Source organism: Hakea prostrata, chromosome 6, assembly GCF_041222555.1.
Source record: "Hakea prostrata isolate BN-2017 chromosome 6, UWA_Hpros_2, whole genome shotgun sequence".
Classification (NCBI taxonomy): Eukaryota; Viridiplantae; Streptophyta; class Magnoliopsida; order Proteales; family Proteaceae; genus Hakea; species Hakea prostrata.
In genome coordinates this window covers 5,874,078-5,946,166 of record NC_142605.1, presented here as the reverse complement: position 1 = coordinate 5,946,166, position 72,089 = coordinate 5,874,078, and the positions used below count along the sequence as shown (strand labels likewise).

General features: G+C 39.9%; 2 protein-coding genes across 4 annotated transcripts; one reads left to right on the top strand and one right to left on the bottom strand.

Moving 5' to 3' along the window:
* Positions 1-15,467: 15,467 nt before the first annotated feature.
* Positions 15,468-58,812, bottom strand: LOC149012163 (uncharacterized). 3 transcript variants are annotated; one of them, XM_089159285.1, is made up of 6 exons: positions 58,261-58,812; positions 57,927-58,090; positions 17,113-17,220; positions 16,399-17,029; positions 16,247-16,308; positions 15,468-16,096 (listed from the first exon to the last, which is right to left on the bottom strand). In XM_089159285.1, the coding sequence occupies exons 1-6, from the start codon at positions 58,612-58,614 to the stop codon at positions 15,988-15,990; spliced, it is 1,428 nt and encodes a 475-aa protein (XP_089015411.1). In that variant the 5' UTR covers positions 58,615-58,812; the 3' UTR covers positions 15,468-15,987. The 3 variants fall into 3 exon arrangements, with proteins under 3 accessions (XP_089015411.1, XP_089015409.1, XP_089015410.1); XM_089159283.1 differs by having other exon boundaries at positions 16,217-16,308; positions 58,261-58,811; XM_089159284.1 differs by having other exon boundaries at positions 15,470-16,096; positions 16,217-16,308; positions 16,399-17,020; positions 58,261-58,810.
* Positions 58,813-68,731: 9,919 nt separating this feature from the next.
* On the top strand, positions 68,732-69,939 carry LOC149012162 (protein FAR1-RELATED SEQUENCE 5-like). Its single transcript, XM_089159177.1, has 2 exons — positions 68,732-69,250; positions 69,340-69,939. Exons 1-2 carry the CDS (start codon positions 68,732-68,734, stop codon positions 69,937-69,939), a joined length of 1,119 nt encoding a protein of 372 aa, XP_089015303.1.
* The last annotated feature ends 2,150 nt before the right edge of the window (positions 69,940-72,089 follow it).

The window sequence follows — 72,089 nt, the reverse complement described above, 5'->3', positions numbered from 1 at the left end:
CTATGAGGGCCCACAAGTCTCTTCTCCCACCACTCCAGGTCTTCGGACCTACAAACAACAAGGATCCGGGTCAGGGTTAGGATAGGGCTGGGTTTCACATTCTCCCCTTCATAAAAGAAATTTTGTCCTTGAAATTGAAAGCGTACCTGTGCTTCCAAAAAGATGCGGAAACTTCTCCTTCATGTCTTCTTCCTTATCCCATGAAGCTTCTTGAGGGGTATGGTTCTTCCACCGAATCTTCACCAAAGGGATGGTGCGATTCCGCAACTGTTTGTCCTTTTTTTCTAGAATCTCGACTGGCTCTTCATTGTACGAAAGATTAGCACTGAGTCCTTCGGGTGCTTGTTGTAGTATGTGTTACGGGTTCTCTATATACTTTCAAAGCATCAAAACATGAAACACATTATGAACTCCAGCAAGGGATGGGGGCAAGGCCAAACGGTATGCGACGGGTCCACCCTTCTCCAAAATCTCGGAAGGTCCAATGAAACGAGGGCTAAGCTTTCCTTTCACATTGAATCTCATCACCCCCTTCATAGGTGATACTTTAAGAAAGACTTTCTCTCCAATCTGAAATTCTAAATCGGTTCTTCTCTTGTCGGCATAGGATTTCTATCTAGACTGAGCAGACTTGATCCTTTCTCTAATCATATCAACCATCGCACTTGTTGCTTCAATCATTTCTGGACCCAAAACTCTTCTTTCATCAGTTTCGGTCCAATACAAAGGCGTCCTACAAGTGTTACCATACAAAGCTTTAAACAGAGCCATGCCTATTGTTGCTTGATAACTGTTGTTATAGGCAAACTCAACCAAAGCTAAGTGTTCATCCCAATTTCCACCCATATCCACTACACAAGATCTAAGCATATCTTCCAAGGTTTGAATTGTCTGCTCAGATTGTCCATCAGACTGTGGATGATGAACTGTACTCAGATTCAATTGGGTTTCCAAGGCTTTCTGCAAACTGTTCCAAAACCTTGAGGTGAACCTAGGATCACGATCAGAAACAATACTCACAGGCACTCCGTGCAGACGAACCACATTGTCCATATAAAGCCTAGCTAGCTTATCCAAAGTATGAGTGATCTTCATAGAGATATCTTCCCACTTCCAGCTAGGGATAGGAAGGGGCTGAAGTAATCCAGACAGGGGTTGACGAATGGCTTTCACACGCTGGCAAGTCTCACACTTGGCAACTAAATCATCAACGTCAACTTTCAAACTGCTCCACCAAAAATGTTCCCTTAAGTCCTTGTACATCTTGGTACTTCCAGGGTGAACTATAAAGATTGACTGGTGTGCTTCCTTCAATATTTCCTTCTTGATTTCATCAACAACCGGCACACAAAGTCTATCTCTAAACAACAAAGCACCATCGGTAGACATACTAAAATTTGGGTCCAATTCGGGATTCAAAGCAATCTTCTCAATCTTCTCTTTCAACTCTAGGTCTGAACCTTGCAAAGCAACAATTCTGTCTCTAAGGGTGGATCTCGCTATCATGGCAGAAAGAACAAAATCCGAACCTTCAGAAATAACTTCCAAACCAAAATCTACAATCGAAGACAACAAGGGTTGACTCAAGGCATTTAAGTCCAACACTTTCTTCTGGCGTTTCTTGCTAAGCACATCAGCGACAACATTAGCCTTACCAGGGTGATATTGGATGTCGCAGTCATAATCAGAGACCAACTCTAACCATCTTCTTTGTCTCCTGTTCAATTCCTTTTGGGTAAAGAAGTATTTCAAACTCTTATGATCTGTGAAGATAGCGATCTTCTCACCATACAGGTAATGTCTCCAAATCTTCAAAGCAAAGACAACAGCGGCAAGCTTAAATCATCAGTGGGGTAGTTCCCCTCATAATTCTTCAATTGCCGAGAGGCATAGGCCACTACCTTACCATGTTGCATTAACACGCAACCCAAACCAATCTTAGAAGCATCAATGTAGACTATCAAACCACCAGAACTATCGGGTATAGTCAAAACCGGAGCACTTGTCAATCTAACTTTTAGCTCTTCGAAATTCTTCTCACAAGCTTCGGTCCACACAAACTTCTCTTCCTTTCTAGTTAGCTTAGTCATAGGAGCAGCCAACCTAGAAAAGTTCTCAATAAACCTTCTGTAGTATACCGCCAGTCCAAGGAAACTTCTAATCTCAGTCACAGTCTTCTGTATTTCCCATTCGGCAATGGCTTGCACCTTTTTAGGATCAACACGAATACATTCAGCTGAAACTACATGGCCAAGAAATACTAACCTAGAAAGCCAAAAGTCACACTTGCTAAACTTAGCATAGAGCTTCTTTTCTCTCAACCTTTGTAGTGTGAAATTTAGGTGTTTCACATGCTCTTCTTCATTCTTCGAATAGATCAAGATGTCATCAATGAAGACGATTACATACTTATCAAGTACATCATGAAATACTTGGTTCTTGAGATCCATGAATACAGCAGGAGCATTAGTTAAACCGAAAGGCATAACTCTAAACTCATAATGTCCATATCTTGTTCTAAAAGTTGTCTTGAAGATATCACTTGACTACACTTTCAACTGATGATATCCAGACCTCAAATCAATCTTCGAGAACACAGCTGCACCTTTTAACTTATCGAAAGATCATCAATCCGGGGTAGTGGATATCTATTCTTGACGGTCAACTTATTCAACTCCCGGTAATCAATGCATAGACGCATGCTACCGTCCTTCTTCTTCACAAACAAGACTGGAGCTATACACTAGGTTGTACAAAACCTCTTTCTAAGAGCTCATTCAGTTGTGTTTGCAACTCTTCTAACTCGGTAGGTGCCATTATGTACGGAGCTTTGGATACGAGAGCGGCTCCAAGGGTTAAGTCAATAGAAAACTCAACTTCTCTATCAGGGGGCAGTCCTGACAGATCATCTGAAAACACATCGGCAAAATCACACACTACCGGGACATCTTCAAGCTTCTTCTCTTCTTTGACCTTGCTTCCAGGTGAAGCACTTTCCACAAATGCACAGACTTGCATCAATCCGGTCAAAGTCTTCTTACTAATCCTTCCTCTTTCTCCTTGGAACTCAAAAACTGAATTCTCATTCAACCGAAACTGAATTCTCCTTGAAGAGCACAAGATCACGGCATTGAGGGATGTCAGCCAGTCAATTCCCAAGATTACATCAAAATCCTTCATATAAAACAACTCTAAGTTCGCCTTCAAATTCTTTCCACAAATCAACACAAGGACATCCTTCTAACACTTTATCTAGCTTAACAACAGGCCCAACAGGGGTACAAATCGACAAACAACTAGATAAACATCGGGGTGTTAGGTTAGTCTTCAAAGCAAACGTAGATGAGATGAACGAATGAGATGCACCTGTTTAAACAAAACAAATGCTGGAAATGAAGCAACTAACAATGTACCTGTAACAACATCATGACAAGGATCCTATTCAACACCAAATATGCTGAATACTCTGCCAGAGGGAGGGGCAGGGGTAGGAATAGGAGCACTTCTCACGACAGGGGCAAGAGGTTGCGCAGGCTTCTTCAGACAAAAATGAGCATAATGACCGGGCTGCTTGCACACGAAACAAGAAGAGTCCTTTTGTCCAACAGGAGTTGCTACAGTGGGAGGTCTCTGAAATGCAAGTCTAGGATTAACAATCCCAGGATGAGAAGGAATAACAGCTCCCCGCAGTTTAACTTCAGTAGGATGACTATGCTGGCTCGGATGACTAACACCTGAGCTCTGTCCAACACTCCTTGGCTGAAAGGTAGGAGTGGGATACGGAATAGGTCTCACAAATCGATGATCAGAGCAGTCAACATAACCAGGGTTCCTTGGCTGCCAAGGGCTCTGGACCCGAACATTTTCTCTTTCTGCCTCTTCTAACTTCTTAGCATTCTGAACTACCTGGGCATAACTCTTGAGACGGAGGATGGTGAGATATGCCTTTATCGATGGCCGCAGTCCTTCGAAGAATTTATTTGCTTTCGCATTGTCAGGTTTAATCGAATCGGGTGTGAAAAAGAATAACTCCTCAAATTTCTGCTGGTAGTCTAGCACAGATAAGGAACCTTGCACTAATGCCATAAATTCCACCTCCTTGGCATCCTTCACTGCTTCGGGAAAGTAATTCTTACAGAACGCCTCTTTAAATACTTCCCAAGATACAACACCCGCATGGAGATCTTCAAGGATAGGTCTAGTCGAAATCCACCATGCGTCAGCCTCATGCTGAAGCTTCTATTCTGCAAAAAGAACTTTCTATGCATCTGAGCACTGCAAATTCTGAAATGCTTTCTCCAATTCCCTCAACCATTTGTTAGGGAAAAGGGTATCCTTTGTCACAAGAGTAAAAGATGGCACTTGCAGTTTCAAGAAACTCTTCATTAGCCTAGTATGTGGGGTTCCAGCGAACCTCTCCACATATGGAGCTGCAACATTAAGGTTTCCTTGCTCATTAGCACGATTCCCGCCATGAACCCCCATGAAGCTTGTCATCATTTGAGTGAATTGGGCTTCCTGTTGCTGCATCATGTTATTCATAACATTAGCAATATCCCGAAAGCTTCCGATCTCAGGAGCACCTGGGAGGTCAATAGTGGTGTGACTGTTTTCTTGCGTCTGTTGGTTTGAAGTACCAGCAGGCATCTCACCATTACCGGTGCTACCGGATCCTACAAGTCGGTTTCTTAGGACAACCATTCTGCAAACAAAGATGACAACACCAACATTGAAAATTCGTCAACAACTTCAAAACCAAGGGATTAGAATGCTTAAACATACTTAGAATTATCAACATAATAAGCAAACAATCAAACATTGGTTAAAAATCTAAAAATCGAGCCAAAAATCCAAACAAAACCCAAAACAAGGCTTTCTGTCCTCCATTGGTCGACTTGTTCAGTCGACCAAGCAACATCAGCCACGAACTTTTCGGCTTTAAACTTCATTTCCCACTTCATTTCTCATTTCAAACTCAAAATCTTCAAGGGAGGGCTCTGGAGAACCATCTTGCTAAGGTTTCCAAAGAGATTTTAAGTGTCTAGAAGCTTCAACAACATCAACACAACACCCTTAGAAGATTCAACCAAGGTAAACACTATTCATCATCTTCTCAAGTTGATTTCTTTGTTTAGATTCCATGAAAATCCATGTTTAACTTGTTGTTCTAGGTTAGAAACATGTTCATGCATGCTTAGTAACATAATCCCATAGTTTTCATGCAAAAACAAACCTTAAACATCAAGCAAACACAAAAGCACCAACTTGTTAACGCTAACGCAGCCGAAATTACAAACTTTAGGAAAAACTCGATTACTCTCAAACCGCTTGGAATTTTAACACGAAATCAGTTGTCACATGCTAGAAATGATATGCTAGAGGTACTCATGCAATTTTTTTCAACCAATTTCGATGTTTTAAAAAATCTCCAATTTTGACCTAAGAAGCCAAAATCCCATCTTCTTCTTGCTGAATTTTTCGCTTTAGGCCGCGATTTCGAGGGGTTTTCATCCATTAAACTTCATAAGCATGAAATTCAAGGTAATATGCACATGCTAGTATGTTCAATTTGAATTTTCCCCAAAATCAAAAATTTCCAAAAATTACAAAAATGCCCTTCTTGTCTAAACTTCTTTGGTAATTCTCTAACATTGACTTGTTGAATCTTTTCTATAGGTACAGTCATCATGGATAGATGAGGACGAGGAGGAGGCCGTGGTAGAGGTAGATTAGTAGGGGCCAGGAGAGGTCAAGGACAAGGCTCGCCTCAGCTGCGAGAGGAGGTCATAGACAGACAGAGATTTACCACACCATAGGCAGAGTTTTTATATGAGACTTATTTCGGACATTGTCGCATTGAGCACGGTCGAGTACTTCAGTTGCGAGAGTTGAGGTCTTTTAGGATCAGACGACGGTTTGATATGCTGAGATGGACACACCTTTTCACAAATGATCTACCGGTGTATCCAGAGTTATTTCGGTTGTTCTACAGCAATTTGACATCGTTTGAGGAGGGATTGGGAGTAGATATGCTTCAGCTGGTAGTAGCTAGTCAGGTCTAGGGGACACGGATTCGCTTCACTACCCGCACACTTGCAGAGATTTTTGGGGTACCTTTCTACCCGCACGCTTGTACATGGATACCAGTCGGTGGTAGAGTGGACAGATAGGTCCTTCCATATGAGTTGCACGAGATATGTACCACACTATGGGATGACGATCGATGTCATAGTCCGCGGATCAATGGAGAGATGACTCCGGCAGGGAGAGTGATTGGTTGAATTGTGGGCAGGAACATTATGCCCAAGGTAGGACATCACCATCGGGTCACAGTGATGGAAGCCTTAGTGATATATTCCATTTACATGGGTTTTGAGATAGATCTGGCATATATTATACAAAATGTCATATCGATATAGTAGAGCGCCCAAGTATGAGGAATCTATGTTTTGGATGACTACTGACACTCGTCTTCAAGCATTTCATGGTGGACTCGAGGGTGAGGAGATGACCAGAGGTTCAGGATATCTGATCGGCACTAGGACCATTGGACTCATGCAGCTAGATAATGCTGTGAGATCACCAGGTACGGAGGATGAGTCAGAGTCCGAGTATGAGGATGAGGTGGCACCAGTGGTTGAGGGACAGGATGGGTCAGATTCAGATGATCAGGATGGAGAGGATGCAGAGATGCCTAATGCTGGTCAGGATGATCAGGGGGTTCCTGCATCACACTTCGAGACAAGGGGCCCATCGCATGCCACTCCAAAGACACCTGACTTACATGCACAGATGCTTTCTATGACTTCCATGCTAGAGAGGATGGAGGTCAGGACAGAGCAGATGTATGAGAGGATAGAGTTGAGACAGACACAGATGTATGAGATGATGGAGGCAAGGCATACACAAATGTATGAGATGATAGAGATGAGGCATGCACAGATTGAGTCCAGACAGGATCAGCAACAGTCTCAGCTCACATAGATCTCGGATGATGTTAGGACATTTAGGGATCGTAGGCAGTCTCCTGGATAGACATGTTGTACTAGGATTTCAGTTTATGCTTTCATATGTAGTTTGATGTAAAACTTTCTTAAGTTAATGAAATTTGCTTTTATTTCACTTTATTATTGTGCCTTGTTCACCTTTCTTTTATTTCATTAAGTGATGCTTGTTAAATTGGAATTATTGTATATTATTCAACAGATCACTTATGCTTCATTATTAAGTTTCTAATCCAAGTTATCCATTATACACTCTAAGAATACAGGAGTCACTTCTGGATCTATGACTCAGGAATGTTCAATTATCATTTTTGTGGTTGGGGTTTTACTTGAACTTTGGGCTCTGATACCACTCTATCACATCCCCCCAGCCAGTACCCTGCCAGGCATACTCGGGTATGTGATCCACATTCCTGAAGATCAAGTATCGAGCAACCATGCCTCCCACATACACGATAATACAATCATGAACCATAACAATCAAGGTAAAAGCATAAAATAAAAGAATCATGAATAGGTAAGAACAGATAATCGAGTGCCAGAATAAAGATGATACCATATATATAAATACAATCTCAAATGGAGAGAGAGTGATCAGAAGTCAGTCCCTCAGTGGTAGCGGAAAAGTAGTAAATCAAGTTAAGTTACAGATCCAAAATCCAAGAGTATATCAGAAGAAGGTTAATTACATATCCAAGTTCCAAAGGAATAACAATAGAAAGGCCTAAGCTAAGGTCTCTTCAGTCTTGTACAGGGTGTCCACATAAGTGTGTACGAAGGAAACCAAGCAGGGCCTCTCCAACACTAAAGTCCGGCTAATCCTAGTACGGAGGGTAATCACCCTCGGCACCTTCATAGTAACTTTCATAATGGCCAGAACCTTCAGCGTAGTATGCGGAATCCTGATTCGCCTCAAAGTATGTGCCATCGGCTTCTAAGGTACCTGTGGAGAATTCTAACAAAACAATTGCACAAAAAGAATGAATTCAAAAGAACTCAGCAAGGTAGTTAATCCATAATACATAAACCATATGATACAAATCATAATATGATGCAAGATGATATGAAACACATGATGCAAATATGATACTAAATCTATACATGCTAGTCTCTAAGGTAGACATGCTTTAAGTCATAGCACCATACTTCTTTGGGTGGGTCTCAATCACTCAAGCCGGGTAAATGGGTCCTGCATCCCTCGGGATAATCCATGGCTAGGGTTTAAGTCACCGCTCTCTCACATCACCATTGGTCAAGTAGTGGCGCATGTCAAGGTGAAGCCTAGCCCAATGCAAGTCTTCTACTTAGTCATATAATGTCAGATCAAGATACGTCCATTCCTCGCTCAGGGCCATCCTTTCCTGTATCCTTCACACTAGAGTCAGCATAGTCCCGGACTACGGACTCACCAAACCTATTTGTCACATCCACCCAGCCGGTACCCTATTTGGCATACCCGGGATGTGATCCACAACCCCAAAGATCCTTAGTCCAGGGACCATACCACCCACATCGACGATAACACAATCATGAACAATCAATATCAAGCTAAGCAATTGATAATAATAGAATTCGGAAATGAGATACCAAAGATAATCAGAGTGCTGAAATAAATATCTTATCAGATAAGATAAAAAGGCAGTGGGCGGAATACACTCCTTCAATCAAGCGGAAAGTGTGGTCAAATCTAGTTAATTACAATCCCAAGTTATAAGGATAAATCAAAAGTTATTACAATTTCTCCAAGTTTAACAGACACAAAAGAAAGGGAGTGGGCATCTACTCATAAGTCTCCTCTACAACATATAAGTTCTCTTCAAAAGTGAAGACCATAGAGATCCATCATGGCTGCTCCCAAACTATCCAAGGGCTAACTCTAATACACCGAAAGATCCTCTTCGGTACCGTCACCGAAGTCTTCATTGTAGCTAGCCTCCGGATAGTGGTATGGGGTATCCGGGTCCGCCTCGGGAAACATACTATCTGAATAATCACATGTAAAGTAGTCTAACAAAACATTGCAACAGAAAAGGAATGAGTTCAAAAGAACTCAGCAAGGTAGTTATTCCACAACACATAAGCCACATGATAACAAAAATAAAATAATGCAGATGATATGAGACATATGATGCAATATGATTCTAACTCTAAGTATGCTGGTCATCTATGGTAGACATGCTTTAAGTTGTAGCACCATACTTCTTTAGGTAGTCTCAGTCACTCATCACGGAGGGGAATTGGGTCCTACATCCCTCTCGGACAAAACCATGGTTGGGGGTTTCGGTCACCACTCTCTCACATCACCATTTTGTCTAAGTATTGGTGTATGTCAAGTAAAGCCTAGCCCAATGTAAGTCATCTACTTAGTCATATCATGTCAGTTCCAGATACGTCCATTACTCCCCTCTTGGGATCCTTTCCGGTATCCTTCACACTAGAGTCACGGATATTACCCACCGGACTCATCAACCCTATTGGTCATCCACAAATAGTAGACGGGAGGCTCTTTCACCGGTCTTGAGTGCACGTGAGCCCAAGTCTAGCCATTTACAACCCTACCAATAAATGGCCCCTTTCGGGTATCCGCAATGCAATTTATGTCCTCTCACGGAATGGTTACCATTCTTGAGCGCCCACAAATCCACACTACTACCACGGGTCGTTCGGTCTCAATGCCCTTCCGATTCGAGTCTGATATGATAGGGACATCCTAGCCAAACACAACTAGACAAGTCCTATATATGTCATCCAATAACCCGGGAAAGCGTCGATGGACATCTTCGGAGAACATCCCATACTATTCCCTCCGATGTCCAAGGACAGAAGCATCAGTAGGGTACTCCTCAATCCCAAGTTATACTTAAGCAATCACATGTCCAAGTCCATCATATCAATTCACAAGATACAACATCACAGTAAACATTCAATTCATAATATTGACATAATTCATCATATATTGAAATTGATAGACATAATAAGGCATTGTAATAAAACTAATGTAAACACAATGCTACTGTTATAAGACATATGTAGCAAGTCTAAAATGATAAGAATATGAGATAGAGACTATGTTCACTAGGTTAGGAACATTAAGTCAAAAATCACACATCCTAAGTAATTATGGTGATAACTATCCTTACCTTGAGTTGGAGAAGAAGATGGTCCAAGATCACAAGCAAGTGGCCCAATTAGTCTTAAAACCCTAAACAAACATATATGAAGGATTAGAGAGGAAATCAGAACAATCGGAGATCGAACGAATCAAAACTAAGCAAAAGTTGCTGACAACAACTCTGTTGGTCGATACTTTGGGTCAATGGTATCAACCAACAAGTATTGACCCAAAGAGTCTCGAACAACAAGTTGGATTTTTTGGGTTTTGGCTCAAAATTGGTCTTTCGGGTCTCGGATTGATACGAAACTTGGGGAACAGTTCAAACACAATATAGAGATACTAATTATCAAACAATTAACATAATTCAATGGTCAATTTAGAAATCCCCAAATTGGCATATCAAGTTCAAGAGTTGGGAATCATGGCATTGGTTATTACTTAATGCAAATTGGGGGAAAACATAGTGAATTAGGTAGGGAATAGATTATAAGCATTATTGTAATCATAAGCAAGGTAGAAATTAGGCTAATCATAGGCTACCTTTCAGTTTTGGTTAATAAAGCAAGTTGGTGAGTAAAAAATCATGGAAATGCATAGCTAATGATCAAGAGGTAAGTAAATCATAGCAAGATTGGGGAAAACATTAACGTATTAGGTAAAGAAGACTCATGGCAAGGTGTTTGCAAGGTTGCAGCACCTTGGCCATGGTCCCAATAGTAAAAATGAGAGTAAAGGTGAGTAAGAAAGAGACTAGGAGAGAGAGTCATACCTTGAGAGTAGAGCAAGAGAGTGGAAGTGAGTAGTTGGCAATGATTAGTGGGGAAGATGCTTCACCATTACCAAGGAGGAGTTCTTTGAGTCTCATCCACGTTCTCAGGTGCCTCAATAATTAGAATAGGGTTCAAAACACGAGGATGGAATAAATAGAGTAGAGAATATTCACCAGAATCTTTAAATCCGGATTCAGCATGTGTTGGTCGATACATTGGGTCGATGGTATCGACCCACAGTATCGACCCAAACATGTTTCAGCAGAATTTTCAGAAACAGTTTAGCAACTTTAGGTGTTGACTTGGAGGGCTATACAAGGTCAAATTGCATGGGGTATTCTCCTATAGTTCACTCAAGAAGTCTAGTTTCAGGGAATACCTTCGGATTGTGCACAGGAGTCCATTTGATATCTCAATTGCCTCATTCTTCATCAGTGCGCAGATTCTAACTTAACACTGATAATGTGCTCAAGGAAGGAGCAACATCATCAATGTCCATAGAATGGAGTTCCGACACTACGTCATCAACTAGTAGGGTCCACAAGTCCCTTCTACCGACACTTCGGGTCTTCGGACCTACAAACACAATAATTTCTAGGTCTGGTCAAGGTTAGGTAAAAGCTGGATTTTACACTATTGGTCATCCACAAATAGTAAACGGGAAGCTCTCACGTCTTCTCACGGGCTGCTTACTGGTCTTGAGCCCCCATGAGCCCAAGTCTAGCTATTTGCAACCCTACCAATAAATGGCCCCTTTCGGGTATCCATAGTATGATTTATGTCCTCTCAGGGAGTGGTTACCGGTCTTGAGCGCCCATCAAACCACACTATTACCACGGGTCGTTCGGTCTCAATGCCCTTCCGATTCGGGTCTGATACAATGGGGACATCCAGCCATACAACTAGACAAGTCCTAAGTATGTCATCCAATGATCCGGGAAAGCGTCGATGGGCATCTTCGAAGAACATCCCATACTATTCCCTCCGATGTCCAATGACAGAAATGTCAAAAGGACATCCCCCAATCCCACATCATACTTATCCAATCACATTCTCAGTTCATCATATCATACATACATGATACATCATCATATTGAAAGATACCTCATAACATCACATGATTAAGCATATAATTAAATGACAATAATGAAATAGACATGATGGATAAAGTAATTTAACATGGTGCTACTGACGTAAGGTAACTACAGTAGTCATATGATGTCTAAGTACAACCAATGAGCTGAGCCTACTCGGTTGCCAACATTAGTGTAACAATTACATAGTCTATGTCATATGGGTATAACCGTCCTTACCTTAAGCTGCGATGATGATAATCCAATAATTTCAAAGGATGATCCAAAGATAGTATTAAGACCCTAGACAAACATAAATGAAAGATTAGAAAAGAAATCGGGAAAATCGGAGGTCGAAAGGATCAAATCAGCGAAACACACAATTCAGCAACTCATTGGCAGACTGACTTGGTCCACTGACTCAGTCGACCAAGTGAATAGTGCCCGAAGCCAAATAGTTATTTTTGGCTCAAAATCGATCTTCCGGGGCTCAAATCGATCCGAAACTTGGAGTGATTCATTGTAACAGTATAAGAATACTACATAACAAGAATTAGCATGATCCAATGGCCCAATTGAAAATCCCCAAATTGAAACCCTATGTTCTAAAGATAAGAATCATAGCATGACTTGAAATCAAATGAAATTGCATTGGAATTGAATGAATTAGCTAGGGGAACAGATAGGAGATGGATTAGAATCATATGTTAGCATAGAATATAGACATTGCTCACTATATACCTCAATTTAGAATAAGAACACATGAAGTTAAGAAGAAAATCAAAGTAATGCATATGCAAGGATTGAAATGAGAGCATAGTATCAATGGAAATAGAATGAGATCAATGATTAGCTAAGAGTTAACACTTGGTGTGATGGTTGCAAGGTTGCAGCATCAGCTCCAAGGTTGTAACAGCAGTAAAAGAATAGAAAAGGAGTAGAATAGAGAGTGGGAGTGATGAATCATACTTTGAATGTGCAAATGGAGACAAGAGACAATGATTGTAACGATTGGGGTCAAGAATCCTTCACAAACACCAAGAGAGTGCCTTGGGAAGCTCCACTCTCATTCTCAGTGGCCTAAATGAGTATAATAGGGTTCAAAACATGGGAACCACTTTAATAGAGAGAGGAATATCCAAAAAGCATCTTATTCTCGGATTTGTACAACCATTGGTCGACTGACTCAGTCGACCAAGCATGTACAACAAGCTTGAATCAAGGATTTGGAAGGCTATACGGGTCCGAATTGAGTTGGTTTTTCTCCTACAAGTCAATACACAAGTCTAGAGTGGAGAAATACCTTCGAAACAAGACCGGAAGTGCAACAAGCACTTCAACTAAGCTTCCCCTCTTCTAGGTGTAGTTTCTCACCGAACATTGAAAGTGTATCCAAGGAAGGGGCTTCACTGTCAATATCCATCAGCTTTGAATCATACACCGAGTCTTCAACTATGAGGGCCCACAAGTCTCTTCTCCCACCACTCCGAGTTTTTGGACCTACAAACAACAAGGATCCGAGTCAGAGTCAAGGTCAGGGTTAGGATAGGGTTGGGTTTCATAGTTCTCATCAATTGACGGTATTGGGGATGAAACAAATTGGGAAAGAAGAGAGGGCCAGACTTAGAAGTAAAAGAGGAACTCCTACTGTCTAAGGGGGTTTCAAAATCAGCTTCAGAGACTATGTCTCCTTCAGCAGTATTCCTAGGGGCTGCACCTTCGCGTAAGGGAACTCTCTGTTCACTACTTGAACTAGAAGCTAACTTAGGGGAAGGAGAAGACAAGGGGAACCTACCTTCAAAAGGATTAGCCCTACATCTTTCCAAGGCTCTGAAGGAACTCTAGGGTTTGGGTTTCCGTATGAGTTATACTTCTTTACCAACTTTCTACCCATAGTAACTATTGTTGAAGAAAACTTACGAAGATGAAGGAAGAAGAAGCTTTGCAGGACACTTAGTTCAAACGAAGGAGTTCAGAATTTGCAATTGCAGAGAAGAGAGAAAAGAGAAGAAGGACAAAGTTGTTCAATTTATAGGCACTTCAAAATTGAAGTAGATGGTTCAGATCTCTTTAGATTCATGATCATCAATGAACAGCGTTTCCATTTTCTGCGACGATACATTCTTCAAGGAACGTGGCAACGTGTTGGGTGCTTTGAGCGTCATGCACATCATTACAAGGTTGGCCATTAACTGACGCAACTGTCGGAACAATTAATGCCCCAAACGCATGCTTATCAAGACACCCTCACTTCTTGGGGAATGACTTTACAACTCAGCCAACTTTTGCGCTTCTTTAGATGAATTCCCAATAGCTTACTCTTCATACCAAGAATTGCTATAAAGACTAGGGGCCTAATGTTATAAACATTATGGTTTAAACCTTTGGACTTGAATGGACCACGCAGACTAGTACGATTGGCTCAATCTTGGTTCGCAGGGTTCAGAAGGCACTTCTCGGTAGAATACTTGCTGAGAAGAACGCTTCATGGTAACAACCAACTGTCATAGTGGACTTCTCAGATGGCTTTTTATTAAGCGCCCGACGAGTTATATCTCGGCACAAGTAACGTTGCAAGGGGATTCGGCATATCTTCTTCCAGACGTCAACCAGCGCATTATTTTCAGCATTGCATACACTGAGATTCATTAAATGCTCAATGCTGGCGAGGAAGCTTCTCATTTGCCTAGAACTTCCTCAAGTATTGCACTCTTATGCTTTGTCTGCTGAAGTAAGGGGTTGTGTCAAATCCACATCAACGTGAGTCTGACCATTAGGTCCTGAGGGGATAAGGCACAACTGTATTGAGGCTTCTTCAGGAAGATTGGGTTCTTAACCCGTGAACCATCACAACCCTTCATCTGGGATAAAAGAATCAAAGGGCTACTAAGTATCATGGTCAGCCCAAAGGTATGAAGTGGGTATATATTTCCGTACTCTACACAAATAAAAGGAAGTGAAAAACATTTCCCACACTCTTGGTCATTTATTCTTCTGCAACTACTGGGGACATTCTTTTTTCATCTTCTTGGAGCATTTACTCTTCTCTATGAGGATTCGTGTTCACCAAATTTTGACTTAATCAATAGAGGTGGCTCCCCTCCTGAGAAGATGCCACACTCAATCTCTTTGTTTCTTAGGAACCAAGCTTAGTCTTGCATGGCCCACAGTCAGATTTTGGAGCAACACATATGGATTAAAATGATCCTTCCAGTATGATACGCAATAGTAATACTTAAAACCAGTATTCAGATTTGTACTGAGATGACTGAAGTCTCGGGTTTTCTTTTTGAAACCAAGACAAAATATATGGCGCCAAAAAAAAGGTGCCAAGTTTCAACTCATCTTGGTCAAAAAAGGAAGAAGAAAAAAACGAACATACCCAACCCAATTTCGACCGAGATGGGTCAACCCAAACAGGCTAATTCTAGTAATAAAAGTACACGATATCTCACTCGAATTCTGTGAAATCAGTACTTTGAAACCCTTGACCCCATTTTTTGTGATTTTTTGTTTCTTCCATACCCCTTTTTACCCAATTTTACTCACTCCTTTGCTTTCCCACTCACCCAGGTATGCCACTTCAACCACCATCATCGGATTACAGTCCTTGGCTTGATGACACTCCTTAGGCTAGGTAGCAGGGTAACCCTTCAATATAATGAAAAGTAATGCTAATGATATTTCTAAAACTTGGTACTTTTAATTCACTGGCTGTACCCTTATGTTCATCAATCCTTCCATATAATGAAAAGTAATGCTTTGGCTTATATTTTCTGATATCATCCCTGCATGATTCTGATTCTGAATTGCAAACCATAATTCTTGCCTCATCCATAGGCCCTCTTTGATAATAAATATCCTACATTGGATAAGCCCACCACAAATAGGCAGTTGGATTCTCTTACAAACCGTCCAAATAACTTGTGTAGAACAGTTGAAAAAAAAGAACATCATGATTTTAACCTATTCAAAAAATAATAAAAAAGGAATATCTGAAGATTACGGAATTCTTGTACACTTAATTATTTAACTTTTTGTCTCATATTACTAGCAGTAATCAGCTGATAATCAGAGTGAGGCATTTCACTTAGCTTTCCAAACCTTTTCTCATAAAAGTCCCAGAGCTCTGACCTGAATAGAAAGAAAAAGTAGCCAAAAGAAAATTGTGACCATAGATACAGCCATGCGGGTTGAGTAATAAACTACAAAATCAAATGGAAGAGAACTAGTGGATTTTATTATTATAGATACCAGTAGGCCAGAAATTGGAATGGTGCATACTTTCCATATATTTTCTCAACATCTCTTTGAACTGTTTTACTGTTGGACTTCATTGCATGGACCTTCACAATAACATTATAATATCAATCAATATAACAGCAGAAAACAATGAATGCTTAAAAAAAAAAAAAAAAAAAAAAACTCACACAAACCTGTTTTAAATGCCTAATGGTCTCTGTATCTGTAGGAATGACTTCATAAAAACCCATGCACATGAGCACATTGGAACAAGTGAATGGACCGAACCCGTTCAGTTCCTTCAATTGCTCAGCCACTTTACCGTAGCAGGATAAGCTAGTTCCATTGCAGAGTTCCTCAAGTTCTCTTAGTTTTAGTGTGCCAGCCACAATATTTTGAGCAAGTTCCAAAATTCGACTTGCTCTGTATCCTAGGTTGCAGCGTTTTGCCAAGTAATCTTCATCAAAACCTGAGATCTCTTTGGGGCTAGGGAAGTTTCCTATTCTATACACAAGGTCAAAGGCTGCATCTTCTGGAAAATTGATGTCCAACAATAGGGACGCCTCATCTTTTGGGGTTAGTAGTTGACTAGAGTCGCATTTCTTCATTGATGAGGCGATTGTTGCTTTCAATTTCCCCTCACTTTGTAAATCCTGTCTTGATTGATCACAACTAATGAGCTTCAAATCTTTTTCACACTCGGTTTCACCCCTCGAAAGTTTGGTTGCACTACTCTTGAAAACTTTAGGTGCTCCACGTTTTTTATTCAACTCCACTCCTTTAGACATCTTTGGAAGGAGATTCTCAACTTCAGCTCTGGAAAAACTAAATATATCTTGATTAACTAATTAGCACATTGAAGAAAAAAAATCACCAGATAATTTATTCCACATTAAAAAAAAAGGAACCTGGAAACCGAAGAATCAGCTTGGTGGTTGAGGCATCTAAATGAGCCACACTTTAATTCATGTTGAAGTTCACAAAGTGCTCTAACCATAGTCAAAGTCCTTGGCCACCTACAGAGGAATAAAGGTGTCAGTATGCCCTATTTATGTCCCTTAAATGGTATGACAAAAAGGTAACAGTCTCAACGATTAATGGTCTGATTAAAGCTTTTCGTAAAAGAAAATATAGCTTTGGTTACATGCTGATACATGATATAATGGAGAAAAGAATAAAAGAATCTCTTAAATTTCCAAATATCTAATAAATTCACAATTTCTTTTAGATGAATAAATAATTCATAACCAAAAGGAGTGGGAGAGGATTCAAGGGTGGGGTAAGGGAAATATTGCAACTAGGGTTTGGTTTGACCAAACTTTCTAAGACCTTGATCTTGACCTGAGGCGGGCTGGGACAGGCTAGGCCAGGCCAAGTTAGACACTTAACCGGACCTTGACCTTCACCTTAACCACAAAATAATATTACACTTAACCCTGACCTTGACCTTGATCTTAACCTGCAAAACAACAAATACAATAACTTCACATTGGTAAAGTGTATATTTGGAAAAACAGAAAAAGGAAGTCAAGAGTCGGCACCTGGAGCAACCCAACGACGAAATTATTTTAGCTCATCTTCTTCTGTTTCAATTGTAATTCTTTAGATTTAATCTATAAATAAACAGCAATGCACGAGATGAGCCCAGAAGTTGCGTTTATGTCATCTCTTGCTACACATGGTCCTGATCAAACATTCTTCTTGGAGGATCTCACGATGAAAGTGACACTCCAAACATCCTCTCTCTTGATTTCTCTTCTTCTAGTTCCCTGCTCTTCCTCTTATTCTCCAGCTCTCTCTCTTCTCTGTTACTCCATAAATTATATGGTAACTGAAGGCAAGAATAGTTGCCACGGGACACGCCAAGTGTATGGAGTTGATTATTTGGAGTCTCAGATACTTTTTTCGCCTGTTGCTAAACATACTTCCATTCATATTCTGGTTTTCCTTCTTTTTGGCGATACCAATCACTAGCCACTATATCAATTAGATGTGAAGAATACTTTCTTTCATGGGGATTTTCATAAGGAAGTGATATGGAACCACCTCCTGTGTTTGTTGCTTAGGAGAACGGTCAAGTTTGTCGACTCAAAAAATCACTATATGGACTGAAACAGTCACCACACGCATGGTATAGCCGGTTTAATTCAGCTGTAATGGATTTTGGTTTGACTCGGTGTTCTCTCTTCAATATAATACAGTAAGAATATTTCTAGTTTTGTATGTGGATGACAATATAATTACTGGGAATGAATCAGCAGGTATTGATGCATTGAAGAATTATTTGCAAAAACAATTTCAAACCAAAGACTGAGAAGGCTCAAGTTTTTCTTGGGAATAGAAGTAGCTCAGTCCAAGAAAGGAATTGTTTTATCCCAACGTAAATATATGATTGATTTACTATCGGGAATAGGGATGCTTGGTTCAAAACTTTTGGGTACCCTAATGGATCCATATATAAAACTTATGCCTAAAGATGGAGAAGCTCTCAATGATCCAGAGAAGTATTTAAGGTTGGTTGGAAGGTTGAACTACTTGTGATGTAACCAGGGTCAGCAAGTATAGCACTCCATATTTTGGGCCCTGAACAGACCATGGGACACCTAGAGCTAGCCAAATGCCCTAAGAAGTATTTTGGTCATTTTCACACCCCTTCTTAGGGTTAAAGTGGTCTAATTAGTCTGCCCATGTTGTTAGAAGTTAGAATCTTCTTTTATTTTCTTAATTGAGGTAGTTGTGGGAGTTCAGATGTAATTAGGAGCCTTAGTTGGAATCTAATTTCAAGTAAGATTCCTTGTTAAGTTGATCTCTTATTTTTTGAGTTGTATTTGTTTAAGAACTCTTATTTAAGAGTCCTTTTCTTAGAAAGTTAAGCCTAGATATACTAGGGAATTCTAATTCAAATGGGATTCCCCTAAGTTGAGTCAAAGTTGGGATTCCCCTAAGTTGAGTCCTGGTACGTTTCTTAAGTTGAGTTAAAGTTGGTTTTCTTTATAGACTCCTAGTTATTTTCCTTCATGTAATAAGGCTATATAAATAGCTTGTCATACCTTCTAAGCAATTTAGATTGGATTACTAATATATGTAAAGAGAATGGAAGGAGAATTGCCGTCGGGGGTTCCTTCACGTCTAAGTGTTTGAGTTTCTGCAGTTTTCTTTATCTTCTTGATGTGAACACAAAGACCCCCCCCTAATTGAATCATCAAGTGGGGCCCTCAAGATGGTTCTAGGAGGACTCCTTGACTTGACCAAAATCCCTCAGAGGGGTAATTTGGGGAATTTTGCCCCATTTTGAGAGCTGGACCCACATCCACTCTTGAGTATGCGAGTAGAGTCCTTCTCAATTTCCAATTTGAGTTTAGTTTGGATTTGATTTGAGTAGTTTGGGGTCTTTTATGTTATGTTTGACAAAGTCAACAATCCTAGTTGAGGTAGGAAAGGATTCCCTATTTTATCCAATCAAGAGTAAAAGAAGTCCAGTTTGTTTGTTATTTGGTTGCTTAGGTCTTAAGTTATCTAAATAGCATGCACATACCTGGATGACATAGAGTGTGTGAGTGAAATCTCAGATCCAAGGGCTGAGATCACATAGTAATTTGATTCTTTTTTATGAGTGTTCTCAGAGTCCAATTGAGTTGTGAAAGAGTCTTTATCTGATAAGGAAGTCCTAAGTTAAGTCAGAGTCAATTAATTAGGCTATAAATAGCCTATCATTGTAAGTTATTTTCAGATTTGATGAATTGAAACTTTAAGTGTCTAATTGGCTAAGTGTGGCAGGGATCCTAAGAGGGGGGGACCCTGCAGTTGTCGGTGAGATTATTCTTCATTAATTTCCAACATTCAAGTAAGTATTCCAACAAGCTTTAAAGCATGGAACAAGCAACTACAGCAGCCTTCTTCGAGTTCCAGCCACCCCCAAGAAAGTTCCAACCCATCCCCCACCTTCCCTAGTTCCCACGCAAGTCTCATCACCCCTTTTCCTAGCCACACATCTTCACAACCCCTTTCCCTTCTTCTCCTCCTTCGCACAGCTTTCCAGTCCTAACCCAAATAGGATCTCATCATTCCCTGATCACTTCAATCTTATTCCACCCCTAATAGTGTTGCCCTAACTTGTAGAATCAACTTATAATCTCAGTTCTTCCAAATCAACCCTAGTTCTGGACTTTCAAAAATTCTGCACTTCAACTTCTTCACTGAGAAGTTGCAGAAATTTCTGAAAATTTCCAAAATTCTCTAAATCTGATTTTGAAGTTTACAATCAACCAGATGTCCTCTAGTTGGGCGGATATTAATAGAAATCAGTTCTATGAAGCAAAACCAGCAGCCTAAGCCCTCTCCACCCTAGCCGAAACCACTACAAACCCTAATCCAAGTCCTGGATGCTTTAAGAATCAAAATTCCAAGTCTGTTTTCAGATATAACTGAATTCAGATAGAGATTAGGTTTCTGAAGGCCATTAAACCCCCTAAACCCTTAAAAAAAAACTCTTTGCTAATTGCTGGAACTCCTGGACAGCCACCTAATCTAGAGATTCACATTAGAAACCCCAACCATAGATCATGACCTACATCACTTCTTCTACTTCTAAAGCCTACGACAGGTGTGACAGCACTAACAGCAGCTTAAAGTGAACCAGTCACTCCCCACCAAGTTAAATCACCTACCCCATACCCAACCCAATCCCAACACACCCCCATCACCCCCCCCCCCCCCCCTTCTTCCTTTCTTACGGCAGCAGCACCCCATCTTCTTCAATGACCCCCCCCCCCCCCCCAAAAGAAAAAAAAAGAAAAAAAGGACAAATAAATTCATTCTCCCTTGCCCCTAATATCCCTCCCCTAGGATCACAGCTCTCTCCTCTCTCTTTTCCTCCTTCAAAAACTTAACGGAGCACCATCCACCTAGTTGCAAAAAATTCTTGTACTTTACTTTGAAACCTAGACGCTAATTTCATTTAAACAAAATCTTCCTAACCCCTCAACCAAACCCTAAACCCTTTTCATTCATTCACAACTGAAAAAAAAAAAAAAAAAAAAAAAAGAACACCCTAAACCCTTTTAGGATTTCCTTCCCCTACATGTTCTCTACCTCCCCCCAAACCCTAACCCTATCCACACCTTAAAGTCCTAAACCAACTAGGATACATATTTTTAAACCCAAACCTCTTAGGACCAATTCTGAAATTACAGCACTACCAAATCAGAATTTAATTCATTAGTCTCCACCCCTTGGCCAGACCCTAACCTAACCCTAAATCCCTCCTTTCAATAGCCAAGGTTAGGAAGTCAATCCCAGCCAAGCCACATGGTTTTCAGACTATTTTGGATATTGTTAGAAAACAAGCATTAAATAATCAAAACAGCATATGAACTTGAACAAAGAAAAGAAAGAAGAAGAAGAAGAAGAGAAGAGAGATGAAGAACTAGCAGAAGAGGCCTGTTATTCTAGCTTAAGAGTCTAGAATCACAAAGCCCTTTTATTTATAGCTTCTAATGAATCTAATACAACTTGAGAGACAAGTAATTCTCCTCTAGAAAAAGGAAACAAAAAATTACAGCTTTAGTAACTTCCTAGCTCCTAAAATAGAAAGTTCTGAAAATAGAAACTACCACCAAAATAGAAACTATGATTTCTAAAAACTCCCAAACTTATGTAGCAAGACTCCTACATTAGAAATTGAAAGTAGAATAACAAATAGCATAATATTGTTCACGTGAACAGTACAAACAAATTTACTGTTCGCGTGAACAGTAAAAATAGAATTTACTGTTTACGTGAACAGTAGCGTGAATAGTAAAATAGCCCAAAGTGCATATACTTCAACAGGTATGATTAGCTACTGTTCTTTGAGATACAAACTGCGCAGTAAGGAGCTAAGCCTTAATTGACCTACCGGGAACATATATAAAGTTTAGTTGCTGTCCTTGAATTTCAGGCCCAAACAGTAGGAATACAAGTCCTTTTTTGCTGCGGTCCTTTGAGAGTTTAACCCAAACAGAAAAGTATTGAACCCTAGGTTGCCTGCTGTTCCCTTAGAAAAGATCCTACTACTGACCCTGCACTCCACGGTTACATCAACTTGGTTGTGACTTGACCTGATATTGCATCTTTTTGTCAGTGTTGTCAGTCAGTTTTTGTCTAATCCTCGGACCCCTAATTGGGAAGCAGGTATGCACATGTTGAGGTATCTTATAAAATATCCTGGAAGTGGACTTCTCTACACAAGTCATGGTCACAACAGAATTGAGGTTTTTTTTTTAAGCAGATTGGGTTAGTTCACCAATTGATAATAGATCTACGACACTGGGTTAGTTCACCAATTGATAACAGATCTACTACATGCTATTGTACCTTTATTGGAGAAAATTTCGTGTCCAAGAAAAGTAAACAGACAATGGTTGCTAGATCTAGTACAGAGTTAGAATATCAAGATGTAGCGCTTGTCACTTGTGAGCTGATATGGATTAAGCAATTTATGGGGGAGCTTGGCTTTGATCACGAGTCACCTATGTCACTATGGTGTGATAATCAGGCTGCTATTCATATAGCATTAATCATGTTTTTCACAAGTGTACAAAGCATACTGAAGTTGACTGCCTGATGTGAACACAGATTGCCCCCTGGCTGAGTCCTAAAGTGGGGCCCAAAGCCCACCCAAACAAGCTGGCCAAACCCTAGTACAAGGATATTTTGGGCATTTTAGGCCCTATTTCACTGCTGGAATCTAATTCCAAACTTCTAGCTTTATTAGTAGAGTCCCAGTCCATTTTAAATTTCTTATTTGAGTTGCGATTGAGTTGGTTTCATTAGTTAAGTTGTAATAAGAGTAGTTAAGATAAGACTCTTTTTACAAGAAGAGTTCCTATCTTTTAGGGGTTTGTTTTCTATTAGATCTTTATTAGTGGCTGTGATTTACTTAGGTAAGGAGTCTTTCTTTAAAAAGACTCTTTTAGATAAGTTAGTATTTTATTTCAAGAAGAATTCTTTTTATTTAGACGGTTGTTAATTAATTGCAAAACGGTATCCTAACTTACAAAGGAAACCCAAGTTAGGTTGAGTCAAGATAGAGTCTCCCCATTTTGAGTTAAGTTCTTTCTTTTTTATGTAAAGCTATAAATAAGCCAGCCCGTGATTGTCAACTTGGGTCAGCATTGAATAAAGATTTGAACATTGCTTGTGGGAAACAAGTTGGGGTTCTCTTTGGGAGGATGGTGGACCTCAGCAGATTTATAGCTTCTTGATTGCCTCTTCAACAAATCAAAATCTCTCTCTCAGCAGTTAAACAAGTACCAGAACCCAGCCCTTCCCCTTCATCCAATCTCCATCGCAGCCCCTTCACTTTGCCTCCCTCCCATTGCAACCATAGGGGAATAGGGGCAAAGCCAAGATTCAACATTTTTTTTTTTTTGGGGGGGGGGGGGGGGGGGTTGTGCAAATAATGAGAGCCTACATCACCTCTCCATCGGGGGAGCACTGATGCACATTAAAATTTAGGTAAATTATTGATAATGACATTTTTACCCTTACAAAATATAAGTAAATTAAAGCACGAGGATTGTAAACAAAAAAAAAATCTTACAGAATAACTCTTTTAAGTCTTACTGAATGTTTTTTCATTAAAAAAAAAATTAAAAAAAAAATCTTACAAAAAAAAGAGCACATGATTTCAATAGTAAAAGACTAGATGCAAACCAAATAAATCAAGATAGTTAGTTACCCTACAAATTATACATATTCCACAATATAAAATCAAATAAAAAGAATAACCAAAAAAAAAGAGAGAAATAATAAAACCAATAAAAAGAGTAACAAAAATAAAAAGAGAAAGAGAGAGAAAATTTGAGAAAGAAAAGGAATACCTAATGTGGAGAAGACTTAGGAATGAACTCCTAACCTTGAGCTTTTCCAAGTTTTCTCAAGCCACATGTAAAGAAAGAGGAGAGAAGAAATAGGGAAGGAAAATGAGAGAATAAATAGAGAGGAATTTTTTGGATTGAGGAGTTCGGTTCCAATTGGGATTTAACTGCTTCTTCCTTAAATATAGGGTTTAATAGTAACCCTTAGATATCTATTGAAAATGTGAAAATGACATTTATTCTTCCTTAAATATAGGGTTTAATTGCAACCCTTAGATATCTATTGAAAATGTGAAAATGACATTTATACATGTTATTTTTACCTTTAGAAACTATTACCTTCTTTCTTTCTTTTTTTTTTTTTTTTTTTTTGGGGGGGGGGGGGGCAAGTACTGATATTTTACAGCGTGGGAGAAAGAAAAAAACGAAAAAAATTAAAGCAACCAAAATTTCCCAAGAGGGGGGGGGGGCTATGTAGTTCCATCTCTGTAGGAGAACCCCTCCCCCCACCATCGCAGCCCCCCCCCCCCCTTCCCCTTTAATCCCTTCCCCTGTAATTATAGCAACACCCTAACCCTTCCCCACCTCCCTTAGACATCCCCCACAAGTGCTCCCTGCCCCTCCTGTCCTGCGCAGGTACCCCCGCCCCATTCCCTGCTGCCACAGCCTGGGAGCAAGCATCCCAGCCCCTCTCCCAACCCCTGCGAACCTTCTAAAAGCCCTCCCCCACCCCTGCTATCACTGCCCTTCTCCTCCCTCAAACCCAGTGGCACCCCTCCCACCACTATGACTTGCGGTAACCAGAAAAGGAGTAGGAAACAGAAAGCCAGAAAAAAGGAAAGAACAGAAGAAAAAGAAAGAAAGAAGAAAAGAAAAGAAAGAAAAAAGGAAAGAAGAAAAGAATTATTCTACCCCGTCCCATGCATTCAATTGCTTTTCCTCCAAAGTTATCCCATTTTTTCCCTTCAACCCATATCCATCATAAAATCCATTCTCAAACCTAATTTTATTTAGGAACCCAATTCCCCTTCCTTCCCATCATTCTTGGGTATCTCAAACATCCCATATATCCATGGATGATTTGTCAATAACCCTAACTTGTCGTAAGGTTTCCCATAAATTCTTAGAGATCCCCATTTATTCCAAAACCTTTCCCATAACATTTTACCCATATTTGCTGGAAGATTTCGGGCGAATCCTGAATTCCAGGGAGATTATTCTAGAAACCCTAATCCTAGAAATGGGTTCCCATCACTGCCACTTTGTATGGGAGAAGCTGCAACAGGAGCTAATCTCCACTCATCACGTTTGAATTGGAGAACAGCTGGCTGACCCATCCACAAAATGCTTGGTGGCTGCAAGAGTGAATGATATTTGTAACAAGCTGGAATACAACAACACAAGCAGCCTTGTCCCAACTAAATGGGATCAGCCCCATTTGAGTAACTAGCTGGGAATGTTCAATGTTTATTCTCCAGCTTGAGGGGGAGTGTTAAAAGGTATATTTGGAAAAACCAAAAAAATGAGTGTTATTTGAGTTCATCAAGAACTCTTGTTTGTGTCTTCTATTTTGAATGTAATTTTCTAGTTTAATCTATAAATAAATAGCATTCTTCTTGGAGGATCTCACAACAAAAGTGAGGCTCAAATCATCCTCTCTCTCTCTCTCTCAATTTCTCTTCTTCTCAGTTCCCTGCTCTTCCTCTTCTTCAACTCTCTTCTCAATTTCTGTACAAATTATACATATTATTGCCCTACTTACACTAAAAATATCCTACTAGGTGGTAGGTTCAGATCAGGCAGGCCCAGGGCAATCACTTGATCCAAATTTGACCCAGATCTAGGCCACCTCAACCTGGGCTTGACCTGCTCTTAGGGCCAAAATTTTGAGCCCAGACCTTATTCAAGAATTGAGAGGATTTAGGCCATCAAGGCCAAACTTGTAACCTTAACTACAATAAAAGCAAGGCCAAGCACTACAAAGAGAAAGAACGGTGACTTGAACAGAAAAAAGAGGCCCAGTAGAAGCCGCACTAGGCCTAGCGCCGCTAGGCCCTTGCGCACCCCTCTTGGGGTATTTTTGTCCTTTTTAGTCTTTTTACTTTTATTTGGTTGAGTGTCCCAGCTGGGTTTCTAATCTGATTATAGAATCCCAATTAAGTTTCTTACTTCAGTCAGAGTTAGCTAGTCTGGTAAGGAGTCTTAAGTTTAATTCAGTCGGGATTTTTGAATTTAATTTTATTTTGGAGTCTTCTAAAGGCTATAAATTCTTGTGCCAACCACAAAGGAAATCAGTTTTGATAAATAAAATTATTGAGAGTTTGCAGCTGAGGAGGTATTGGCAGGGTTCCTTGAGGGGGACCCTGCGGTTGTCTAGGTTTTATATTTTGTCTTCTCAATTCAGTTCTGCAATTCCAGCGTTTACCTTCAGCCTTCAACCATCAAACACAGCAAGCAGCTTCAGTATTTAACCTGTGAATCCCACAGATCACTCCAAGGTAACAACAGCATCTTCCCAGCCCATCGCAGCCCTCCCTTCCCCTGTTCTACTTCTGCACAAGGCAGTATTCCCACACCAGGCCATCACAAACCACCTAAGACCCCTCCCCTACCCTGCGCAGACCTCAAACCCCTCCCCCCCCCCTACAATCTTTCTAGGATCATTGCCCCACCTCCCTAGCCCTTACACCCCTTTACCATCCCCCAACATCTCGTCCTCTCTGTTTCTTGTGGAAAACCAGAAAAATGAAAAGACAGAAGAAGAGAAAGAAAAGCAAGAAGAGAGAAAAGATTTGGGAAGATCTCAAAGATCCACCCAAGAATCCCCCATTTGACCAACCCTACAACTGTTTCTTTCTCACCCATAAGGTTTTGGAAAGAAACCCAACCTACTTTGATCCCTTAGACTCTCAAAATTTCCCCATTAGACATTCCCATGACCTATCAAAACAACCCAACCCAAGCCCAAAACCCTAAAAATGCCCAAGACTGGACAGATCTGAAACTTCATATATCCCATCCTCCACGGTATTCATCAGACAGAGCTTCAGAAGATCAAGCCAACTCACCCTTACAAATGGACTAATGGGGGAAGGCAAGGAACAATCAGTCACCGAATCGGTCATATAGGCACAGCTTTCAAAGAGGGAAAGGATGCTAGTCATAAGGTCAAAAAATGTGTACTTAGGGTGGGGGCAAGGAGAGATGACATCAAGGGAGGAAGTGGACTAGAAGCGCCCCCCCTCCCCCTTTTTTTTTTTTTTTTTTTTTTTTTTTTGGGGGGGGGGGGGGGGGGTCATGTAATCACTACGGAAGAAGAATCAGACTAGGGATAGTTAATAAAACCAATAGTTGGTGGGGACTGGAATGGTCAACAGGATGGAGGAGACAGCAGGAGGGTCAACTGTTTCACCTGACGGGGCAGTAAGAACCATGGGGAGGGGGTTGGACCAGTTTTGGGCTGGGAGTTGGAGGGGATGGTTGAGATAGGGGAAGAGTGACCTAGTGATGCAGGCCCGGTACCAAATTGGCCAACTTACCTTTGACATCAACTTAGGGTTGAGAGATATGGGTGTAGGGCCTTTGTTCAAAAGGTTTATGTGGACATGGGCCAATTCTATGGGCCCATAAGTTTAGTGTTTAGGCCAAGTACGAAAATAGGTTTTCAGTTTAATATGACTGAACTGGATCTGTATCTTAAAGAGCAATCCAAGCAATGGGCTAAGGATTTTGATAATCTTGCATATTGGCAGGTAGCTGAAGGTCAGTACCTTGATTTGGCACTGGTAGCCCGTGATGTATTAGCAATTCCAGTCTTAGCGGTTGCATCTGAGTCGGCATTTAGTGTTAGGAGTAGGGTGATTGATAAATATCAAAGTAAGTTACTCCATAAACAATGTTGAGGCCCCATTATGCCTTCGAGATTGGATGTATGATATGAACTGTTAAGATGATTTTGTGTAGGAGTGATTTTGTATTACTTCTTCATGTATATATATAATACAATCAAGTAAAGAATAAAATAAATGTAACATGCTATACATAAGGAAAGAAATTATTTGCAACGGTCATATAATCTAAGATCTCCAACGGTCATATTATCTCCAACGGTCATATTCTCCAAAGATCTCCAATGGTCATATTATCTCCAACGGTCATATTCTCCAAAGATCTCCAACGGTCATATTATCTCCAACGGTCATGTTCTCCAAAGATCTCCAACGGTCATATGATGGCTAATACTCCCCCTCAAGTTGGAGAGTGAATATCAAGAACTCCCAACTTGTCCTTGAGGAATAGAAAAGAATTTGCCAAGGGATTTGGTGAAAATGTCAGCAATTTGGGTAGAACTAGAAGTGTGAACGGTGCGGATGAGGCCAAAGCGTATCTTATCACGGATGACATGACAATCAATTTCAATATGTTTGGTACGCTCATGAAACACAGGATTGGCGGCAAAGTGGATGGCCGCTTGATTGTCACAAAAAAGAGGGATTGGCTGCTTCAAATGAACACCAAAATCTTGAAGGAGCGAAGTTAACCAAATTAGCTCGCAAGTGGCCATTGCCATGGCTCGATATTCCGCCTCGGCAGAGGATCGAGAAACTATATGTTGTTTCTTAGTCTTCCAAGAGATAGGGCTAAAACCAAGAAAAACACAGTAACCGGTGGTGGAGCGGCGAGTCATGGGACAACTGGCCCAATCAGAGTCGCAAAAAGCACGAAGTGATAAGGTGCTATTAGCTGGAAGTAAAATACCCTGGCCAGGTGAGTTGTGAAGGTATCGAAGAAGGCGAGTTGCAGCGTCCATATGTGGTTTGCGAGGTTGGTGCATAAACTGGCTAAGAATGTTGGCGGTGTGCACAATATCCGGGCGGAGTGATGGTGAGATAAATCAACCGTCCAATCAAACGACGATAAGATGCAGGTTCAGGAAGGATATCACCATCGGAGTCCGTAAGCTTGAGATTTTGTTCCATTGGAAATGAAGTTGGGTGAGCACCGGTAAGGCCGACATCTAATAATATATCCAAAGTGTATTTTCGTTGATTGAGGAAAATACCTTTTTGTGAGCGAGCCAGTTCAAGACCAAGAAAATATTTCATGGGGCCAAGATCTTTGATACGAAATTGTTGGTGAAGGAAACTCTTTAAGGTGGAAATTGCCAAAGCATCAGAACCAGCAATAAGGATGTCATCCACATATACTAATACAAAGATGGTTGAATTCCCGTAGCCCTTAGAAAAGAGGGAATAATCTGCAGTCGATTGATGAAGCCCACACTCATTAAGGCAGTAGAAATTTGGCGAACCAATTACGAGAAGCCTGCTTTAAACCATAGAGAGATTTGTGGAGGCGGCAAACAACGTTCTCCCCCTTACGATGATAACCAGGAGGTAAAGTCATATATACTTCTTCGTCAAGATCACCATGCAAGAAGGCGTTATTAACGTCAAGTTGATGAAGTGACCAATTTTTAATTGAGGCAAGAGTAAGCAAGACGCGTACAGTAACGAGTTTGGCCACAGGAGCAAAAGTCCCATGAAAATCAACACCTTCAGTTTGGGTGTACCCCTTGGCCACCAAACGTGCTTTGTACCGTTCAATAGAACCATCAGAGTGTCGTTTAATTTTGTAGACCCATTTACAACCAATGGCTTTCTTTTGAGGTGGCAAAGGAACAAGTGACCAAGTGTTATTGGTTTCAAGAGCCTCAATCTCTGACTGCATGGCATCTTTCCAGTCAGGTGACAATATTGCTTTGGCAAAGCTAGTGGGTTCTTCAGAAGAGGAAAGAGACCTGATAAACTTAAGATGAGAAGGTGAGACCTTTTTACAAGATATAGAAGAATCAAGAGGAAAGAGTTTACCGGCATCCGAAGAAGATGATGTGGCGTGAGTAGCCGAGCATATGTAGTCCTTCAAATGGGAGGGGGGATTATGCGACCGGGCAGAGCGACGTGGCAACAACACAACTGGAGGTGGGGAAGGGTTGTGTGGTGGGGTTGGCGGGTCTAATGGTGGAGATGGGAAAACTGGGTTGGTTGGGATGGAGGAGGATTCAAAATCAGGAACTGGAACAGGGAGGGTAGGGTTAATAGATGAAGGGGAAGTCTTTAGGTGGTAAGGAAAAATATGTTCAATAAACACAACGTCTCTACTTGTGTAAACCTTGTGAGAAGTGAGATCAAAAATTTTATAACCTTTTTGAGCAAAAGGGTATCCAAGGAAAATTCCTGGAGAAGCACGAGGGTCAAATTTCTGCTTGATGGTGGAATGGTTGTGTCCATAGCACAAACAACCAAAAGTACGAAGATGAACATATGTGGGGGTTTTATTAAAAAGAAGTTCAAAAGGAGTTTTCTCTTTTAAAAGTTTGGTACGCAACCTGTTAATAATGTGTGTGGCCGTAAGAATGCAATCACCTCAAAAATCTTGTGGAAGATTGGCCTGAAATAAAAGGGCCCGACCAACATTGAGTAGGTGCCAGTGTTTGCGTTCAACAACACCATTTTGTTGTGGGGTGTCAACACAACTATGTTCATGGATAACTCCATGGTTGGAAAAAAAATGAGGTGGTGGAATGATTAAAAAATTCACGAGCATTATCAGTGCGAATTTTTTTTTATTTGAAAATTGAATTGAGTTTTAACCATTGCAAAAAAATCATGCAAATAAGACCAAGTGTCAGATTTGAAGTTCATTAGAAAAACCCAAGTATAGCGAGAATAGTCATCCACAATAGTCAAAAAATATTTAGCACCACATATAGAAGGAATATAATAAGGACCCCAAACATCGCAATGTATTAAATCAAAAGAAGATGAAGTGGATATGGAGCTAGATGGGAAAGGTAGCCGGGTTTGTTTTGCCAAAGGGCAAATAGTGCAAACACATTTATTAGAAACTGAAATGCAAGAATTAAAACGTGATAAAGAATTAATAATGTTGCGAGATGGGTGGCCTAAGCGCCAATGCCACACATCAAAGGAGTGGGAATGAGTGGATGAGGCTGCAATAATGGAGGGAAGCAACTCCAAATAATATAAGCCATTATGCTCTTTACCCAATCCAATCATCTTCTTCGTTGGTAAGTCCTGAAAGACACAATGATGAGGAAAAAATGTTACCGAACAATTGAGAGCTTTAGTGATTTGACTAACGGATAATAAATTAAAACGGAATGAAGGAACATATAAGACATTATTAAGAGAGATGGAAGGGGTGGGGGTGCAAGTCCCTAAATGGGACACAAGGGTTGTTTCACCATTGGGTAATGTAATCGGAGATGTATAAGGAACCACCGTATCAGTGTTAAAGAATTGTAACTTAGAAGCCATATGAAAATTTGCCCCAGAATCAATAACCCATGGGGAAGAGGAATTACCTGCAGCATTTGCTAAAGGAGTGGGATTACCCGATTCGATCAATGCCAATAATTGATGATAATGTGCCGAAGTAAAGGAGGGGGCAGAATTTGTTCATGGGTTGATGGCAGCAAAGGATCGAGCAGAGAGTCCAAGTGATGTTGATTTAATGTGTGTATTGTTGCTCTTGGGAGGATAACCGTGTTTCTTAAAACAACGGGAATCTGAATGGCCGTCCATGCCACAAAAATCACAGTGATACATAGGCTTCTTACCATTTTTAGAATGTGTACGAGGAGCAATGGCTGCAAGGGCAGATTGATGCAATGATGGATTTGGTAACTCATGGAGGGAACGATGACGCTCCTTTTGCAATAGAAGAGAATAAGCACGATTGATGTTAGGCAAGGGTTCCATCAAAAGGAGTTGACTTCGAACAGAAGAATAAGAATCATTAAGGCCCATTAAAAATTCAAGTAAGCAATCTTGTCGTTGAAGATCAGTGTGTTTTAACAAAAGACCACAAGTGCAGGGTGGGAAAGAGTTGTATGAGTCGACTTCATCCCAAAAACCCTTGAGAATAGTATAATAAGATGCCAAAGAAGAGGTTCCTTGATGATGATTAGAAATGCTACGTCGGATCTCAAAAATTCGAGGAGCATTTTTTTGAGAAAAACGATCACGAAGATCATCCCAAACCTCGTGGGCAGTAGAGATGTAAAGAATGCTATTAGCAATATTAGGTGAGAGAGCATTTAGCAACCAAGAAAGGACCATGCTATTGCATCGTGTCCATGCGTGAAGTTCCAAAGGATCAGCGGTGGGTTTAGGTAAGGAGCCATTGATAAATGCAAGCTTATGTTTGGCCTCAAGAGCCATCCGCATTGCACGATTCCAAGTGGGATAATTATCGCCGCGTAAAAGCTGCGTGACGAGTATAGCACCAGGATTATCCGAATGATGTAGAAAATATGGAGAAGAACCATCAAAGTTGATGGAAACAGCATTAGTGGAAGCAACAGCAGCTATAGCAAGAGCATTGATAGATGGATCCGTCATTGTAAAGGCAGCGGAAAGAAAACAACAACGTAGGGATCGTTGACTGCTGTTGAAAAAAAAAAAAATAGCGTCACTTGAAAAGGTTTGGATCGTCCTAAACTAATACCATGTTAAGATGATTTTGTGTAGGAGTGATTTTGTATTACTTCTTCATATATATATATAATACAATCAAGTAAAGAATAAAATAAATGTAACATGCTATACATAAGGAAAGAAATTATTTGCAACGGTCATATAATCTAAGATCTCCAACGGTCATATTATCTCCAACGGTCATATTATCTCCAACGGTCATATTCTCCAAAGATCTCCAACGGTCATATTATCTCCAACGGTCATGTTCTCCAAAGATCTCCAACGGTCATATGATGGCTAATATGAACTTTGGAAGTATTTTTTTTTTTATAATACAAGGTAAATTTCAAAAAAAATTATTTAAAAATTTTTTTTTTTTTTTTTTTTGGGGGGGAGGGGGGAAAGAAAAAAAAAAAAAAATAAGAGAGGGGGGAGGGATGTAAAAAGTATTGGTGGTGGGTTGGGAGGGGAGGCCCCGGCCCCCGGGGGGGGGGGGGGGGGGGGGGGGGGGAAGGGAAAGGAAAAGGAGGGGGATGGGTGGGGTTGGTTTTAATAAGTAAAAGAACATAACAGAGAAGAGAAAAAAAGAAAAGAAGAAGAAAGAGAAAAAAAAGAGAGGGAGGAAACAGATGAATATGAATGAACATGAAATAGAAATTAGTGAATCTGATCAATATGGTGGTCTCTGAGTTTAATCTACTTGACTTTCGTCAGTTCACAGAAAAGGAATAGGTTACCAAAAGAAAAGTGGGGGTGGGGGAAGAGGGCCTTCATGTTGCTGCTCTGCTCTTCCTTGTATTCTTCTGAAATTCTTTCCAACATGTAGATTGACTCATTGGACTTTTATTTCATTTATCGAGCATGTATTGTATTTCCATGATTTGCATGGACACTAGACATTTTTGTTTTCCTTCTATTGAGTATTAATGACGGAAAACCAACGAAGTTACATAAAGGAAATTAAAGTCTGATCAGTAGGCGCATCTAGAGCTACATCTAACTAATGGGTTAAGCTCTAAACAAAATCAGGATGCTTCCTAAAGTAAACACTTCCTAAATTAGCTGAGATCCAAGGATGAAGAGGCCAAGGATGCCAGTAGGCTATCCTGCATCCCTCAAGGATAGCTTCTAACAAAAAAAACCCTCAAGTTCAATTCTCAAACTATGTTGCATCCTAGTAGCCCAGCAGCTTCCCTTATGTACTATACTAAAGGACCACCCTCCTCTCCTTACTCTTTGTGTGGGGACGCCTGCCATAACAAGGGTAGTATTTGTCAGAATACTCCAATCTGAGGTTGAAGGAGTCAAATCAAACTGGGAAGATTCCCAAGTCTCCAAGACCTCATCATTTGGTAACAAAGTCTTAGAAAACTGATGAAGCTACTAATTAATTGTTTGCAGCAACCTATTTGGGTCAGGTCTAGCATGCTTAAAAATAATAGAATTTCTCATCTGCCAAAATAGTAGCAAGAGACCATGATTACATTAAACACCCAAGTTTATTAAAACCCCTGTCCCAATTCGAAGCAATCTTTTGAGGAAAAAATCTACAAATGAAGGGCCCTCAAGAGATTCGGTGTGCAGTCCAAGAGAGTCAGCTCCCCAGATGTGTTTAATCCAGTCACGTGATAAAAACAAATGCCATCTAAACCCCTCTTTTTTACAGAACGGGAAATTTGAACCAGAATTGGATCTTTTTTCAGTCACTCCTCTAGCTGGTAGGCCACAATGAATGAGTTTCCAAAATGGAAGTTTATATGTAAGAAGAGTTTAACTTCCAGAAGAAATGCCACCACTTGCTATGATATGGAGGAGGATGCGAAAGGTGAGATATCTAGAGCCACCTTTTGGGGGGAGAATTGTCCTGTCTTATAGAGGGTAAAGTTCTAGGAATCACTTCCCTTGGAGCATTGGACTTATTCTTTCTGCTAAGTTGGTTGGCAATATCATAGTTAGCTTATCAAGATCCCAATTGTTCCAAACCGTGTAGTCCAAGACCTGAACTTGATGGAGAATGGAAAAAGGGAGAATAGGGATGCTTCTACATCTGGGAGTGGGAATCAACAGGTCAAACCAGAAAGAAGTGATTAACCCATTCCCAACACTACAAGAGACTTTTGTCTTGAGTTTAAGGCCACCATATTAATGGCATTCCAAATGCGGGATCCTTTTTTCGGTCCAGTCTTTAGATCAAATAAGATGAATTTGGAAAATGTAAGTGAAACTCTATACAATACTCAGAAATTTATACAGTTAATCTTTTTATTCTTTATTTTTTATAATGTCTGTTACTTTCATGCATCCTGTAATACTTTTTGCCTCCCCCACTGATGTTGGATCTCAATGTGTATATTATCGACATTTATGAGTCATCCTATAATCAGAGTGGGATAAGCCTTGTTCACTGAATTATCTCCCATCTAGGCAACTATTGTGATGAGCTTCCCGAAAATCCTAAGGCAACACTCCCATGATTCTTCTAGCCCATTACTTTTGTTTTTCATTTTCCTATAATGCCCATAGTTGTTTTCTTTATCTTCTTTTATCCGTTCTGTTTAACTTTGTTTATGGAATGATTTGATTGACCAACAATGATAGAGGTCATAATCAAATTCCAAATTGCAGGGACTGATGTAGCGTGGAAGGGAGGATGCATAGCAACAAAACATTGAGTTGTGCGTGGAATCGAACAGTGTGATTGATGCTCTTCATCGTTTGGGTTGAGTTGGGAATGGTTGATTTCTTGGTCCCTGTAGAGCATTGGTTTACTCTTTTCTTTCCTTTTCAGTGTTCTACCTATTCTGTGCATATTAAACTGATAATGAAATAGTTGGAGATTAATTTTTGAGGTTTCTTTTTTTTTTTTTTTTTTTGGGGGGTGTTTTGAGCTGCACTGAAGATCTTAATCGAATGCACTGACATGAGATCATATATGTTAGTTTTCATGGAAGTGTTAAGATCATAATTACATGTAGAAGCAGATCAAATAAGCTTGCTTTACTTGCAGTAGTTATTCAAGGTGGAGTCCTTATGTTGGTTGTGATGAAAATTGGTCTCCGGCCAATAGATGAAAAACAAGGACTCTTTTTTCAAATTGGATTAAAGAAAACTGCGTTTGAACAGGTTTTCTTTAGCCACCTTCATTATGTGGTACACCTGGAGATCAGGAACAACTTTTTGTTTAAAATTAAACTTGGTTGTCAAAATAGGTTGAGGAGTTTCCTTTCTGCTGCATGTATTTCAGGCAAATACTCTCTTTTTGTTGCCAATCGGCAGATGTTGTTTCGGATGCATAATATGTTTCAGCGAAATGGTATTATTTGTTAATTAATATTTAATATTTGGTAATTTCATGGATTTTAGGCTCCTGGGCGAGGCCTCGCTTAACAAAGTTGATTATAGGTTAGCATACATTTGTAGATTGTTTAAGACAGGCTGATCAGATCTGGTGCTCTGTAGTTCACCAAAATAAATCTTCTTTTTTTTTTTGGTAATACCCAAAACAAATCTATGATTAGAAGAATGGGTTTCATACCGTAACAAAAGTGAACCATATACCGAACTGTGCCGTTTTTTCATACCGATTTCATAAAGTACCATTTTTCTTTAATACCGTTTTATACCGTACCGTATAAATTTGGTATGGTACGTTTCCATATGAGGTTTTCAAATTCAATACTGTACCGTATCGAGTCGACACCCTTACCTTTATCCATCTATATACCCCCAACCAAACCAAAACCCATGAAGGACACAATCACTATGAACTAATTGGGGAACAATCACCCATACACCTTGACCCCAAAATTATAAGGAACCCTTTCTTAGTCCCATATGAGTAGGTTCTCTTAAAAGATTGTGGAAGCCTGGCCCCCATTCACTTGAGGCTACATCCCCTAGCATGATCGAAAAGAATTCAAGGGAAGGCGAGAGATGGCTAGGCTAGCACGGTCTAGTTTAGGATGTGCTGAGCCAACGCAACAGTTAGAAAAAGTAGGAGGTGGGAAGACAATTGTGTTTAGAGGAAACAAGAGCTAAGGAGGATGATTAAGAGGGTAGGAATGAGGGTTTTTCTTCTTTATTTTCTTTTCTTTTCTTTTTTTTTTTTTTTTTTTGGGGGGGGGGGGGTTGCGGTGTTGTAGGTGGGAGACCAATGGGAGATGTTCACGAGAGTCTTGAGGGGGGCACAGATTGAGGGAAGATTTCCTCTGCATAATCAAAACTTGTAGCAAGGGACCAGCAGGTCCTGATTGCATGTAGCTGATGAAGCCAGGGACTTTGTTGACACAAAAGAAACTGTATAGCTGTTAATTCTTCTGTATTAGCAGTCCAGAGAGCAGTAGCATCAGTTGAAGCAGCAGCAACATGCAAGGACTAATGTAGGATGTTATAGAGAAGAAAGAAGGATGCAGAAAATAGGTTGAAGAAGGAAATTCTCAGAAGAATAAGTCTTGAAGAAGGGAAAGAGTACTCATAAGAATAAGAAGAGAAGCGAAGAAAACCGGGGTGTTTTTTTTTTGGGGGTTGCAGGGGGGGGTGCTGCTAAAACTTCATTTCATCTTTTTGTTTCTCCAAAAGTAGGGGTGTATGGATAGCCGAAATCCGCTTCCAAATACGCATCCGCATCCGTTTGACGGTATCCGAATTCGTCCGATTACTAATAGGATGCGGATATGGTAAACTCCTTTCCTACCGACTAAATTATCCGATTAAGTTACTTATTTGGATTTATTTTTCTTACTTTTATAATTTTTACTTAAGATATGTGACTATTTTTCAAGATTTTCTACTAAAATAACTATCAAAGTTGCTAAATTCTTAAAATTCAAACCTAGTCTCAGAAATAAAATGGTGAAGATGTCAACAAGTAATCAAAAACTTATATTCAATATGCATTCACGCCCACAATATTATTGTGAGGTACATGAATTTCCAACTCTTATTGGTCGGGAATTTCCAACTCTTATTAGTCGGGAATTTCTTAGATGTTTATAGCTAATGACGATCAGCTTCCTTTCGTTGCAGGATGGCTTGTGCCCTAGTTCAATCACTAAGGTAGAGCATGTATGTTGCTCGAGAAGATCATTTCTCTGTGCGTAGATTCGAGCAGCACATCAAAGAACAAAAAGACGAGCTGGCCTCTCTACGCTCGAGTAAGGATTCTTGGGTAGCTCATGAGGCCGAGCTAGTTGGTGACGTAGCTGCCTTGAGAGGGACCAATGAGGCTTTAGAGCTCGAGCGGTCCTCCCTCCAGACTCGGCTGGAGGAAACCCAAGGATCCTTGGTTAGCGTCAAGAGAAAGTTATTGTTAACAAGGATGGAGAAAAGCTGGCCCATAAACCAAGCTTTATAATGCCGACCACGAAGTTGCTCGCCTAACCAAATTGGTCGAAGAGAGGTCTCTGAGCACATTTGAAGATCTTCCTAACGAGCTCCACCATAAAGTCATCAAAAGATGGGTCCGAACAAAGAAATGCCGTCAATTTATGGCGAAGTTTGATACTCCTGGTTATCAGTCTGCTTGGCAGCAAACCTTTTCCAATATTGTCGGCAAATTCAAAGACTTAAAATTTAGAAAGTTCTAGAGTCTGATCGACCCAGGCATCTTCGATGACTTGAAGGTTCCTCGTCCCCAGTGGTGCAAAGGTCGACCCTATTTTCCGAAGCCTCAAGGAGTAGACATAGTTGATTTTTTAGACTTCTATTGGGAGCCAGTCCCTGAGGCCGGTTTGTCGAGCAGCTCTCAACTTGGTTGGAAAGAAACTGCTTCTTCCAAGGAGAGTGAGTCAAGTTCTAGGGATGAGTCTGAGGGGGACGAGTCTCAAGAAGAGCAAGCCGCAAGTTGACTTCTCGAGTAGCTGTTAGATTTTTCTTTTTGAAGCCTTTTGTTGAAAACCTTTTCTTTTTGTAGGTCGTGATATTCTTATGCCGACCATATTTTTGTATGTATTTGCTTTGAATGATGAAATAGACCATATTTCTTCTTGTAATCATTTGTATTTAGCTATTGGTGGTTGTCTCTAAGGAAATCCGTATCAAACACTTTTGGACAAACAACGCAGTTTTAAACCATTTTTTGCTTGAATGTTAAGTTTGCTTTTGATAAAGCCTTTTGCTGAGGAATAATTCATTACTTGATAAAGCTAATGTTGAAACAAAAATCAGGGTTATGATCCTTGCAAAAAAATTGCTTAAATAATAAACCTAGTACTCACTACTAGTAATATCTTCTGAGGTTGCTCAAATTCCATGATTGGAGGATTTGTTGCTTGATTTCTGGATCACGTAGGTGATATGCTCCAGGAGCAACTTATTGAATTATTATATACAAGTCCTTCTCGGTTCGAGTTAGCTTTCCTTGGTTGGTCGGATCTGAGGCTGATGCCTTATGAAGAACTAGGTCTCCTAGTGAATACTGTCTCATTTTACTTTGGTGTTATAGTATGTCGCAATTCGTCTTTGGTATTCTTCTAGACGATATTGTGCTTTGTCTCTTTTCTCATCGAGAAGATCAAGATTAGCCCTCATTCCTTCAATATTTGCTTCTTCGTTGTACTCCTCTTCTCTAAGGGAACCAACTTGTACTTCCACTGGAACACGAGCTTCTACTCCATAAGCAAGTCGGAATGGTGATTCCCCAGTGGTTGTCTAGGAAGTTGTTCGATATGACCACAGTACACTGTGTAATTCATCTACTCATCTTCCTTTCGTTTGATCGAGCCTTTTCTTTAATCCATCAAGTATAGTCCTGTTGGTGACTTCAACTTGACCATAACTCTAAAGGTATGCAACTGAGGAGAGGTGTGCTCAATCCCTTAGTTTGTACAGAATTTCTCGAATTTTGTATTCTCAAACTGCTTTCCATGGTCAGTAACAACAAATTTTGGAACTCCATATCTATATATGATAGTGTGCGTGATGAACTTTTTCATCTAGTCAATATTGATCGAAGCAAGAGGCTCGGCTTTCACCCATTCTCTGAAGTAGTCCACCGCAACCACCAACTACTTCCTGCTCCCAGAAGCTTTAGGCAGCTTCCCTACCAAGTCAATTCCCCATCTTGCAAAAGGAATAAGTGATAGAATTGATATCAAAGGCATTGCCGGAGTATAAGGTATGTTGAAATGAACTTGACATTTGTCGCATCTCCGAGCATAATTCCTTGTGTCCTCTTGTATAGTAGACCAAAAATATCCTTGCCTTTGTCTGCAAGTGTTCGAGCTCCTATGTAGGCTCCGCAAATCCCTTCATGAATTTCTCGTAAGACTCTAGTAGCCTTAGGGGTTCCTAAGCATTGTAATAGTGGTCCTGTCACAAATTTCTTGTACAACCGACCTTCCCTGATTGTATACCGAGCAGCTCTTTGTTGAATTGTTCGAGCCTCTTTTTGAATCTTCTAGAAGTTGATAATGCTCCAAGTAACGAACGATTGGATCCATCCAGCCTTGCTCGGTCTGTATCAGCATGTGATCGACCACGCTTATGCTCAAACTCAGAAGCTCCTCCAAATGGATAACTGGTTTTGTGACATCCAGATTTTCTGTAGCTAGACGAGAGAGTGAATCTGCTTGATCATTCTCTGTTCTAAGTACCTGCTTGACGAGCAAATCTTTGAAGTGTTGTCTGCATTGGTCGACCATGCTGAGATACTTACTTATTTCTCTTTTATTTGGCTTCATACACTCCATTCACTTGATTCACAATTAATTGTGAATCACTTTGATTTCTAGATTTTGTATCCCAAGAGCAATTGCTACTCGTAGGCCAGCCAATAATGCTTCATATTCTGCTTCGTTATTTGAGGCTCTAAATTTGAAGTGAAGTGCATACTTTATTTTTAAACTACCTGGACTTTGTAGTAGTAGTGTTGCTCCACTTCCTTGTGCATAGTTGGATCCATCCACTGACAAAGTCCATCTTTTTATAGGTTCAGGGGTGATACTCACTTCTTGCTCGTCTTTTGAAGTTTCAAAAATGAAATCTGCTAGTACTCGAGCCTTAATGGTTGGACATAGTCGGAATTCAATCTAGCGTTCACTTAACTCAATTGCCCAGGTTATTGGTCATCCCGCCAGGTCTGGTTGGTGCAATATTTTCTTTAAAGGAAAATTATTCAATACAGCAATTGGATGGTGTTGGATTCTATTAGGAGTCTAATAAGAGTTTGTATAGGAGTTAAATTAGAGTTTGCATTCATGTAAACTTCTATTCCTTGTAATAGTCTACTTTCCATTTTATTATAAATAAAGGGCTTGAGATCATGAATCAATAAACCATTCTACTACAATCGTTTCTTTCAACATGGTATCAGAGCCTAAGTTCGATTGAAGAATTTTTTCCTTCTGCAAAACCCATCGCAGATTTTTTGCAGATTTTCTCTTTCTTCTGCTACCGCAAAACCCATCGCAGTTGCAGAATTTTCTGCAACCATCGCAGGAATTTTCTGCAACTATAATACCATCGTAGAGCTCTTTCTTCTGCAACAATTGCAGAACTTTTTCTACAACCATCACAGGATTTTTCTGCAACTATCGCAAACATTCAAATTCCTCTTTTTTTCTGCAACTATCGCAGATATTCAAATTCAGAAATTTTCTGCACCTATCGATTCTTCGCGTTTTGGACGGAAATCCGCCACTGCAAAAACAAGAAAAAGGAGGGAAAGAAGAAGAGAAGAGGAACCCTGCTTATACCATCACCGCTGCATCTCTTATCGAGCCAGAAGCCATTGAAATTCCCTGAATTTTTTTTTTTCACCCATCGTTTTTTTCTGGCATACCATCACCGCTGCATCTGCACCCATCGCAAACCCTCGCAACCCACAATTCTGTTTTTTTCGGTTCTTCAGTTCCATTGCACCCATCGCAAACCCTCGCAACCCATCTCCTTTTTTTTTCTCTGTTCTTCAGTACCCACTGCACTATAGTGGGTTCGATTAGGGAAGACCAGGAAGAAAAGGAAAGAAGAAGAGAAGAAAGAGAAGAAACACCATCGCTGCTGCTACTTGCTTCGTCTCTCCAGCTTTTGGGACTTCAAGAAGAAGAAGAGAAAACGAATCAGATTGAACCAGGTAAACAATAAATCTTGGTCGAACCATATTTTGGTTCTCTCCAACTTTAGACCATATTTTGGTTCTCTCTGAATTTAGACCAAACCAGACCATTGCATATTTGGCCAAACCATATTGTTATTTTGTTTCTTATAATCTGCTATTCTGAAAAGAAAAAGAAAAAAAAAAAAAAGGAGAAAACTTGTCTGAGTTGTTTGGCTATTGCATTCTGCGACGTTTCTATTACTTCGAAAGGGTGAAGACTGAAGAACTGCAGATAATTTTGTCAACATGACAACTATTGATGATACTACTGCTCCCACTGGATCCGAATATTTTTCCACTTTTCATTCTCTTTCAGTAAGATTTGACGGCACAAATTACTTGATCTGGTCTCGATCCGCTTACCCGACTATTCTTTGGAAGAGGACTAGTTGGATACATTACGGGCACTACTATCAAACCCACTACCGCAGGTGTTTTACAGGATAAATGGATATCAAACGACTCTCTTATTATGTCATTCCTTTTGAATTCCATGCATCCAAATATTGCCCGAGGTTACCTATTACTTGATATCGCAGCCCAAATCTGGAAGGCTACTACTGAAACATGGGACAGTTGGGGAATGATGCACAAGTTTATGAGCTACAAAAGAAGCTTCATGAGACTACCCAAAAGGAACTAACTGTGGCCCACTATTATGCTGAGTTGCGATCTCTTTGGCAAGAGTTGGATCATTATGGGGATTATCACCCCACTAATCCAGATGATGTGGCGACATATAAGAAGTACATTGATAAGATTCGAGTATATGACTTCTTGGCAGGTTTGAACGTGGAGTACGATCAGATCAGAATGCAAGTCTTAAGTCGTTCTCCCTTTCCTACACTAGAACAGTCTTATGCTCTTGTTCAGTGTGAGGAAAGTCGTCGATTAGTCATGCTTCATACTCCTATTATGGAGAAATCAGTTTTACAGTCTGTTCGCACTAAATCTGATCCAGCTAAGGAGATTGTCAAGTGCGAGCATTGTCACAAACCATATCATACCAAGGAAAATTGTTGGAAACTGCATGGGAAGCCTCGCTGATTTTGAGCAAAAACGAGCACAAAGACAGGGAAAACCAAAGACTAATCTTTCTGAGACAGTTTCCACCACACCCTCTGCAGACGTTGGTTTTTCACAGGAGGAGTTCGCTACTCTGCGACGTATTCTGCAGTCTTCTACTGCCGATACAGCCTCGACCACTGCTTCCTCTACTACCCCTACCAACTCCTACCTAGCTACTTCAGGATCTGGGGAAGGAGATTGGTCGTGGTAAATGGACTTTATTTGCTCGAGCCGATTGGAGGATCTACTTCTGCTTTGACTACATCTTCTAATCCGGTCCATTCGGTAATATCAAACCTTCATTAGTGGCACCGTAGGCTCGGTCAACCCCCTTTCAAATTTTGTCATTTTCTCTAGATATGTTTTCCTGATACTTTTATCTTACCATTACAATTTCTTCCTTTTCAAGTTTCCCCATTGGAATTTCCTTTGTTATTATCTTCCCACGTGTAACGCTACACGTGAGGGGGAGATTGAAGATGTCTACAATTCAAAGCCTTTCATGTAGACTTCCTTATGTAGAATTTGATCTTTGTTACCTTTGAAAGTTTGTCCCTTACCTTCGCAATCTTCCACTTTGGAGATCTAACATTGCTATAGAGCTATCTTTTTGATCGTGCGTAACTTGATCTCTGTTAACCCTGGAGATTTGCCCCTTAACTTGACATCTTCCCTTCGGAGATCTAACCTTGCAAAAGACTTGTCGTTTGACCTTTGCAAAACTTGATCTCTATTACCTTCGGAGATTGTCACTTATCTTGACAAATTTTCCCCTACCTTTGGAGATTGTCCCTTGGCAAACTTTCCCTTTAAAGATCTAACATTGCTACAAATCAAAACTTTCACTTTGGCTATTTTACCCTAGCTATTGTTACCCCAAAAATATATTTTCCCTCAGATTTGTGCAGAAATTTAGTCTTCTCAACATTTGAAGATTCTACTTTTTTACTTGGGCGTTCTTCCTTGGAGACATAAAGTTGCAGTAAAGATGAGGACAAATCAAATGGAAATCTATAAGGCAGACGTAATCTATAAGTTTGAAGATCAAATTGCAGATGTTTACCTGGACAGATGTTTTATACTTTTTTGGTCAAGTTGGACATGTGTGATATCCATGCCTCAACTTGAGGGGGAGTGTTGGATTCTATTAGGAGTCTAATAAGAGTTTGTATAGGAGTTAAATTAGAGTTTGCATTCATGTAAACTTCTATTCCTTGTAATAGTCTACTTTCCACTTTATTATAAATAAAAGGCTTGAGATCATGAATCAATAAGCCATTCTACTACAATCGTTTCTTTCAACAAGATGGTGATCGAAGTATGGCCAAAGCTTTCTTGCTGTTGTAACCAATGCTAATGCTTGTTTGTCTACCTCTGGATATAAAGTTTCTGCATCAATGAGCACATGGCTTATATAATAAACATGATTTTGTTCTTTACCCTTCTTCTCGTACAAGCACTACACTGACTGCGACTGATGATGTGGCCAGATATAGAAGTAACTCTTTCCTTGTGGTCGGTAGGACGAACAAAGGCGGGTTCGATAGTTTCTCTTTCAGCTCTTCGAAAGCTTTTTCACATTCTTCATTCCATATTTATGTCTTTTGATTAGCTATATTCTTCAAAGCCTTATTTTTCTCCTAACCGAGCAATAAACCTGTTCAAAGCTGCCACCCTACAAGTAAGACATTGCACTTCCCTAATGTTTCTTGGCGGTTTCATCTCTTGGATTGCCTTGATCTTCTCGAGATTGGCCTCAATTCCTCTCTGAGGCACTATAAACCATGGAATTTTCCAGATGATACTCCAAAGGCGCACTTTTCCGGATTGAGCTTCATCCTATATGTTCGAAGTACATCAAATACTTTTACCAAGTCGCGTAAGTGGTCAGCCTTGGACGTGCTTTTCACCAGCATATCATCAACATAGACCTCCATATTTCGGTCTAGTTAGTAAATATTTATTGACCCCCCTTTGATAAGTGGCTCCTGCATTCTTCAGACCGAATGGCATTACCTTATAGTGGTAACTGTCCCTGTCAGTTATGAAGGTCGTATACTTTTCGTCTTCTGGGTGCATTATAATCTGATTATACCCAGAGTAGGCATATCTATAAATCAACATCTCATGTCCAGCAGTTGCATCAATGAGGAGGTCTATCCTAGGAAGTGGATAACAGTCTTTAGGACATGCTTTTTTGAGATCAGTATAGTCCATGCACATCCTCCATTTATCGATCACCTTTTTAACCATCACTATATTAACCAGCCAGGTTAGATGTTCAATGGGCTTTATGAACCCTGACTGTTTTAACTTTTGAACCTCTGTTCGAATTGCCTAATGTTTTTCAATAGAGAAATTTCTCCTTTTTTAGACAATCGGAATCGCTTGAGGGTCGATGCACAACCTATGCTCGGCTACTCGTCTGTCAATGCCAGGCATATCATCTGTTGACCAAGCAAATACATCTGAATTTTCCTCAAAAAACTGAGTTAATCTGGCTTTAAATTCTATTTCTTGCTCGACTCTAATCATGGTTCCCTGAGTTGGTTGTTTAGGATTTAGGCAAATTCTTTCGACCTTCTCAACTGGTTCAGCTCTCTACATGGTTTCTTCATCTCGATCATCTCTAATTTCAACAAACATGGTCAAACTAGCTCTCGCCCTTTTTCTCATATAGTTGAAATTGCTCTGCCGACTATATTTTTGATCGGTGCTACATTCTCCAATTCAATTCTTGGTCGGGAACTTCATCTTCATGTGCAAGGATAACACCACTGCTTCTAAAGCACAGAGGATAAGTTGACCCAATATTACATTATATGCTGACAAATCTCGAACCATAAAATTTGATTGGACAACCCTATCCCTTGGGTGCTAGCCAATCCGAAGATCTAACTTGATAGTTCCTTTTGCCGGGATTGAGGACCCTGTGAATCCATAAAGCTGAGCTCCACATGGAACAAGCATGTCTTCATTCAACTTCAGCTTTCTGAAAGCTGTCAGGGATAAAATGTCCGCCTAGGATTCAGTATCTAACAAGACTCTGTAGACTTCAGTTCCGGCCAATATGACCTTTATTACAAGAGCATCATCATGGGGAGTCTTTACACCTTCCATATCTTTCAAACAAAAGGTAATTGGTACTGATGCTGCCTTCACCCCTAGCTTCTCAAGTTCAGCATTCCCTATGTTCAAGCCTTCCTCTTGGCTTGCCTAATTAACTCCTCTGTCGGGCCACCGAACACTGTATAAATCGAGGATTGCTTTCCATTGTCATCCCCATTCTTTGGTCGGTTTTGGCTAGAGTTTTGATGCCTTTCTCTACTAATCGACTAGCCCTCTTCCTACCTCCCTCTGGTAGTTGATGAGCTCTTTGATTTGCTCAAACATATTTCTTCAACTGCCCCTGGGAGATTAATTTTTCAATTTCTATATTCAAATATCTGTAGTCATCAATCCAATGTCCGTGATCTTTATGGGATTCACAATATTTGCTTCTATCACGATCTTCTGATCGAGAATGAAGTTTGTTTGGCCATTTAAGTATCCCTTGGCTTTTGACTTGCATCAGGATTTCTGACCTTCTAGTATTCAAAGGAGTATGTGTCTCCACCGACTACTTTGTTGGGTCAGGCCAACCACCTTAGCTCGGATTTGTGATTCGATTCCTGCTTTGCTGGGATTTTTCTTTATTTGCCTTTGTTTATGTGGTTGGCTCCTTCTTTCGAGACTCTATAGTTTCTAATATCTCTTCCTGATTGTGACATCGTTCGAGCAATTCCGCAAATGTCTCGGGCATATCCAACAAGAGGCGTGTTCAAGCAATCCTTCATGAGTAAGCCCCTAGTATAATGAAAGGCTATCTTCTCATTTAAATTCTCGATTTGACCTTCAAAGATAGCTTCTGACAGACTTCATTTGGCCTTGTTTGATAGAAAGTTGAGTGTCCTGTCTCTTCTTCATACTGACTCCACTTTGGAATCATGACAGGAACACTCGACCAAAATGGTTGAAATTCTTTATTGAGCCATTTTAGAGTCCCAGAAATCACTCAGACGCGGCTCCGATCAATAAAGCAGGAAAGATTCTACACATGGCAACTTCACTATGATGGTACGAGGACATAACAGATTTATAGTGCATGATATGATGTCTTGGACACCTCATCCCGTCGAACATTGTGAAGGTCCAGCATTTGAAATTCTTTGGCATCTCTGCTTCAGAGATTGCTCGGACGAAAGGAAGATCCTTCAGAACAGAGTTAGAGCATCTCTGCCTGAATCTTTTAATTTCTTCAACTTTTCATCGAGTTCTTCGAATCGCTTGTTTACATAGTCTGCGTGCTCAGCAGGAACTCCTTTATTATTTTCTCCTTGAAGGTCGTCAGTATGACGAGTACTACTTTCTCAATCCTAATGTTCATTAACTGGATGAGGGTCTTTAAACGCTGCCTCTCTCGGTGGTCGAGATTTCTCTCCAACCTTGTCTTTTATTTTATCTTGATTTCTCTAAGATGGTCGTGCAGAGTGGTCGAGTAGTGATGCTCAAACCTCCTTTTGCTTTGGTGATCAACCTTCCCTGGTTTCGTCAAGGTTAATTGAATTAACCCGCTAACCTGTTCCAGGGACGGCCACTTGCTAGCGGATGCTTGCCCTAATCAGTTTTCTTAGGTCTAGAATTTGTTTTTGAAGTTCATTAAATTGACCCATAGTCACGAACTAATCAGATTGTTCTGATGGGAAGTCACGACGAGGAATTCTTGTGATTCCTTAAGGCACATCCCCTGTATTAATTTCTGGTTTGCCTTCGCTGGAATCATCTCCAACCACTCTTCCTAATCTGGTTTGCATGAGGGCCTTTGATCGGGTTCCCACAAACAGCGCCAATTGTTGCTACAGAATTATATTCATCCGTAAGATTAGCCAATTGATGATGCAAAATGTTGTTCGTCCGCCCAATCAGCTTCTTCCTGCAAGAATGTGCTCGACCGGGTTGGACGAGTAACACCTCCAAAGCTCAAGTCAATTGAGTAATAAATCTAGGAATCAGGAAGCTTGATTGCAACGAGCAAACAGATATGAACTTTTGAAAACTTACCTTCTTATGGGCATGGGCAAGGATATTTATACTTAAAGATTACCTAGGCTATCTCGTGCTTGAGTTTAATTCAAACTCCTTTTTAGATTGTTCTGTTAAGTGAATGAGTTATATTTGAATATGAATTGTAGAGTTCTTTTTGGACTCCATAATAATCTAATCCTTTAGACTTTGATTTGGGATTCTTATCCCTAACTTGGAGGAATTCAATTAAATATGAATAATAGGAATAATTACCTGATACGTTCATGGAAAAAAATTCAACCGAAATGTCTACAAAATTCCAAATTGAAACGAAATCCGGGTACAGGCACGAAATGTGTCCTGTATCATTTTGTATTTCGGTCGATACGAGTCAAAATTTCAGCCCGATACCATATCGGGCCGCAACCAAACTTGCGCAGGTTATAAAATAACTTGTTTCGACTCATTTTCGACCTACCGACCCATTTTCAACCTATCGAGCAATATCGACAGGTATATTTCGACCCCTTTTTTAGATTTTTTTTATTTCTCTTGCTTTCATCCCTCTTTACACCTAATTTCTACAACTCCATTTCCTTCAAACACTAGATTTGCTCCTCCATTTGTGCATTTTCTCAAATCTTGCAAGGTGAGTAACCAACTTCTTCATTTTTTTATTTTTGTTTCATTTGTGCCTTAAATCATCTTAGATTGCTTCCAAATTTATGTATGTTTACTTTAGAGTGTTGATCTATGAATTTGTAATGTCAAAATTATTTTTTTATTCTTCCTACTATTTATTTATTTTTCTGTTAGTAAAAATTATTTACTAAATTATGTATATTGCTAAAAATGTATATGTATAGTACATGTATAAGCTTCAAATTAATGTATGTGAGAGTTGAGACACCATATTGCTGTGATGGTGTTGAATTAATTTTTTTTTCAGTTAATTATGTAATTTTATCGTATTTAATATATATTTAAATATTAAAAAAACTAATTAATTTCTGTTTTAAATTTAAAAATGGCAAAGTATTAGTGGAAGCATGTATGCAATTTTTGGAGCACGTTGTGGATATTTTTAAGATAATTAGTGTGTATTTTATATATTTTTAAATTATTTTTATATTAAAAAAATACTTATATAGTAGGAGGTTATTATTAGAAGCATGTGTCATTTTTTGAGCATATTGTGGAGCTTTTCAAGATACTTAGTGTGTATTTCTTGTATCAGGCACTCTCTTTCAAAGATGTCAAACATAGCTTGGCAACACGGGAGGCCACTGACAGCTAATAGAAGGAAGAGCGAGTGTAATTATTGTAAGAAACAAACAGGAGGTGGGGCCACTAGATTGAAGGTGCATCTAGCTGGTGGCAACAGGGATGTAACAAGGTGCCGAAAGGTGCCCGCAGAGGTCAAGAAGGCAATGGCCTCATATATTAGTGGTGGAAAGCAAAAGAGGAAAGAGAAGAGAACACAGAGGGATAAGTTCGAGGATGCATGCTTAGATGACCTTCCAGATGCTGAGGATTATGATATGGATGAGCCAGGAGAGTGTGACCCTGATCCAGAGGCCGATCAGCTGAGGAGGGCGATGATGATGAGTAAGGAGCAACAGAGGGTTGATGACATGAGGAGGCAACAAAGGGGTCTAGGTTGTGGGTCCTCTAGAGAGCTAGTAGGTATGGGAGGCACAAGTGGCTCCCAAGTCCCTCTGAGGAGGACTCAGAGTGTGAGGCAGGAGGCTCCTATCCCACGGGCCCCTACAAGGGGTCGAGCTTCATCAGCACATCTCATAGATCCGGATCTTAAGATTCTTCGCAATGATGCGGCCCTATTTGTGAGGCCTGAGCATAAACAGAGAAAGTGGAAGCACTTATGAGGGAGTGTGAAGGAAAAAGTGGGGATGGTTTTCTCCAAATGGGCTTATTACCATAGTATTCCAGCACATACAGCCCAGGGGCCCTACTATAGAGATATAATTGAGGAGGTAGGCAAGGCTGGGAGTGGTGTACAGGGCCCCACTCCATATGAGATATATAATGTCTATTTGCCTAAGCATAAAGAGGACTTAAATGAGTATATTAAGGGATTAAAGCCCATGTGAAATCATTATGGAGTGACTGTGATGGCTAATGGTTGCCTTGGTCCCACTAGACAATCCATCATCAATTTCATGTTGAATTGTGATGGGAGGACAGTGTTCCTCAAGTCAGTAGATGCATCCGGTGAGAAGAAGGATACAAAATACATTTACAAATTATTGAAGCAAGTGGTGAAGGAGGTTGGAGTTGAAAATGTGATTCAAATTGTGACTGATAATGGCTCCAACTACAAGAAAGTTGGGTTGAAGATGCAGGAAAACTCCAGGTATCTAAACATATAGTATTAATTCTCATTTGTAAATACATATATTTACATTACATGTACACTTTATAACTTTGTATTGATGCCTTGATGGATGGACAGATATAAGCTCTTTTGGACTCCATGTGCTGCTCACTGCATTGACTTAATGTTGAAGGACATCAGAAAGGTCAAGCTTGTGAAGAAGACCATGGAGCAAGCCCGACAAGTTAGCACCTTCATCTATAACCACACCTATGCATTAAGGATGATAAGGCACAAGTGTCAGGGTGAGTTAGTGAGGCCAGGCATAACCAGATTTGCTACTAATTGGATAGCATTACAGAGCTTTGAGAGTAGGAAGACTTGCCTTAGGAGCATGTTTGCATCAGAGGAGTGGTTTAACTGGGAGGGTTCTTCATCAGTGGGAGGAAGGAGAGCACAGTTGACCATACTCGATGAGACTTTTTGGCACAATGTGAGGATAGTGGTGAAGATGCTTGAGCTTGTAGTGCATGTGTTGAGGATGGTAGATTAGCAAAGAAAACCTACTCTACCACATATATTTGCTACAGTAGAGAGGACAAAGCAGCAAGTTGCTCAGGTCCACCCACACAGCAACAAGAGAGTCCTCCAAATCATCGAACTTAGATGGCAGTCTATGTTGCAGCATCCACTGCATAAGGCTGGTGAGTTGTCAAGTCTAGTATTTAATTAATTTTCATTATGTTATGTTATCACACTATGTCACTATTAAGCATTAACTATTCCCTTTTATGACATACTTTTTCTTACACAGCATACTATTTAAATCCTAAGTACCATTAGAAGGACAATCTTGAGATGAGGCAAGATTTGATGGATGCCGTCTAAACTGTAGTGGAGAAGTTGGAACCGGATCCAACTGCACAAGCAATCATCCTTATGGAGGTGAGATAATGATTTGAATAATTTGATATTCACAATTCATAATTTTATACAAAATCATTAACATAGTAAGTAGTAAGTAATAAGTAGTAACTAGTATTGTTTTTTCTCTTTATATATTAGATAAAGGCATTTAGGGATGCCACTGGGAGCTTCGGTCGTTCTGTGGCCGTATCAGAACGAGAATCCACCCCTGCGGGTAAGTTCATTCATTTATTTCATTATACATTTAATTATTATATTATAGGGTAATTTTCATCTGGACCCCCTGAAGTTTGGTCTATGTCATTTTTAGTCCAAAAACACTAAGACTTTGCAACTTCCTCCCCTGTACTATGGAAAAAGTCAATTTAAAGACAAATGATCACTTTTATGACCACTTTGCCCTTATTTTCTTTTTTAATTTAAATTTTGTACGTACACGGTCCAAATTTGGGGATTCCATCCGCCGACCACCACCAATTTCCGGCCGACACTGGCGAAGAAACGGTAAACCGTCGGAAAATTCAGGTACCAACGGTAGCTTAGTCCAAGTACTTGTAAATCAATTTGAGTGCATATGAGGCCCAAAATTGAGGTACCAAGAGTCAGATAAAAAATGTCTAGTTTTGGTCAAAATTTCGACCTTTTGCAAGGTCGAAATTTCCATTTCGACCGAGATTTCTTCCTTGGATATGTTTACGGTCCAACCTTAATCTGGTCGAACCAACCTTAACCTGGTCCAACCTTAATCTGGTCTTCAGGATCCTCTGTTATTAGAACCAGCTACTAATGGGCTAACAAAAGGCCATGGTTTGTTGATGGGTCTGTTTTGGGTAAAGAAAGGGTAGTGTTTGGATTATGGGATGTCTAAAAAATTATGGGTTTTCTTATGGGATGGTTTTGGAGAGGTACTAGGCTAAGTTTAGTTTAACAAAATCCTGGATGGGCAATTTATTGTGTATCTTGGTTTTGAGAGGTTTAGAGTTTTAATAAAATTTAAGACAGGCAGGTGGTTTGAGATTAGTAGGGTTTTGGGTCATCCAAAGATCCTATGGGATGGTCTGCAATCAGGGTTTTGTAGATCGGGCTGCTTGAGATACCCAGACTTATCCAAGAATGATCAGGGAAGCCTGCAGTTGGGTATGGGATGGATTATTGGGAATTTCAAGAGTCTTGATTCTTGATCTTGCTCTTTTCTTTCTTTTCATTTCTTTTTTTATTTCTTTTCTTTTCTTTCTTTACTTTTCTGTTTTTCAAATATGCCGTGATGAAGAAGAGATTGATTTGCAGAAACTTCTGCAATTCAAGAAAGGGGCTGTGATGGGCTCCTTGGTTTCCAATGCAGGTAGCAAGGATCAAGAAAGGAAGGAAAGGAGAATAGGGCTTGCTGCTGCCGCAAGGGATTAGAAGAGGGGGAGAAGGCTTCTGCAAGGGCTGGTGATGTGAACAGCGCCCCATGCGGGGCCTGAAGTCCTTCAGTGGGCCCCAAGGCACCACCAAGGTGGTTGAACACTCAAAAAAGGGGTTTTTTGGTCAATTTTCCCTCTAGGTTGGTAGAATATTCTAATTTCAGATATCTTGGATTAATTTTCTCAGTCAAAGTCTAGTTAGAATTCTTATTTGAGTTAATAGTGTGAAGCTTAGTGTCAGAGGTTATAAGTAGCTTATTCCTTTCATTGTAAACTTCCAAGTCTGCATTTAACAAAATTATTAGAATATTGCAGCATAGAAGATGCGGCAGGGTCCTTTTGGGAGGGTCCATGCTGTTGTCAAGCTCTCCTATTTTCAGCCAATTCTGCCCTGTGATTCCGGCAAGGAATCCAGCAACCTTTCTCTTCCAAATTCTGCAAACAAGTTGAACCCCTTTCCAGCCCCAGTCCGAATCTCTGATGCGAACACCTATTACCCCTGGCCCAAACCCAAAGTGGGCAAGAGCCCATCCAAGCAAGCTGGCTGGCCAAACGCTATCCAGGGCTATTTTTGGGTATTTTAAGCCCTATTTTACAGTTGGAATCTAAATTCTAGAATTTTAGCTTTATTAGAAGAGTCCCAGTCCATTTTAATTTCTTATTTGATTTGGGATTGAGTTGGTTTCCATTAGTTAAGTTGTGGATACGATAAGATTGTTTTACAAGAAGGGTTCCTATCTTTTAGGAGGTTGCTTTTGATTAGAATTTGTCTTTATTAGTGGTTGTGATTTACTTAGGTAAGGAGTCTTTCTTTAAAGAGTACCCTATAGTTCAGTCTTTTTTTTCCAAGAATTCATTTAATTTAGTTGGTTCTTAATTGGTTGTAAAAGGGTCTCCTAACCTATAAAGGAAAACCTAGTTAAGTTGGTCTCTAGGTCTTAGTTGAGTCTCTGAGTTTGAGATAAGTTCTTTCTTTTTCTTGTAAATGTTATAAATAAGACTCATTGCTCATTGCAATTTTCAAGTCTGATCATTTGAATACGAATATTGAGTTTGACGACCATGGTTCCTGTTTGAGGGGGCCACAGCAGATTTGAGTTAAGTTTCTACTTTAGGATCAGCACCTTTCTTCAACTTCACCAAACAACCTTCAATTCTAGCAGCAGTTCAACCCTCACAGCAGCCTACCTTCGACTCCAAATAAGTTAACAGCAACCCCAGCCCCTTCCTAACCTCCTCCCTTTTCTTCTAGACCATGAGCAAGTTTCTCCTCACCTACCCCCATAGACTTCCTTCTATTTTTCAGAGTTTTTCTAGAATTCTCGTACTTTTTCCTAGACCTAAAATTCAAGGTCAGATCTACAGCAATTTAACCATTAGATCTGTCCCAAACATTAGGAACATCCCTAACCCTAGTGACCTTCCATCCTAATTTCAACCCACTCGGACCAAGCCCTAAACCTAACCAAGAGTCTGAAGCCAAGTAAGAAACTTAATTTGAACGATTGCCTTAAAGGATTAATTCTAAAATTGTAAAACAACATAATCAAAGTTAGTTCTAGCCTAACCGAACCCTTGAATCATTCCATACTCAATCCTAGAAGTCTTAAAACATACAAACCCTAACTTATGAAAATTCTGCACTTACACCTCTGTCCAATATACTTTTCATCAGTTCCAACCCTAGACTAACCTGACCAACCCTAAAAACCCTTCCAAATTAACCCTAGACTACCCTAATCTTAACCCTAAGACTTGGGTTGCAAAATAGCCTTATCCATGGGGTATTTTTAGTGAAAACAGCTGCTGTCCACTGAGGTTTCAACCCAAACAACAAGGGTTTAAACCCTAATTTGTGCTGCTTCTAATTAAAGAGGGTTCTGGAAGGCTAACCCACCTGGGTTACATCAATCTCTCTTCTTTCTCTTCTCCCTGTACCCTGCTGCTTCTATTACTTGCTGTTTCAGACAAGGAAACATCAAGAAAACACCAAGAATCTCCAAGAACCTTGCTGTCCCATTCCCACAGTCAAAGAAAACCCCTACCCTCCCATTGCAAGCCCCTCTCCCACCTTGACAGCAGCCAAGAAACCCTTCCCCACCTCTCAAAACCATAAGATACCCCTTTCCCCCTTTCTTTCTCTCTTGGCTGCCTCTCTCCTCCCCTTCTCTGATTTGCGGCAGTCAAGAAAAAGAAAGAAAGAAAGAAAGATCAAAGAGATTGCCCAAGATCTTCAAACCCTTCCCCAATTCTTAAAATTCTCTTCATCAATTGTTTCATCCTAGAATCATCCCTAAAGCCTTCCAAACCAAACTGCAGATTTCCTTGGGTCAGACTTGATATCACTTCCCATCTTGATTTGGTAAAACCCTAACTTTTCCCTACCCACCAATTTGGATCCCATTTTATCTCCTTGTCCTTCCCTACAAATCATAATTATCCTAAACCCCATAAGGATTAGATAAAACCCGAACCATCCAAACACCAACCCAAATCAATCCTAACTTGTCTCTAGGATCCTCCTGTGAATTCTCAGGAATCCAGTACATCCCAAACCTTCCCATAAGATTTTACATTTAATTGTTGGAAGATTCTGAGCGAACCCTTAATCTTAGGGAATCCATCCAAGAAACCCTAACCCTAAAATCGGGTTCAGGGTTAGGGTAGAGGAGGGGCTGGGCTTGTACTTGATTGGTGGTGGACTGTTGGAGTTGTGGTCGAAGTTGGAGGTGCACTTGTAGAGGAAATATGGCTGCCCAGGGATGAAGAAAATGAAGATGAAGCTTGAAGACTAATAACTCCAGAACTTCAACACTCTTCAGCCTAGGCCGCAGGGTTTCTTCCCAAGACCCAAGCCCTTGATTTCTTAAAGTGTGAACTGATTTCTTTCATAATAAGAATGGCTATTTATAGCCTTACAGCTTAAAATAAAACCTATTTGGTCTCAACTTACTACTTCCTACTAAGACTCAACTAAGGGATCCTATAGAGGATTGGGTTCCCTTTACAACTCTATTTGTGAATATAACTAGAAAAGGACTCTTTAAATAAGAGTTCAAGAAACAAATACAATTAAAATACCTAATTACTAGTAAGAGTCCTACTTGAAAATTGGACTCTAGTTGGGATTCCTATTCAGACATGGACTCTTCAATAACTTGACAAAAACAACCCCAAATTAAAAAATAAAGATAGATCCATAACCCTTGGATCGGGGGGGGGGGGGTTCCAAACCAGTCCCCTCTTGCGCCCTAAAAGGGCTAACCAAAATACCCCTAAGGTATTCAGCCAGCTTTGGGCTGGACCTTTTGGGTCTGATTTTTGGGCCCAACCCTAGTTACATCAGATCGTCACTTTCATTGTTCACAATTTCTTCTACATCAGATATGCCTTCAGAAGATTTTATCGTGCTTGACACCATATCATAGAAGCTACTTGTAATATCTACAAGATACCATAGACCTATTGTAAGTTTAGAAAGTTCGGTTCAAATTTTATGGTATCCCTCACTAACTAAAAAGAGTACATGTCGTTGATCAATCTCCACATAATGGACTTGTGACAACAATTATAGAATTGTAAACAAAGCAAACTTATAAGGGATGGCAGAATCATAATATCAAAATTCAAATAAAAACAGAAGAAGGGTGATTAGTACTTTAGTAGTACGTATTGGGAGGGGCAGACTTGGTGACAAGTTGGAAAAAGAATAAGGCAAGAATAAAACAGAAGGCAGGGGCAGTATTGGAAATAATAGAAAATGACCAAATAGAAGGATTCTGAGTTTGGAAGTATGAAAAGGAAAACAAGGGGAAAGGTGCTGTCTTCATTATTGCCCTTGGTTTCCGTTTAGCAACTGCTGAAGGAAGAAAACAAGCAAACTGGTGAAAAACAAATTGATTTCTGCTGGATAGGTTGAAGTCAATGGGGGCATTGGATTCTGGTTCATGAAATGTGCTATGCTATCTTTTGAATGCTCTCTCACTCCCATTTTCTCTTCAAACTCTCTCCTTCAATTGTGGCTCCTACACTGCGTTTCGCTAATCTTTGGTAGATTTTTTTTTTTTTTTTTTTGGGGGGGGGGGGGGGGTGTTGGTATGTTGAGCACTAGTCTCAAAAGTCCCAACACAGCCCAATAGTTGAGTACAACAACAACTACAAGGGCCTACTAGGGCTGTTGTCTCTTGGATGTCAATTTGCAAATGCCTGGTTGCACTAGAGGGGAGGGAGCAACTACAAATTCAATGAGAGTGACTAGTGCAGACCTCAACCTGCCTTCAATTTTAAAACAATCTTGAAGATCGTAGTAGGACGAAGCAGAGAATTGCATCCAGAGTATTGTGTGATTAATGTATACCTTTGAAGCTCAAAGGAAAAATTGATAGGACAATCATACGACTAGCTATGATGTATAGAGAAAGTTAAATGGTTAAGAAGCATCACACTACAACATGAGGATGGTAATATTGAAGTGAGGACAAAGTAAGAACAAACCATATTAGAACTGATTTAAGATAGTTGTGATAAGCTTCCCAAAAAAATGCTTAAGCTTGATGACCATGTTCAACCAAGGCCTTAGGATGCTCCAATGTGAAAGAATAATTTTGTTCAGAATGAAGGAACTAAAAGAGCAAGGGAAGGCCTAGAATAACCATGGGAGAAGTAAACCTATAAATGGATAGCCGAAATCTGCCTCCAAATTCGCATTCGTATTCGTTTAAGGGTATTCGTATCCAAAAATGTTCTTACCGGAAAATATATGTATCCGTCCGCTAAGCAACCGGATTTGGATTCGGATAATTGCTTATCGGATCGGATAATATCCGGATAATTTTTAATCCGAATAGAGTAAAGTATTTAACATTTTTTCTTTAAAAATAGATGATAATCGGATTCGGATACCGATAATCGGATTCGGATAGCGGTATTCGGTAATCGGAAATTATAAATTTATAATAAAAAATGTAAAAAAGTGACAATTATCAATCAATAATCAGATATTTTATCAGATCGGATTATTATCGGATATCCGATAAAGTTTCGGATTCAAATTCAGATGCCTTCTCTAAATTTTTACTGGATTCGGATTCAGATAGCAGATTTGCTAATCGGATTCGGATTCGGATATTGGTGTATCCGAGCCGAATCCGGTCCGTTTACAAGCCTAGGGAGAAGTAGCGAGGATAGATAGGTGTAGCTTAAATCCTGAACAAGTTGTATAACCAAGAATTGAGTTGATACTAAAGCAAGGTTCCATGGAGCCGACCTCATTTGGCCGGGATAAGGCTCAGTTGTTTGTTGCTTTGGGTGTTGATCATGTGTTTCTTTCTCCTCCTACCCTTCATATCATCACTATTCACTACAAGCTTTTTCAATCAGTCTTTCTTATGTGCAAGTGGAGTGGCATAGCGAAACTAAGAAATATGTCAAGTAGAGAAAGAAGGGTTGGTCTACTCAGTACTCACTGGCAGTTGCAGAGAAGGATACACTTGACCATATCTTCGAACAGACTTGGTGACCGAAAAACTCTGCCGAAGCCTCCCTCCTTGGCTGCTTTGTGGATTTTATGAAATTCCCGCAAGCTCCTTTCTTCTCTGTCCGACAACCGCAGCATTCGTTCGACCTGAGCCTGAAATCCATCACAAAATTCCCCTTCTTGTACTGTCATCAACAAACGCACTACATATAAATACATCAAAAAAGGGTGGAGCATTTTCCGTTCCTCTTTGCAAGGTAAAATGTATTATGTGAAGGAGGAGGCAATTAGTTAAGAAGAAAGTAGCTAGTGAGCCACGGTACCAGAACCGCATGGCGGTCGTCGACGGACAGGTAATCGGCGCCGAAAACAACGACGTGGAGAGAGGTGGAGTCGGGGGGATGAGAGATGCGGACTGGGAGGGAGGTGGTGTCGTCCGAGAGGCGCAATGGTCGCTGGAGGGTCTTGGTTGATGGGTCCCACACGTTAGGGGCCATCATGAACAGCCCGTGGCTGCATACTGCCTTCTCCAGATTGAAGGACGACGACGACGATCTAAGAGGCAGCGTGAGCAGGCAGGACGACGAAGACCACCGCCGCGTGAGCGATTCTTCGTCGTCTTCTTCTACCCCTCTTCTCTCCTCATCCTCGTCTATCAAATGCTCTGCTTTCATCATTCTCTCTAAACTCAGAAATTTTCTGAATGCATCAACCAATATTGGGACACAGCCACAATTTTAGAACAATTCTGTCCGCTCACGGTACTGAGATTTAAATTCAATAAACTGTGTTGCCCTTGCCGCTCGCAGTAATTGCCCTTGATTTTATCCAACTCCCACTCCCTTTTCAATTTCATTTCATATTGAAGAACCCACGTAAAAGAAGAGAATTTTGGTTCTTTTTTCTTTTGGGATCTTTATGAAGTTATGATCCCGTTTTTATATACCAAAAAAAAAAAAACAGAGAATTTCGTTAATTCTTCTCGTCAGTTTTGTTGCCGGATGGAGATGTATCACACGCTATTCATTTATATCAGTTCGCACTTAATTCAGCTTCTAGAGTCTTTCAGAAGTAGTGGTGGAACCGTGGAACTGCCCTCTCCTTTTTACGTTGGACTCTTCTGTAAATAAAAAATAAAAAAAAAGAATGTCAGACCAAAAAGCTCCCTCTCGGGGTCAAAATGAAGGCCACATAAAAAAGGGGTTTTGTTTCAGTGCTGCGCATTTCAATGCGCAGTGCTGAGCTGCAAGCGGCTCAGATTGAGATAGCAAAGAAAAATAAATTTCAGCCATTGATTTACAAAATGTGAGGTTTTTTTGATTTTAAGTGAAATAATCGGTTCATTGGGTCGGCTCATGCGGCTCATTCAGTTCAGCTCAAAAACAAATCGGTTCAAAGAAGCAATTTGAAAATGAAAAAATCGAGGGAAACTAATCGTCTTCTTCATTTTGTCTTCTTCATTTCCCTGCAACGAAACCTTAAAAAAGAGAGAGAGAATCTGCTAAAGATCATGAGTCTTCCAATGACGAGCTGAACATTCCTAAAATCTAGGGAAGCTTACCCTCTTCTTCTTCATTCTTGTTTGAGCCTAACTTGGAGGAGAGAGATAGCCTGCAGATTTGTGAGAGAGATCCTGCGACAGATTTCTAAGAGACAAACAGCCTGCGAACAAGCAAAATCAAGGGGTAAGTTTGAGGCATCTAAACCTGCCCTTCATTGGATGGAAACTGATGTTCTAGAATAGGAATAGGAAAGTCATTACAAATCCTGCTCTCGATTATAGTTAGCTAGTAAGTATCAATCTCTATTTTCCTTTTCACCAATACCAGTGGAGATTCGTCCTTTCTTCTGTGTGACTCACATTTCTTGTCTTGATTCACTGTGCGCATCCAATAGTTTGCAAAGTAATTGTAGAAGGTTTGAAATATATGTATGGTTTTGATTGATGTTTTTAGCGGTCATGCCTCAAACTAAAGAGAGAGATGTCTATTGTCACAGCCAATAATTTTTCCTGGAGAATCTGATTTGATGAACATGATGTCTTCACTCTTTTATAGGCATTGATGTATCTTAAGAGTTAACAGAAGAAACCCCCACCTTAGATCATACCGGAAAAGTTGGAGAGGAAGCAAAAGATTGTGTAAGTGCTTTCTAGTAAATATGATGGTCAGTCCCTTATGACAAGGTTAATAAAAACTTAGACAGAGGCAATTTTTTACAATCCCAGCCCCCACCCCTCCTAAACAACCCAACTACCCCAGAAAAAAAATTGAAAATAAGCAAAGAAAAAAAAACCTAGATAAATACAAAATAGTGGTGTAGCCTCTCTTGAATTTGTGAGATCAGTAACGGACCAAACAGGTTTCCTAACTAAAGGAACTGTGTAGGAAATACAATCCTTTACTCATAGTGTTCCGGGAGCATGATGATCGTGGGGTCACATCCATTTAGAAGATAACAATCTAGAATGGTTACCAATCAGCCCTACTAGAGCCACTACCTAGATTCATGGATTCGGGTCATTAGATGACTTATCATACTAAAAAATAGCTAGATCTGGAAAGCATCAGTTGTGTATACTAACATTGTTTATACTACTCTTTTAGAACATTTTTCATTCTTATGGCTGGTGATTGTAGTACAAAATATGGTCTCTCTTTTCTTCTAACTTTTATTAAACATGGTTTCTGGGCCATAATTTTGGATCCTACCAGGCAGAATGGTGAGATGGGGTTTTATTCGGCTTCCCATTGCCTGAATCAAAGTACACCAAACTTGGTTTAATTGTTCATAGTTTAAATCCCCCCACCTGAATGATGAACTGTGCTAACCACTAATTTTCTTGTTAATAATTTTGCTTTGTTCCTCTCTTAACAAACCAGGGGTATAAAAGCATCTTTTAACTTTTTTTCTTTTTCTTTGTTTACTAGCTATTTACTTTGACAATGTTGCATTACACGCTAGAAGGGAAAAATGAAGAAGGGAGGAAATACATCATAGAGGAATAAGAAGGATCCATAACCTTTCTTTACTCTTATTAAGAGATGGTTGGGATTCTGTTGAAGCAATTGCTAGGTCCAATATGGTAGCTGTAAACTAATATGGTCAGTCCTTTTAAATATATAAATATCAACTATAGAGTCATATCTAAATCTGTATGACTATCAAAACGTTGGTTTGCTTGTGAAGAGACCCCTCGGGGCAAGGGTTTCTCCTTCTTCAGTTAAAAAGAGTGTCTTTGGAATGTTAACTAGCTAGAAGACATAGTTATCAAGGCAGCAAGGCATCCACAGTATTGGAGACTGTCTGAAAAACCAATGCAATACCAACAAGGTGGCAACACACAAGAAGTCTTGGCTGTAAAACCCAGCCCTGACCTTGACCCGGAAACCTTGTTATTTGTAGGTCCGATGACCCGAAGTAAAGTAAGAAGTCAGCTTTGAGCCATCCCAGTAGAGGACTTGGTGTCTGGCTTTGAATCCATGAAAGTTGATGATGAAGTTCTATTTATGGAAACTGAATCTTGATGAAGATCGGATTAGTTGATGGACTTGGAGTGCTCTCTATCTTGGTTTGAAGGCATTTCTACCTATTAGGTAAGTCACTTGACATGTGTGCAAAACCCCTTTAGGATTGGATTTGATCTGGGTCTTCAATTCCCTGTTTTGGATTTTTGTCGTCGCATTGGTCGACTGGACCAGTCGACCAATCCACTCGACCAATGAGTGCTGTCTTTGGCAATTAGGTTTTTCTTACTCTATTTAAGTCCAATCTCGAGTCTACTTCGTATTTGCTGCCTCCAAACTCTTTGGAACGAACCAAAGACCTCTGCAAGTCATCTCCCTTGCATCCTTGGTGATTTTCTTGACGGATCTTCGTCGAAACTCTTCCTTTTCATCAAAAGGTATGTCTACACTCTCTTCTTCTCCTCTATCTCTTATTTTCTTTCCTTTTTGAGTTGAGATAGTAGAGGAGATGCTGCATTCTCTGTTGCAAACATCTCTGGACTTGTCTCTCATGATCATCCTAAGGATTAGAGGCTAGAACAATGATCTTAACCATGATCATTGCAAGCTTTTGAAGGAATCATGATCAAACCATGATCTATTCTTTGTTAAACTTCTGATTTGAATTCTGATCTCCTTGGATCTTCTATATTGATCATGTTAGTAGTTAATTGCTGTGTTTTCTTTTCATGTTCCATGATCTATCAATCTCTAGTTGTTCTCTTCTACCATACTATGTGTTCTTCATGAATCATGGTAGTTACATATATGGTAGGTTTTGTTTCCTTATTTAGATTTATGCTTTTAAGCCTATTTCCTTGAAGATCTAAGTATGTTTTCATGATACCTTTACCTGAAGCAATGATCCATCCTCCTATTGTTCTTGTCTTTGATTTCTATTTCGAATTCATCAAGATCCATGGTTGATCTAATTATGGTAACTTTTTGTTTCCTAATTTTGATCTTGATGTCTTGATTTGATTAGTGTTTTGAGGTCCCCTATATGTTAGAATACTACTGATGTAGTTTACCCCTTGATTAGTACCCTTTTGAACGACCAAATTCGGATTTCATATCTTAAAACTCTGTTTTTTTTAGGCTCTTTATCTGCATTGGTCGACTGATTGGTCGACTGGACCAGCCGACCAATCCACTCGACCAATGAGTACAGCAACTCCAGAATTGGTCTGTGTTGGATGTTTTGGTATCTTTTCTGTTAGGGATCTTTCCTAATATGTTGTATACACTTGTTTAGGACCTCTTCTCAAGTTTGCCAAGATCTTACTTGATTTCTTAGGATTCCTTTGCGAGTTATAAAAGGTAAGGATGGTTATTTCCTTAATTACATAGATAGCATGAATTTAGTTTCTATATTTGAATATCATTGATATGTTTCCTAAATTAGATTCTTACAACGATATACTACTGTTGCGTAACCTTGATTACAGTAGCATTGCTTAAATTGATTCATGTATGATTTACTTACCAATTATATACAAAGTGATTGTAATTATTGATTTCTTTCCATATATGAAGTTACCATATATGTGATGATCTGAATTGATGCATGTGTATGCTTAAGTATGGTTTGGAAAGGAGAGGTGTCCTTTTGACACTTCTGTCCTTGGACTACTACGGGAATATTATGGGATGTTTCCGGAGATGCCCTATGGACACCTTCCTAAACTGTTGGATGACATATCTAGGATTGTCTAGTAGTGTTTGGCTAGGATGTCCTGTTATGTCAGACCCTAATCGGAGGGGTATTGAGACCGAACGACCCGTGGTAGCAATGGGGATTCATGGGTGCTCAAGACCGGTAACCAACCCGTGAGAGGACAGGAATCACATTGTGGGGGCCATTTATTGGTAGGATTGCATATGGTTAGACTTGGGCTCACGGGCGCTTAAGACCGATAACCAACCCGTGAGAGGACGTGAGAGCTTCCCGTTTACCATATGTGGATGATCAATAGGGTTGATGAGTTCGTAGTCAGGGACTATGAGGACTCTAGTGTGAAGGATACCGGAAAGGATCGTCAGGGACGAGGAATGGACGTATCTGGATCTGACTTGATGTAACTAAGTAGAAGACTTGCATTTGGCTAGGTTTTACCCTGACATGCGCCGGTACTTAGACCAATGGTGATGTGAGAGAGTGGTGACTTAACCCCCAGCCATGGAATGTCCCGAGGGATGCCGGACCCATTACCAACTGATGATGAGTGATTGAGACCTTCCTAAAGAAGTACGGTGCTATGACTTAAAGCATGTTTGTCAATAGAGATCAGCATATATAGAGTTAGATTCATTCATTCATTGCTTGTCTCATATCATATTGCATTTATGTTTGTTCTGAAATCTTGCCATTTATGTTATTATGGATTTAATCGCCTTCTTGAGTTTCTTTGAAACTCATTCCTTTATTGTACAATGTTTGTTAGACTATCCTGCAGGTACTGAGTACTATGACGGTTCCTATGAAGAAGCGCAAGGCGAAGAGGCATATCTCCAGGAAGGTGATTGCGGTTACCACAATTACACTGAAGATCCCGCGTGTGGTTATGCTCCATACGATGCTTAGTCCGACCATTGAGTGGAAGCGTCCTTGTGCCATTTATGAGATTTACACTTATAAGGATGTAGTCTATAAAGTGGAGAACAATTTAGTTACCCATTGTACTTGCTACTGGGATTAGATTTTGTCTAGTTTATTATCTTTTAGAGCTACTTTTCCGCTGGTTGTAGAGTGGGATTTTTGCCTCACTTTACTTATCTGTTTGACACTCTGATTATATCTAGTATTCTGATTTATTTATGATTCATTCTTTCCTTATTGGATCTATGGTTTATCTTCCGCACTTTTATTATGATTGTTCATGATTATGTTATTGTTTATGTGGGAGGTTGATTACTCGATACCTGATCTTCGGGCTGTGGATCACACTCTCGGGTATGCCAGATAGGGTACCGGCTGGGAGGATGTGACATTGGCTGCATCATGAAAACTATGCTAGTCTTGCTAGAAGAACATGGTCACCGTATCAACTATTGAACTAAGAAACCAGCACTAAGAAGTTAAAGGAGAGACGAGAGAATTAACTAGATTAGAGAAGAGGAGTCATGGATGGAATAAATTGGCTGCCCAAGACCCCAATCAATACCATGTAGCCACTTATGATGCAAAAGGACACAAAATTATGCTGAACTGTACAGAATTATGCATAACAAATTATGAATATCCAATATACCCCTAGTTTGATTTTAGCACTGAACAGTCTCCATGGTCTACGATGGGATGGTATGAATATGTTTCATTCTGTTTTGTGCTTTCAATTGTTACTATTACTACTTTTTTTATGATGACATCTTGTTTTGGATGTCTACAATTCTTTCAATGCTTTTTACTTAATCCATAGGTTCAATGGTGCTTTTTGGGTCATTTCGTTTGAAGTGGCTAAACTTGGAATGAGTTTAAATATCATAACATTCTTTCTCCCCCTAAAAGGGGGGGGGATTTAATGCTCTAGATCCCTTTTGATTGTCTCAAGACAGTGAGTGAACTGTGAAGTAGTTTGTTGGAGGTTAGCGGATCCCTTCAAGCAGTTCACTCACTCGACGTATTAGAACATGCTTCCAGTAACTTTGGTATCTGTTTTACTTGATTAACAAGTAGCCTTGCATTCTTTTTTTTTCTGCACTTCTCTATTTTTTGCTGAATATGATGTTACTGCAGCTCTGTTTCTAGGAGTTACATAATTTCTGCTATAGCTATAGCTTTCACATCCACCCAGCCGGTACCCCATTTGGAATACCCGGGAATGTGATCCACAGTCCAAGGATCAAGATTCATAGGTCCATGCCTCCCACATACACAATGACATAATCATGAACAAAGATAATCAAAGTAAAAACAATTAATACTAAGTATCATGAATAAGATAAGATTAAATAAATCAAAGTGCGGAAGACAATAACAGTAAAGTATGAACATAATCATAAAGGTGAGAGAAGGTATGATAACCACTCTCTCAGAGCAACTGAAAAGAAGTGTGATAACGTTAATTACATGTCCAGGTATTAAAGATAATCCCAAAAAGTTAATTAATTACAAGTCCAAGTACTCCAAAAATACACCAGGGGAATGGGGCACTAAGCTAGGGTTTCCTCTACTCTAATAACAGTCTCCTCAATGGTACGGATGAAGTAAACCCAGCTTTGCTGCTCCCTCACAACCGTGGGGCTAACCCTGGTGCGGATCGTAATCCTCCTCGGCACCAACACTCGGATCTTCATAGATGCCACTACCCGAAGGGTAGTATGCGGAATCATAGTCCGTCTCGAAGGGGGTGCCATCGTAGTCTTCAGTACCTGTAGGATAATCTAAAAACATTTGTACAAAAGGAATGAGTTCGAAGAACTCAGCAAGGCAGTTATCCCATAATTAGAAATCATACACATACAGAACATACATAATGCAATGAGATATGGAACATATGATGCAGTATGATTCTAACTCTATAAATGCTAGTCTCTAGGGTAGACATGCTTTAAGTCATAGCACCGTACTTCTTTGGGTCGTCAGTCACTCTCCCATTTCCATATCTTGGGAATGCCCGGGGAAGATCGGTAAAATCATCAAAAAACCGTGGTAAGGGGATCGGTCACCGCTCTCTCACATCACCATTTGGTCAAGTACTGGCGCATGTCACAGTAAAGCCTAGCCCAATGCAAGTCATCTACTCAGTCGGTCAAGTCAGATTCAGATACGTCCATTCCTCGCCCCTGGCGATCCTTTCCGGTATCCTTCACACTAGAGTCAGCGAAATCCCAGATTTCGGACTCATCAACCCTATTGGTCATCCACATATAGTAAACAGGAAGCTCTCACGTCCTCTCACGGATTGGTTACCAATCTTGAGCTCTCGTGAGCCCAAGTCTATCCATATGCAACTCTACCAATAAATGGCCCCTTTCAGGTATCCGTAGCATGGTTTATGTCCCCTACCGGATTGGTTACCGGCCTAGAGCGCCCATCCAACCATACACTACCACGGGTTGTTCGGTCTCAATGCCCTTCCGATTCAGGTCTGACACGACAAGGATAAACCTACCCAACCAACTAGACAGTCCTATGTATGTCATCCAATAACCCAGGAGAGTGTCGATAGGCACCATCGAAGAACATCCCATACTATTCCCTCCGATGCCTAAGGACAGAGGTGTCAATAGAACACTCCCCAATCCCAAGTCAATACGTAAGCAATCACATATTCAAGTTCATCATCTTTCATGCATCCAATACATCTTATCATAAAAGTTAAAACATGATATTGAAATGAATCATCATAGACATAAGTAAACAAGAATAGTAATGTAACATGACAAGAGTATAAAGATGTCAATACTACTGTTCTAACACATATATAACAGTCTTATAAAGATTTAAAAGTAATCAAAAGGTTCCATTCATAAACAAGAACATAAATCATAAGTTGGTGATCTATATGTTTATGGAGATAACCATCCTTACCTTGGGTTGAATTGATGATGAATTGAGAGTACCAAGAAATAGTCCAAAATAATTGTTAAGGCCCTAAACAAACATCAATAATAAGTTAGAGAAGAAATTAGGAAGATTGGATATTAATTGGATCAAAACTGGCCAAGGTTGCTGTCAGCAACAACTTTGGTCGATGGTTTTGGTCGATGGTATCGACCAAAATTTCCTTCGGGACAGAATGATGGATTTTGGGTGTTTTCATCCTAAATTGGTTTTCCGGTGTTCGGATCAATCTGAAACTTGGAGGAACACTTAACAACAGTAGTAGGATACTATAAGTCAAGAAAATTACCCAATCCAATGGTCCAAACAAAAAGCCCCAAATTGAGCTAACAAGTTCAAGTGACAAACATCATGGCATGAGTTGGGATTGATTCCATTGTCATGGAAATGGCATGTAATAGCTAGGGGAACTACTAGGATTTCGATTGGAATCATATAGAAGTGATAAACATAAACATAGCATGCCCTACAACTCAGTTTGGTACAAAATGACATGATGTTAATAGAAAAATAGAGGAATACATAAGCTAGGCATGAGGTGGAGGCATAGCATCAATGGATGGTTAAGAAACTCATAGGTTAATCATGTGTAGACACTTGGAGTGGTGGTTGCAAGGTTGCAGAACCATTTCCAATGTCTCACCAGCAAGAAAGGAAAAGAAAAGAGTAGAAAATGGTAGGATAGAGAGTGGAATGGTGATTCATACCTTAGTGTGGAAGAAGTAGACAAGAATCAATAGTAAACAATGAGTTTTTGATGAGGTGCCCTTCACATTAGCCAAGGAGGTGCCTTGGGAAGCTCTCCCCACGATTTCAGGTGAGAAAAATGATTGCACAAGGCTCAAGGCTCGAGGTCATAATAAATAGAATAGGAATATTCTATGGAATCTTTAACTTGGCTGACTGGAAATCTTTGGTTGATGGTTTTGGTCGATGGAATCGACCAAAAGGATCGACCAAAATGTTTCTCAGCAGAAAAACAGGTTTAGTTCAGCAACTTCAAGTAGGGATTTGAAAGGCTATACAAGGTCAATTTGAGTGAGGTTTTCTTCCACAATTCAATCAAGAAGTCTAGTTTCGGGGAATACCTTCGGATTGTGCACAGGAGGTCATTAGGTACATCAACGAGATTAATCTTCTCCGATGCGCAAACTTTCCTTAAACACTGATAATGCATTTAAGCAAGGGGTATCATCATCAATGTCCATAGGCTCAGTCTCCGAATCATGATCATCAATCTGAATGGTCCAAAGGTCTCTTCTACCACCGCTTCAGGTCTTCGGACCTGAATACAACAATGGATCCGGGTTAGGGTCAGGGTTAGAATAGGGCTGGATATTACAATAGCTCTGTTTCGAATATAGTTTCTTCTTGCTATTAATGATCAGGTTTTATGGGCCTTGAGCTTTTATATTTAAGTTTATTGGTGCAATAGACCTCTTTTGCTCATGTAGGAAATATTTTTAGCTGAAGTTAATTCTAGTTGGACACCTAACATGTTGTAAATGGTCAAGGAAAGATATACACTTTACAGTTTCATTTATTCCATCAATATATTTTTTTTACACCTTTAATTTTCATTGTGTTGTGCTATTTGTTGATGGAAGAATGAAATTTTATTAGATGCACCGAATTGTAATAAAATGTTTGAATTTTAGACATGTTTCCTCACATTTTGTGTTTATAATTGTATCTCAGTGGTTGATTGGCTAGTTTATTGCAATGGCTAGTTGTCTTGAGCCTCGAATTGGCATGAGATTTACATCAGAAGAAGAAGCCTATACTTTTTATAACCAATATGGGCGTAATATTGGATTTAGTATAAGAAGAGCCTATTGCCATAAGAGCACAGAAGATCCAACTGTCATTGTGCAAAGGACTTATGTTTGTAGTAAACATGGAAAGCGGAAGGAATCAGATAAAGTGAGAACAGTACATCGTGCAGAGACTAGAACTGGCTGTGGTGCAAAGATGAGCATATCATTACAGGCAGATGGACAGTATGAATGTAAAGACTTTGTTGAAGAACACAACCATCTTCTTCACACATTAAATACCGCACATTTTATGCGGTCTCAGCGTGCAATATCTACTACCCAAGCTATTGAGATAGATTTAGCGAGAGAGACTGGACTGGGGACCAAATTAACATTTGATTTATTGGGTTCCAAGCAGGAGGGAATGAAAATGTTGGCTTCACCAAGAAAGATCTATAGAATTATCTCAATACCAAACGGCAACGTGATTTAGCTTTTGGGGAGGCTAGGAGTTTGATGCTCTATTTAGATAAACAACGGGAGATAAATTTTGCTTTTGTGTACTGTTTACAGATGGACAATGAGAAAAAGATAACAAATATATTTTGGGCAGATCATGGGATGCAGTGTGATTATGAATTGTTCGGTGATGTGGTAGTTTTTGACACTACTTTCTGCACAAATAAGGAATATAGGCCCTTGGGTGTATTTGTAGGCTTCAACCATCATAGGACTGTAGTTATTTTTTGTGCTGCTTTGCTTTATGATGAAACTGCTGAATCATTTAAGTGGTTATTTGAGACTTTCTTTAGAAGTAATGGTCAGAAGAAGCCGAAGATCCTATTCATTGATCAGGATGCTGCAATGGCAAGGGCAATAGCAGAGGTTTCACCTAGTACCCATCATGCATTGTGTTGTTGGCATCTTTTGCAAAATGCAAAGAAACACCTCGGGTATATGATGCATGAACACTCATTATTCAGCAACTGTTTGAAAAAATGCATTTGGGAGTACACTGAAGTTGATGAATTTGAAAATGCATGGAAGAATTTGAGAGACAATCCTCGGCTTCAAGACACTTCTTGGTTGGATAAGACAAATAAATTGAAAGAAAAATGGGCATGTTGTTACATGCATGAACTTTTCACAATAGGTGTGAGGAGCACACTGTGAAACCCAGCCCTAACCTTGACCCAGAAACCCTGTTGTTTGTAGGTCCGACAACCCGAAGTAAGGCAAGAAGTCAGCTATGGGCCATCTCAGTGGAAGACTTGGTGGTTGGCTTAGAATCCATGAGTGTTGATGACAGTGTTCTATTTATGGAAACTGCACCCTGATGAAGAAGGAATTAGTTGATGGACTTGGAGTACTCTCTGACCTGGTTCGAAGGCATTTCTACATACTAGGTAAGCCACTTAGTGTGTGTGGAAAACCCCTTCAAATTTGGATTTGATCTGAGCCTTCAATTCCCTGTTTTGGATTTTCTGTACTGCTTGGTCGACTGGGCCAGTCGACCAACCAATCGACCAAAGGAATCTGTTTTGCTGAATTAGGTCTTGGCTTCTCTATTTAAGTCCAACTTCGAGTCTAACTCGTCTTTTGTGCCTCCAAACTCCTTGGAACGAACCAGAGCCCTCTTCAAGTCATCTCCTCTGCATCCTTGGTGATTTTCTTGACAGATCTTTGTCAAATCTCGTGCATTTACACAAAAATGTATGTGATCATCCTCTTCTATGTTTCATCTTTGATTCTCCATTGTTTTTCTTTCCTTTTCTGTTGGAGGACAGTAGAGATGATGTTGCATCTCTGTTGCAACCATCACTCTGCCCATTCCCTCTCTTTTCCTAAGGATCTAAAAGCTTGGTGGATGATCTTCATCAAGATCATCACTCGCTTTTGAAGGAAAACCATGTATTCATCTTCTTTCTTTTTTTAGATTCAATGTTCTTTAGTCTTAGATCTATTTTTCTAGAAGATCTATGCATGCTTTTCATGAAATCTTCATCGGATTAGTAATCCATCATCCTATAGTTTCTCGTCCATGATTTTTATATGATTTCTTCAAGAACCATGATTGATCTAATTATGGTAAGTTTTTCTTTCCTAATTTGTAACTTGAAGACTTGATATTATTAGGGTTTTGAAGTCCTCTATATACCAACATACTATCCTTGTATATTCCCTCTTGTTTGGTGCCCTTTTGAATCACCAAATTCGGTTTTGTATTCAGAAATCTCTGATTTTGTAAGCCACTGTCTCAGTTGGTTGACTGCTTGGTCGACTGAGGCAGTAGACCAATCAATCGACCAATGAGGACAACAACCTCATATTTGGTCTGTTTTGGATGATTTGATCTCTTTCCTTCTAGGTATCTTTCCTAATATGTTATATATACTTTCTTTCCAAGTTTAGACAATATCTTACTTGATCTCCAAGATCCTTTGCGAAGTAATTAAGGTAAGGATAGTTATTTCCTTAATCACATAGATTGCATGATTAGTTTCCATATTTGATTTTCTTGATTTATTTCCATAAATAGATTCTTATATTGACTTAATACTGATGCAACTACTTTGGTTACAGTAGCATTACTTGTTTATGCTAATTAATTCATGTATGATTTACTTACCAATTATATACAAGTTAGATGTTGTTATTGATTTCTTTCCATATAAGAAGTTACCATATATGTGATATGATGGATTTATGTTTGTGAATGATTAAGTATGGTTTGGAAAGGAGAGGTGGGTCACATCCTCCCAGCCGGTACCCTAACTGGCATACCTAAGAGTGTGATCCACAGCCCCGAAGATCAAGTATCGAGGAAATCATCCTCCCACATATACAATAACATAATCATAAACAGGAAATAATCAAAGTTTAAATATTATAAACAAAAGATTAAAGTCAAGAATTGAATAAACAATATAATCAGAGTGTGGAAAATGATACCAGATATCCAAAGATATCAAAAGAAGTAGAGAGAGGCGGAAACTCCCTCCACAAATACAGCGAAACGTAGTATAAGTCTAAAAGGAATAACAACTGAAACGAAAGATAAATAAGAAAGCCAACTAAACTAAGAGTCTTCTATCCTATAGATGACATCTTCAAAATAGTGGACTTCATCAATCCAGCGGAGATGTTCCAACTCCACGTTGCCTTTAATTGTAGTATGGAACTTGATCAACTGAGGGATCATCAGAGTAATCTTGATTGTCGCCAACACCTTGCGTGTAGTACGCTTCATCGGCTTGCGCTTCATCGTACTGTCCATCATAGTAATCAGTACCTGTAGAATAGTCTAACAAAACAATGTACAA

Bases quoted from the DNA above. Each gene is read 5' to 3' on its own strand.
- LOC149012163 (XM_089159283.1), bottom strand. From the start codon at position 58,614: ATGATGAAAGCAGAGCATTTGATAGACGAGGATGAGGAGAGAAGAGGG. The intron at 16,309-16,398 runs GTTTGTGTGAGT...GTTATTGTGAAG, and splicing joins CCATTAGGCATTTAAAACAG to GTCCATGCAATGAAGTCCAA. The intron at 16,097-16,216 runs GTATCTATAATA...CTTTCTATTCAG, and splicing joins TTCCAATTTCTGGCCTACTG to GTCAGAGCTCTGGGACTTTT.
- LOC149012162 (XM_089159177.1), top strand. From the start codon at position 68,732: ATGGCTAGTTGTCTTGAGCCTCGAATTGGCATGAGATTTACATCAGAA. The intron at 69,251-69,339 runs GTGATTTAGCTT...TACTGTTTACAG, and splicing joins TCTCAATACCAAACGGCAAC to ATGGACAATGAGAAAAAGAT.